The 72,089-nt window shown below is 37.1% G+C and overlaps 1 protein-coding gene across 1 annotated transcript; it reads right to left on the bottom strand.

Annotated features, from left to right (window-relative positions):
- Positions 1-15,172: 15,172 nt before the first annotated feature.
- LOC126458453 (uncharacterized) lies at positions 15,173-67,503 on the bottom strand. Its single transcript, XM_050095526.1, has 5 exons — positions 67,390-67,503; positions 26,903-27,206; positions 26,698-26,824; positions 26,296-26,421; positions 15,173-15,484 (listed from the first exon to the last, which is right to left on the bottom strand). The coding sequence occupies exons 2-5, from the start codon at positions 27,171-27,173 to the stop codon at positions 15,301-15,303; spliced, it is 708 nt and encodes a 235-aa protein (XP_049951483.1). The 5' UTR covers positions 27,174-27,206; positions 67,390-67,503; the 3' UTR covers positions 15,173-15,300.
- Positions 67,504-72,089: the final 4,586 nt, after the last annotated feature.

The raw sequence follows: 72,089 nt of genomic DNA, 5'->3' as shown, positions 1-72,089 counted from the left end.
AGTTGTGCCACAAACTTCTCTTCTCCTCAATCCTATTCAGTATCTCCTCATTAGTTATATGATCTACCCATCTAATCTTCAGCATTCTTCTGTAGCACCACATTTTGAAAGCTTATATTCTCTTCTTGTCCAAACTAGTTATCGTCCATGTTTCACTTCCATACATGGCTACACTCCATACAAATACTTTCAGAAATGACTTCCTGACACTTAAATCTATACTCGATGTTAACAAATTTCTCTTCTTCAGAAACGATTTCCTTGCCATTGCCAGTCTATATTTTATATCCTCTCTACTTCGACCATCATCAGTTATTTTGCTCCCCAAATAGCAAAACTCCTTTACTACTTTAAGCATCTCATTTTCTAATCTAATTCCCTCAGCACCACCCAACTTAATTTGACTACATTCCATTATCCTCGTTTTGCTTTTGTTGATTTTCATCTTATATCCTCCTTTCAAGACACTGACCATTCCGTTCAACTGCTCTTCGAAGTCCTTTGCTGTCTTTGACAGAATTACAATGTCATCGGTGAACCTCAAAGATTTTATTTTTTCCCCATGGATTTTAATACCTACTACAAATTTTTCTTTTGTTCCTTCACTGCTTGCTCAATATATGGATTGAATAAGTTCGGGGATAGGCTACAACCCTGTCTCACTCCCTTCTCAACCACTGCTTCCCTTTTATGTCCCTCAACTCTTATAACTGCCATCTGGTTTCTGTGCAGATTGTAAACAGCCTTTCGCTCTCTGTATTTTACCCCTGCCACCTTTAGAATTTGAAAGAGAATATTCCAGTCAACATTGTCAAAAGTAACTCTAAGTCTGCAAATGCTAGAAATGTAGGTTTGCCTTTCCTTAATCTAGCTTCTATGATAAGTCGTAGGGTCAGCATTGCCTCACGTGTTCCAATATTTCTACGGAATCCAAACTGATCTTCCCCGATGTCAGCTTCTACCAGTTTTTCCATTCGTCTGTAAAGAATTCGTGTTAGTATTTTGCATCCATGACTTATTAAACTGATAGTTCGGTAATTTTCACATCTGTCAACACCTGCTTTCTTTGGGATTGGAATTATTATATTCTTCTTGAAGTCTGAGGGTATTTCACCTGTCTCATACATCTTGCTGACCAGATGGTAGAGTTTTGTCAGGACTGGCTTTCCCAAGGATATCAGTAGTTGTAATGAAATGTTGTCCACTCCTGGGGCCTTGGTTTGACTCAGGTCTTTCAGTGCTCTGTCAAACTCTTCATGCAGTATCGTATCTCCCATTTCATCTTCATCTACATCCTCTTCCATTTCCATAATATTGTCCTCAAGTACATCACCCTTGTATAGACCCTCTATATACTCCTTCCACCTTTCTGCTTTCCCTTCTTTGCTTAGAACTGGGTTTCCATCTGAGCTCTTGATATGCATACAAGTGGTTCTCTTTTCTTCGAAGGTCTCTTTAATTTTCCTGTAGGCAGTATCTATCTTACCCCTAGTGAGATAAGCCTCTTCATCCTTACATTTGTTCTCTAGCCACCCCTGCTTTGCCATTTTGCACTTCCTGTCAATCTCATTTTTCAGACGTTTGTATTCCTTTTTGCCTGCTTCACTTACTACATTTTTATATTTTCTCCTTTCATCAATTAAATTCAATATTTCTTCTGTTACCCAAGGATTTCTACTAATCCTTGTCTTTTTACCTACATGATCCTGTGCTGCCTTCACTACTTCATCTCTCAAAGCTACCCATTCTTCTTCAACTGTATTTCTTTCCCCCATTCCTGTCAATTGTTCCCTTATGCTCTCCCTGAAACTCTGTACAACCTCTGGTTTAGTCAGTTTATCCAGGTCCCACCTCCTTAAATTCCCACCTTTTTGCAGTTTCTTCAGTTTTAATCTACAGTTCATAACCTACAGATTGTGGTCAGAGTCCACATCTGCCCCTGGAAATGTCTTATAATTTAAAACCTGGTTCCTAAATCTCTGTCTTACCATTATATAATCTATCTGAAACCTGTCAGTATCTCCAGGCTTCTTCCATGTATACAACCTTCTTTTATGATTCTTGAACCAAGTGTTAGCTATGATTAAGCTGTGCTCTGTGCAAAATTCTACCAGGCAGCTTCCTCTTTCATTTCTTAGCCCCAATCCATATCACCTACTATGTTTCCTTCTCTCCCTTTTCCTACTACCGAATTCCAGTCACCCATGACTATTAAATTTTCACTATCTGAATAATTTCTTTTATTTCCTCATACATTTCTTCAATTTCTTCGTCATCTGCAGAGCTAGTTGGCATATAAACTTGTACTACTGTAGTAGGCGTGGGCTTCGTGTCTATCTTGGCCACAATAATGCGTTCACTATGCTGTTTGTAGCAGCTTACCCACATTCCTATTTTTTTATTCATTATTAAACTGACTCCTGTACTACCTCTATTTTATTTTGTATAACCCTGTATTCACCTGGCCAAAAGTCTTGTTTCTCCTGCCACCGAACTTCACTAATTCCTACTATATCTGACTTTAACCTATCCATTTCCCTTTTTAAATTTTCTAACCTACCCGCTCAATTAAGGGATCTGACATTCCACACTCCGATCCATAGAACACCAGTTTTCTTTCTCCTGATAACGACGTCCTCTTGAGTAGTCCCTGCCCGGAGATCTGAATGGGGGACTATATTACCTCCGGAATATTTTACCCAAGATGATGCCATCATCATTTAACCATACAGTAAAGCTGCATGCCCTCCAAGGAAGTAATATCAATTATTCACTCAAAAATTCCAGGTGTTAGTATACGAACTGTCACTTCATGAGTAAACAATGTAGAACAAAATTTCAAAGAAAAATAGTCAACTTTGACATTATAAATGTAAGTAGTCTGGCAGAACCCTTTGTGCTAATTGTAGATCGAGAAACGGCCAAGAGTATAATCTCCGGAAACGTTGCGACCATTTCCTTTTCCAAACCCAATGATACTAACAAGTTTATGGACGACTTGTGCAAAGAATTCAGACTTGTCCATGACAAAGTAGAAAATAGAATAACTTTACCTAATGTGTTTCCTAGTAAAGTGGTGATTATTCTACCATGGGGAGACTTTCACACAAAATTTAACGAAAAGTAGTGGTTTGCTGTGGCTCAAGTGAGGTTAAGGTCAGATCCATGTGATCTGGGTGGAGTCACATCTGTCTCCCATGGACATTAATGTGCTGTGTTAATGGGCAGAGTGATGTCCGTTGGATCCCTAGTTGTTTTTGGTGTTTCTTCTGTACTATTTTTCCTGCACTGAATGCCCTTCAAATCTTAAACTATTCTGTAATCTATTCTTGAATTCTTATACTATGTTATTATCCACCTTTAGAGAGACATATAAGCTGATCAGTTTTCTCTTGCTTCTGAATCCTTGTCTTTACTTGGCTGACAAGCAATGGCTACTGCAAGTCATTGACATCAAAGCCATACTGCTTCTTATAGTAATAGCAATAAGTGATTGTATCACTATTTGTGATCTCAAATTGATTATGTAGGCTTCTATTCCATGCTATTTCATCAACTTGATAAATTTTGTTGTTATATTGAATCAGGACTGAAGCACCTATTACTGTTTTCATAATATGCTCCTAGAAGCAGTTGGACTCTGATTTGATATATCTGCAATTACATCCAGAACAGTCTGTGTTCTCAGTACTCAGTTGTTAGTGCCCGATACATATTTAAATCACCTGCATGCTCCACTCTAGTCAGCGGTGGTCTCAAATACCAGCACCTGCGCAGAGTTTGGAAGAAGTCGTTCTAAGTATTTAAGTCGCCTGCACGCTCTGCTCTAGTCAGCGGTGGTCTCAAATCCCAGTATCAGCATATAGTTAGATCATAATTTGGCCTAAGCTATTCTTGGAGAGGAATCGAGAAATATTAGATTAATAGAAAATGGAATTTTATATGAATCATTACATAATAGTGATAACATGATACATAATTTTTACTCTTTGTGAGATATAATGTGAATGGGAGGGTTTTTATCACTTTTGGAAGGGGTGGGTAGTGTAAGTACAAGCATGACTAACACTAATCACACACTCCACCTTTCAGACAGCCCTCACAGACAAGTGTAACTGATTCTGCATCATTTGCCATTCGATTGGTGTTGCTAAGATTATTCTTCAGGGGCTTCAAAGGTGAAGGTGAGAATGTCCGTTCTGTAGGAGATGCTTAACATCGTACCTCCTCTGGCTTCTCACTCAAGTACCAGTGAAGTAGGGATCCTGGGGAAGTGGAGTAGAAAGCGTTTTCCTGTCTCTGGGACTATCTTCTTTCTCTTCTTTGATCTTAGCAACCGTTGTACTTTTTCCTTTCTTACTTCTCATTTGAGTACCGGTCTATCTTTTCCTCTTTCCATATGCATACACTTCTATCGCTGAAGTCCTTCTTATTTTCTGTGGTTTCCAATAACCTTCAACTTATTTCATATAAGTAAGCCAAAGAATCAGGATACACAAACACACATCTACATATGCATGAAGATACACTTAAACACAAACAGGAAAATTACAAATTAGACACCTGAAGTGATGTCAGAACCACCAAGGGATGTAGGGGAATAAAGATATATGTGCATCTGAGTAGATGCATATATTACATTGTTGGTATGTGATGGATGTGCATTGTGATTTCTTCGTCTCTCTCAAATACATATATTGAAATGTATATAAAGACAGGTGAATAACTAAAATGCACGTGCCGAGCTAGTCCTTTGAGAAAAGGCATAGTATCTACTGGGAGTTGCTAAATACAGGTAGACATAGCAACTACTATGTGTGGGCATGATATCTGTCTATATAGTAGGAGTGAGGAGTGAAAGAGGACTCTAGGATATTAGAGGGAGTATTGGAAAGTGAAGTTTAGGTATAAATTAGGTTTGTAATTTTACCAGAGAATATTTAAGAATAGTATACATAAAGATGTATGCTAGGGCAATGAACTAGGAGGCCTACTCAAAAAGGATACAGAGGGCGCACTAAACATTTATTGGATGAGAGGGTGGATAGGCAGACCTATGAAAGTCTGACGTTTACTGTGCGGACAGGGGCACCCAGAAGGGGATTGACCTGTACCATAGGAGGTTAGGAATAAGAAAGGGGCATACCTACCAAAACAGAAGGAGAAAGGGTACTCCTAGGATCAACCCATGTAAGATATAGGTACTGTTCCTAAAGGGAAAAAGGGTAGTATCATGACAGAAGTCACACATTTAAAGGAAATAGTCTGGTAAGTTTGAATTCTATGTATTGATAGCCTTATTACATTCTAGATTTACAAGTGTCAGAAGAAGGGAACACTTTTATTCCACCCAGAGTTCCTCCAGATTACAGTAAGTAATGAATAAGTACATACTTAGGAAAAGTAGTGCAGGAAGTAAGAACAAAGCAGTAGAGTTTTCATGAATTATGTACACCTGGAATTTATGATTGAAAGAGGAATAGAAAACAAAAATTTGGTACTCACGAATTTTTGGAGATTGAAAAGAGCTAACTCCGACATGGATTGAAGAGTTCATGCTTTATAATTGTGGTATAATATGCATGGTTATTAGCAGAAAAAGACGTACTGTTAAAAGATAAAGAACTATCTTGTGTGAGATTATTGTACATAATGAATATGTATAAAATATTGTGTGTTTGAGCTAAGGGAAGGGATATGTAGTGCCTCAAGAATTTTAGTGTAAATTCTAGAAACACTCAGCCTTCCACCATCTCAAACATCCAATATTTTAGGTATGAGTGCGGGAGATTGAGAACGTTTCTACTGATCCACTTGTTTCTATGGGCAGGTCGGAAGTTTGTTATTAGAAGAATGTAAGAGGGACGAGTCACAGGTGATGACAAGTTCTGTGTTTATTGTAAAAAAGACTAATGAACAATTGAACATAGATTTCTATGCACATTCATGTATTGGACTCACTTGAGAGTAAATACTTTTATCTTACTTCACATCTAAGCTCTGCATGAGGCAGGACACATGTGATGTCCATAAATTATTGGATTGTTACTATGATATGGAACTTGTGTTTTGTCGATTATGATGTTTAAAGATACCAGTGGCTTGCCAGAGTTCAATTACTTATGTGAAAAAGAGTAAATGTTGCTTTGTGTTGAGAGATGAAAATATACCAAGAATGAACTGAAAGTGTTTCACGAGTACACATATTATTTCACGAATAGAGAAGTAGCTTAACAAATTCCTGTAACCCACTATAGTCTCCAGAGAAGTAGCTTTTGGGTGATCGACATAGCTGACTACCCAGAGAAGAGAGTCGGCTGCACACAATATGTAGGTCAACTGCGAGAGACGTGTGAGTCTTGCACCTCAGTACCACACTGTCTCATGCTGTTCGAAAAACGTTAGAAACTGAGGGTTAATTTGGAGAATAATACAAGTAAATTTCCCGATCATGTTATTATTTTAGATAGAGATTATAACTTACTAGCTATAGACTGGGAGAATCAAGTGATCAGGATGGGTAATAGGGACAGAGAATTGAGTGAGATTGTTCTATGTGCTTTCACAGAAAATTACATTGAGCAGCTAACCAGAGAAATGACTGATGAAGATAGTAGCTTTGATCTGCTGGTAACAAACATACTTGAACTTCTCAGCTCAGTTAGAGTAGGACAGGGAATCACTGATGATAAGTCCATTATAGCACCACTGAACATCCTAAAAATAGGAATACAAAGAGGGGTAGGAAGATCTTTCTGTTTAGTAAGAGACAGAATTCAAATTACCTGACAAGTCAACATATAAATTTTATCTCCAGCACTGACAAAATTAAGCTTCAATGGACAAAGCTCAAGAGCACCATACAATATGCCTTAGACAGGTATGTGATGAGCAAAATTCCGAGAAATGGAAAAGACCCACTGGGGTTCAACAACCATATTAGAAAGTTACTAGAAAAGCAAAGAGAGCTTCACTACAAATTTGAACATAGCCAGAACCTAGCAGATAAACAAAAACTAAACTAAGCCAAAGTAGTGTTAGAAGAGCCATACATGAAGTATTCAACAAATTCATAAGAAAATTTCTTTCTACTGATTTGATAGAAAATCCTAAGAAAATTTTGTTATATGTTTAATCAGTAAATGGATTGACATAATCTATCTAAACACTCTGTGACCATTATGGCTTCAAAGCAGATGGTGATACAGAAAATATACTAAACATTTTTTTCCAAAACTGTTTCACTAAGGAATATCATGATGTAGTTCCTCCTTTAAATTGTTGCATGAATGACAAAACGACTAATTAAAATCACCCAGCAGAGGAAAGCCCAGTGGAACTGATGTACAACCAGTTCAGCTCGCTCTGCACAACATATGCAAAAGAGCTAGGCCCTCTTCTAGCAGCAATGTACCATATGTCTCTAGAGGAGCAAATCATTCCTAATGATAAAGCACAGGTCATCCCAAATTTCAAGAAGGGTCATTGAACAGATGCAAAAAACTATAAGCCTGTATCTCTAACGTCACTCTGTTGTAGAATTTTGGAAAATGTTTTATGTTCACATATTATGACATTCAAAGAGACTGAAAATCTCCTCTGCAGTAATCAATAAGGGCTCACAAAACAGTTACTGTGTGAAATCGAGCTTGCTCTGTTTGTCCCTGACATCCAGATAGTAGAACTGTAGATACAGACACCCAGACTGAAGCGATTTTCTTTGAATTCTGGAGGGTGTTTGATACAAATCTGCACTGCCACCTAATGAACAAAATATCATCATATGAACTTTCAGATCATCTGTGTGATTGAACTGAAGAGTTTCTAGGGAATAGAACTCAGAAAGTCATACTGAATTGAGAGAAGCCTCAGATCTAAAAGTAACTTGAAGCATGCCCCAAAGCAATGTTATAGGATCACTACTTTTCAAAATATGTATAAATTGCCTACTAGATAATGTCAGAAGTTTGATGAGGCTTTTCACAGACAATGCTGTTGTATACAGAGTAGTTGTAACACTAGAAAATTGTAACAAAATGCAGGAGGACCTGAGGATTGACGCTTGGTGCAAAAAAGTGGCAAAAGATCCTCAAGATAAACAAACATTATGTATTATGAATACTTTGATGGAAGAAACCTAAATTATATGATTACATGATTGCAGAGCAATCATTAGAAGCAGTTATTTCCATTAAAATATTTAGGAGTAAGCATACAGAGTGATTCAAAGTGGAACAACCACATAAAATTAATCTTGGGTAAGGAAGATGCCAGACAGATTCTCTGGAAGACTTCTCAGGAAACATATTCCATAAACAAAAGAAATAGCTCACAAAATATTCATTTGTCCAATACTAGGATGTTGCTATCGTCCTTCCAATAAACCATATGTGAATTTAACAGGAGAAGGCTGAAGTGGCAATAGTATACAAAACATCCTCCACCACACACCATAGGGTGGCTTGTGGAGTGTAGATGTAGATGCAGGTTTACTTTTGACCACAATAAAAATTGGTCATTGATAAATATCTTATTTATTATTATTATTATTAAATACTTTTAAAAACATTGTGCATTGCATCTTAAAGGGAAAATATTACAATTTATTTGGAGAAGAAGGAAGCATTTCTTGCACCATTTCTCAGAATTTAACAATTTTATGTACAATTTCCAACTGTATTTTCCTTTCCACAATTCAGGAAACAAATTGTTTTGTGACATCCATAAGATTACTTTTCCCAACCTTGTTTTAATAAACATGAAGAAAGAATATATCAGAAGTCTGACTGTGTCATTGGTGATGTGAGCCAAGTTTTCAGTAACTGCAAGATGCTAAATAACCTCTCAGAGCATGCTACAATGCTAGAGAGATCAGATGAATACCTTCCTGAAGCAGTTCTTTAACCCAGATGCAACCAGCAATTAGTTGTCTTTGAATAGAGGATACTTTTCAACACTGTACACCAATCATAATGGTTCACAGAATTTTGAGCTGTGCATGAAGCCTGTTGGATTAAAGTCTGCTGAATGTACTCCAAGCAACTCTTCCAAATGACATGTAGATGGAAGATTTGCTTTGGAGTACATACAAAGCATCTCTCCACAATTGGATGATTGCACTAGATCCTCTTCATTGAATCTTTGCTTAGTCTCATTCAGAAATAGACCAAGACTTTGAAATGCACCTTTCTTAAATTTTCGTTCATGAGACAACTCTTCAGGAATTACATTGGTATTTTTCTTGGCTTTGAGGTATTTGGGTATTCGAGATTTGGGTTCTTGGCATAATATGCTTACAAAACACTCCCACTGTTCTAAGATTCACACAAACTGCTTTTTAGAACATTCACAGGACATTTCAGTGTGGTTTCATAAAAATTAAGATTCTGTAGAGATTTGGCCAGTTCTTTGAATAGACCCAAAATTTCAATAGTGACTGTCATAAAAAACTGTCTCAAACTTTTCAAGCCACTACACTTAGTCTCATGTGATTGACTGTCTTTCATCTCTAACTGAGCTCTGTGCACTTAATATTTCAGTCACTGTCTTCTGGATCTTGACATTGTTTTACCCGAGCTGTTTCAAAGATTTTACCCTTACAGCTCATCAGGTCCAACATGCTGACATCAGCTTTTGAACTTTCAGATTTGGATTCAACTCATTCACACCAGATGGTAGCACAACATCCACATACACAGGATCCAATTATTATTTTATTCTGGTTGCCAACAATGACCTCTGCCCATACTAACTGACAGGAAGTATCTACTTCAATTTTGTGATGAGATAAACTACTTCTGACAGCAACAAACACGCCACCACCAACCATGTTTAGCCTATCCTTTGGGAACACTGTTAGGTTCTTCACAAAAATTTCGGATGAGCTTATATCTGGCTTTAGCCAGCTTTCAGTGCCTATAATGATTTGAGCATCAGTGCTTTCTATTAATGCTTGGAGCTCTGGTACCTTCCCAACACAGCTATGACAATTTACAACTGTTGTACCAATGGTTCCTGCATCTACGTTCTTTCTGTGTTCAGCCCGCACCCTTTGTGACTGAAGCCCTTCTTGTGTTTTTCTGAGGCCCTCTAACCTAAAAAACCGCTCAGTCCACACCAAACAGCCCCTGCGACCCATGTAGCCACCCCCTGCATATAGTGGACACTTGACCTATTCAGCGGAACCCAAAACACAACCACTCTTTGGCGCAAGTTGAGGAATCTGCAGCCCACACAGTCGCAGAACCATCTGAGCCTCTGATTCAGACCCTCCACTCGACTCTGTACCAGAGGTCCACAATCAGACCTGTCAACTATGGTGCAAATGGTCAGGTCTGCTTTCATCTCGCAAGCAAGACCGGCAGCCTTTACCTCTTCTGTTAGCCGCTCGAAACCAGAGAGAATCTCTACTGATCCAAAGTGACACACATCATTGGTACTGTTGTGAGCAACCACCTGCAGTTGGCGGCACCCTGTGCTCTTCATGGCATCTGGGAGGACCCTTTCAACATCTAGAATGACTCCATCCAGTATGCACATGGAGTGGACATTGATTTTCTTACCCTTCTTGTCAGCCAAGTCCCTAAGGGACCCCATAATGCACCTAACATTGAAGCTCCCAACTACCAATAATCCCACCCTCTGTGATTGCCCAGATCTTTCAGGCTAAGTGGTTTCCTCTTAAACAGGACAGGCAACAGCATCTAGCTCAGCGACAGTGCCTCTCTTGCTATAGATGCACTTGAAAATGGTTCATGCTTATAACTAGCTGTGTGCAATAAAGTACGATGGGCAGTCAAATGAAAACTGAACAGTTGCCACTATGGTACCATGGAAAAGTTCCATTAAAAAGTAATCAGCATTAAAAAGTAATCTGCACTTGCATTAAGGCATTTAACCCTCTGGGAGATGAGAGAATCAAGTTGTAGAACATGGTTGGCCACTGATAGCACCACCACTGCACCCATTTTTGCACCTTCTAGTCTGACTGAAACCACTGTTCATGCGTGTCTTTCTTCAGGTTGCCCAAGATGCAAAAATCACATGGTAAAAGATCCAGGTTGTGTGGAGGATGCTGCAGTATTTTCCAAACAAATCGCTGAAACATAACGTTTGTCGCATCGTCAGTGTGTTGGCAGGTGTAAACATGCAACAGGATGATTCCATCTGACAGCATTCCTGGACATTTTGTGTTTATGGCACATCACAGATTCTGCAAAATGTCTTAATAGCACTGTGCATTGATTGTGGTTCTGCATTCAAGGAACTTGACATGCAGAGGGCCCCTGCAGTCAAAGGAGGTCATCATATCCTTACCAGAACTCATGTGAACAGTTTTGGATTTCTTTGGTGGGGAGATGTGAGATGTTTCCATTGCTGACTTTTCCATTTCCCTTTCAGCTGTTGGAATGTACTCATTCTATGAACCAGGAACTGACCATCTTGTCTCCCAGTGGCATAAATGTCTTAACCATGTGGTGATCCTGTTATAGCAGATATTTGAATTTCATGTGACTGCCACTTATATTCTAAAATTACAGATTGGTGCAATAATATCATTCATCAAATTTCTTGAATCTGTGATGCCTAGGCAGAAGAAAATGATCAGAGTCATGCAACATATAAAAATCTCATCTTTCTAGAAACCAAACTGATTTAATGTCATGATTTTATGTTTTGCTATAAAATTTTGGATCTGAGTTGAACCATTGTTTTCAAATACTTTTGAGACAACTTGGAGAAGACTTAATGGCCAGTAGTTTATTACATCTTTCTTTGAGCCTCTCCCGAATAATGTCTTCATTACTGTGTACTTTAGTGCATCTGGGAAGCATTAAAATTCAAATCAAATGAAATGTCATGTGGTGGGGTCTTCCCAACAGGTATACTGTTTTTAAGCTGCAAGTCTTTTGAGTTGACACCACTTTGGTGACTTGTGTGTTGATGGGGATGATATGATGATGAAGACAACACAACATCCAGTCCCTGAGCATAGAAAATCTCTGAGCCAGCTGGGAATCGATCCCAGGCCCCTTGCATGGCATTCCACTGTGCAGACCTCTTAGCTATCGAGGTCGTCACTATTCAAATTATTGACTAGTTATTATTGATAGAGGTCCTGATATTATACTAGCCACTGTTTTAATTAATTCTATCCAGTAAAATTTTTACCTTTTAGGATAATAGTATTTTTTCTACATCTGTATCTTTAATTGCTTCATCTGATGCTGATGCACTTATTAAAAAAAGAAACTGTGACAATTTCATAATATTTCTGAAGGATTTCCAATGGATTTGTCACCTAATGCCAGTTTGGAGGTTTGTGGACCATCAGCTAGGAAATGAAGTTCAGATTTTATAACTGATCATACTGCCTTTGATTTATTTGTATGGTTTAGAATGAATTTTTTGTGTGTCATTTTTTATGCCTTTATCACCCTTCTAAATATAGTTTTATTTCTAAATATAGTTTTATACTGTTTAACATAGTTTATAAACCAACGCTTGTATTACTTTTCAGTTCATTGTGTAACTTTGTGTAACACTGTGCAACTTTTACACTAGCATTTATCCATTCTGGTTCACTTGTCAATTTTTTGCAGCTGACTGTAGGGGGAAATATTTGTTGCAAATGTGCAAAAACATTTTTAAGAAATCTGTCATAATTTATACAACTTCCAGTACAATAACCTGCTGGCCAGTTTATGTATAAATAGATTACCTAAGTATTATTTGATATGATTTTTCCTGAAGCCTGTTTCATTTATTTTTGGTTGCTCCAAAAACAATGCAGAATGATCAGAAATACCTAACTCACTGCAGAGTTTTCTTGTATAGAATATGCATAACGTGTCAGAATGTTAACTATGCAGGTTGTGATTTGCCCATGATCTCTTGTGAACTCTGTGAAGTTTGAATTGAAACCAAATGCTTGAATCAGATCAACAAATAGAGTTGACAAACTGGATTCATTTATTATATATAAATTAAAATCAGCAGGTATCCTAATCATTTCTTTTTCTCTTTTGTTAGTTTCTGTGAGAGAACCCTTAGTTTAAATAATAATACTTTTGAAAGTAAGCAAAGGCTTCCACCACCACTGACACTGTCAATAAAATTTTCGGGATATGTCATATATCAGAATATAGAGTTCTCTAACATTTTGCTCCAATACAGAGTGACGATTCAGACATTTACCCTGATCAACTTTAGTGATGTAACAAGCTTTTGTTACATCTTTATCTGGGTTCTATAGATTAAATTTATTATAATATTTTATGGCTCTAATTCTTCACACCAATTTTCTAATATGTCCTCATCTTTTAGAAAATTAAAATCATCTTTTGCCTAACATGATAAACTAGTTCTGTTACTTCTACAAAAGCTACTGACTAAAATACAGTTCTCTAATTTATTAAGAATTTTAATTCAGTTGTTTGTTAGTGAATGTTTATTGAGGCCAAGGACTGCAATATTTCTCCCTTGTGACAGAAAAATATGTAGATCATCAGATTTTTGCCTCCCTGTCATTTATATGTTTTGTTTGTAAGCTATTTATGTTTAAACACATCAAAAATTTGGTTTTATTTTTTCCTGTAGTTTTAAGAATAGCTTTTATGAAGTTTATTTATCTCTTATTCTTTTAGGTGGCTTGTCACCTTCATCCTTATTGTTTCTAATTTTTCAAATATCAGTTAACATATTGGTGAATTTTGTAAACCCTAATCTATTCAAATGCATGCCACACTGTGTTAAACAATCCATGGTTATAAACATATAATGATCTATAAATATTGTTCCTAGGCTATTACACTGCTCACTGGCACAGCAGTTTATTTTACTTATGTAAATACATTTTTTGCTGTTTTGATTACATTTGTTGTTTGACAGGTGGCATCTTCATCACTGCATTTTCAAAGGGAATTTGTCCCCAATTGGATAAAAACTACATTGTAATCATGTGAATATAATAGAGGGAAACATTCCACATGGGAAAAATATATCTAAAAACAAAGATGATGTAACTTACCAAACGAAAGCATTGGTATGTTGATAGAGACACAAACAAACACAAACACACGCACAAAATTCAAGCTTTCGCAACCCACGGTTGCTTCATCAGGAAAGAGGGAAGGAGAGGGAAAGACGAAAGGATGTGGGTTTTAAGGGAGAGGGTAAGGAGTCATTCCAATCCCGGGAGCGGAAAGACTTACCTTAGGGGGAAAAAAGGACAGGTATACACTCGCACACACACACGTATCCATCCTGCCCTACATTATTGATATTCCTACATGCAGTTTCCATTGTTTAATTTTTTACATAAAATTTTAATAGACATCATCTTTCAGATGTAGAAACATGCCTACCAACTTTCATTTACGTCTCATCTCATTCTTGGTGTTGCAATTTTTTTTTTTCCTGTATGTGTATATTTGTATACTGGTTTTTCACATTGTTTATATATTGCCATTTTGCTAAACATTAAGAGAATGTGTACAATGCAGATCTACACCTTTTCAAAGATAATGTGCATATATACCAAATTAATGTTTGCAATACGTGTTATGTGTTTTTGGGGAGTCTCTACCCAGCACTGAGTACGGTGGTAGTTTCTTCAACTGTTGTTCATATTTTAGTGAATTAATTTCAGTAACTGGTTTTTCTGTTGTTATGTATGCATTACACAGTTTAAGAACATTGCACTGCAAAAGCAAAAAAACTTGAAACCTTAATACTGACTGAGAAGGCCACACACAGTGCTTAGTTATTTAAATACACATATTTTCCACATCTCTCTATATACAAAGAATACAATATAGTTTACTTTAAGTCATAAGTAAATCTCATGTTAATGTGATTTTTTTCCAAATTAGTATATAAAGAACTCAGATTCCAAGAAATGTTGTCTTTTGTCAGTTTTAGTAATACAATAAGTTGAGGATGTAGGATGAACTGCAGGCGTTCAGTACATTGTTTGGTATTAATAACAAAGTTAATTCTCTGATTTTTTTTTTTTTTTTTTGTTTTAATTGTTATTGAGTTTCATGAATTTCCATGAACTGCATTTTTCTGCAGGGATCCTCTCTCTCTCACTCATGAAAATGATTGTACTCCTCAGTTAAACTTAAATTCCCCCTCTCCCTTTCCAAACTATTATGGAGGTGATGTCCCTTGTGCACAGTAATTTTACCACCCTCTAAACAATGAATTATGTCTTGTAACTTGAGTCTGATGGCCATATGAAAGGACACTTTAGTATTTCCATTCATATGTCTACCAGGCAATGCCTTAAAGTACATGCTACCAAATCTCTAACTCATAATTTTTTAAAGATAATAGTTTCTGCTCATACTTGATGATTTTATCAGCTTCTTGTGATACTACTGCAGCAGTTGCATTTTGATTCTTGCATTTCTGCAGAGCTTCAATAAGCTTAGTGAAGTCTTCAAAATCCATTCCATCACCTTGACGCTTAGAAAAAAATCTGAAATTGATCATACGGATGACATGATAATCCATCAACAGAAAAGAATAGAACTGTAGGTTACTGAAAACAGACATGTTAAGATTATGTCTATGACAAATGTATAAGACAATAAAAAAACAACAGATCATATACTGTATACTCTGTTCAAAATTAGTTTAGGATCAACAGTCTTGCAGGATCATGAGAAGATACAGAGCAGTTTTGCTGAATTCTCCACAGAAAACCCTGGTATTCCTATGTTTCATTCAGTTGGTTATAAACTGCAAAAGTTATTCAATGCACAAAGATGGGACTGACATCATTGTGCTCTGGAAGAGCTGCACTGCATTTTCATTTCAGTTTTATTTATTTATTATACATCAAGTTCATGAAAATGCATTTTTGATGTTATTATCAAATTTTCAACGTGAAGGAACCACTTTTGTTATTGAGTTGAGGAGAATGCACTAGGCAAATGAAATCATATTTTTGTCTACACAAAACTGGATCTTTGTCAGAGATGTGCAACACGATGTGATTTGAATTTCATGTGACCTAACACGTTGCTTGTGCACCAAGATCTAAGCAGATGCCTGTTTGGTTTCTCTGTGCTAAAAATGGATTGCTGCATTTATAATTAATTTGTTAGTAAATTTTCAGATTCAGTGGTCACCTTATTTCTAAAGCATAAACAAATCCTGGGTGTTAGTGAAAAAACAATAAATAATCCTACTGGGAATGGAAGAAAGAAAAATAGTGATTCAATCAACTCTCTCTTGGTGTTCCAGCAATTACGCTGCAAATAATGGAAGAAATTTCTTTTGGGCTGCAAGGACTGAATTTCTCAAATGAAAATCATTGCTGATAATTGTCTTATTATTAAAATGTCAAGACATATTAAAACATAATTCTTCTATGTGGTTAATTACTATCATGAAATGTGTGCTCATAAATTTCACCTGCATTCCCCTGTGCATCATTTCAGTGGTGACAATGACAAAACTCCACTGAATGTCCCTTGTCACTATCACATACGAGTGGCATTTGAAAAGTCCATGCAATGTCAAAGAGATGGCACACCGGCACGTATCAAGGTCATGTTTAGTTAGTAGCATCTTTGGAAAGAACATACACCAAATTTCAGCCACATTGGTCTATTTATTTGTGTTTGGCATTTGTATGAATCAAGAAACACAACTGATTGTCAACAATTGGACAAAAAAGAGTTTCGTGTGGTGATTAAAAATTACTTTATGAAAGGTAAAACGCCTCAGGAGACTAAAGAGAAGCTTGATAAACATTACAGTGACTCTGCACCTTCAATTAGAACAGTTTATAAGTGGTTTCAAAATTTTTGGAGTGGCTATATTGGCACAAGTGATGCTGAACGTTCTGGACGCCCTGTGGTGGTTACGACTCCAGATATCATTGATAAAATCCATGATATGGCAATGGATGACAGAAGAGTTCAGATGCGTGAGGTTGATAGTGTTGTGGGAATCTCAAATGAATGGGCACATAATATTTTGCATAAACATTTGGACATAAAAAAGTTATCCACAAGATGGTTTCCGCAATTGCTCAAGCTAGACCAAAAATGGAATCGAATGAAGTGTTGCAAGGATGGTTTGCAGCTGTTCAGGAAGAGTCCTCAGGACTTTAAGCATCATTCCATCACTGTGGATGAACCACGGATACATTTATATACTCCTGAGACCAAACAACAATCTAAACAATGGGTTACCAAGGGAGAATCTGCACCAAAAAAGGCGAAGAACATTCCTTTGGCCAGAAAGGTTATGGCGACTGTCTTTTGGGATTCACAAGTGATAATCCTCATCGACTATCTGGAAAAGGGTAAAACAATTACAGGTGCATATTATTCATCGTTATTGGACTGTTTGAAAATCGAGCTGCAGGAAAAACACCATCGACTGGACTGCAAAAAGGTCCTTTTCCATCACGACAATGCACCTCAGCAGTTGTGATCACAAAATTATTGGAAATAGGATTCCAGCTTGTTTCACATCCCCCCTATTCTCCAGATTTCTATTTGTTCCCCGAAGAAATGCCTGTCAGGACAAAGATTTTATTCAAACGAGGAAGTGATTGCAGCAACTAATAGCTATTTTGCAGACTTGGACAATTCCTATTATTCAGAAGGGATCAACAAATTAGAACAGCGTTGGATGAAGTGAATAAATATAAAAGGAAACTATGTCAAAAAATAAATAAGGTTTACCCCAAACACGTAAGTAGTTTCTATTTTTGCACGGACTTTTCAAATGCCCCTCATATGTCTGCAGAGTCACTGTCATGGTGTTATTTAACAAAATGACTCTTTCCTCATTTGAATGTAAAAAATAGATTCAAATAAATTACAAGTCTGAATTTCTGGTCAATATTTAGCTTCAGGAAGTGCAATGTGTGGTAGCAGCAGTAGACTCATATAGAAGACAAAAGATAGCTTTCAGAACTAATGGTTACTTCACCGGAGAGGAGACAAGGATAGGCTGGAGAGGATTGAAAAATAAAGCAGGTCACTCAGCTCTCAGGATGAAAGAGACCCACTTTTAGTGAGGATATGGGTTGCTTTACTCTGCCATGCATTTCTGTAATGTGCTGTGTATGACTGCAGTCTGCCTTCCAGTCTTCAGAGACAACTTACCTAAACGATCAGTATTTATTATTATTATTCCTGACAATGTAACCTTTAATTTGGGTCCACATTGGGTTGAAATTGTACTGATAAGGTGGTAGCTTAATGGCTATTTGCAAATAAGCTTTTGCCAGCTCACGGATACTGTATCTAGGGATCCATTGTTAATGGGGAGATGTTAGTTCTATACACTCTAAACCCTAAACCAAATTAAACTCTGTCCAACCATGCCTTGGAAGGAACAATGGTACTGACCAACTGCCATGCCGTCCTCAGCCGACAGGTGTCTCTGGATGTAGATATGGAGAGGCATGTGGTCAGCACACTATTCTCATGGCAGTTGTCAGTTTTCATGACCAGAGCCACAACTTGTCAAAAAAGGAGCTCCTCATTTGGCCTTACAAAAGCTGAGTGCACTTCACTTGCCAACAGCACTCAGCAGATCTCTGACAGTCACCCATCTAAGTGCCAGCCAAGCCTGACAGTGCTTAGCTTTGGTGATCTGACAGCAATCAGTGTAACCACTATGGCAACACTGTTGGCCTCTATACACTCTAACTCCTTAAAATTATCACTTACTTCAACCTTCAGCACTGTGACACTTTAATAATTCACAATGCCTAATAAAAAAGTCAAGCATCCAGAAGACAAAGTCAGATGTCAATTTAATCTTGTGCATTACACATTACGGGCAGATGTGTAAATGATTGCAGTTGCAATTCTCTGTGACAGGCAAAATGGTCAACAGAGAGCGTTAGTGTTGATCATGTTTAGTGTTGTTATCAGGTCTGATAGGATATCTAAGGGGTGTGAACAGTATCAGATGTTGAGAGATCACTGTGAAGGACATGGAGAAGCCATTACTCACATCAGACAGCATTATTAGCATCTGAAAGCATTTGAAAGAGGCCTCATTTTGGGTCTCCATTTGGCCAGATGGTTGAATCATGCAATATCCATGTATTTGGGGTATTCAGTTGTGGAGTTCATGGAAATATGAGGGAAGGTGTACTCATCATCGAGGTTCTGGTTGACCATGTCTGATCACTACAAGGGAGGATCACTGTGTTGTGCACCAAGCACATAGTAACCTCTTTGCATCTGAATAAGAAATGAACTCCCTGCAATATTTTGTGTCATCCAATACCATTGGTTGGAGACTGGCAGCATCTGGGCTAGGAAATTACCAACCATTGCCTAGGCTACCTTTAACACCACAGCACAAACAGATGCATTCTCAGAGTGGTTCCAGGACTGGGAAGTACGAGCTTTTGATGAGTGACATCCCATTGGGTTCATTGATGAATTGTAGCTTTGCACTACCCCAGATGAACACCATTGGTGAGTATGGTAATGACCTGGGGAGATGTCTCATTTTCCCAATGGTTTGAAGAGTCACAGAAGCATTATGTCTGTCATCACAGTGTGCACAGCCACTGTGCATGACTTCAGGTCATGATGGGGAAACTGTGATGGCATGACTGTAAATCATGGATATCTCCATTGTTCGACAGGACAATGCCCATCCCCACATCATAAAAGTTTTTATGAAATATCTGCATGATTTGGAGGTGCTCCTGTGCCTATTACATCTCCAGCTTGCCTCAAAAGAGGACATAATGGCTTTATGAGACCCTTACCAACTGAACCAGTACATGCATCCAGATTAGAGGGGTATGATGTCACACTGGTAAGTAGGTTCATTCCGTCAAGTTCTTTGGAAATTTGAATTGATATTGTAATAAATGAAACAGTATCACATACCCTCACAGCTCATGAAGTTTCACTTTGTTTCCTTCTTCCCTTCCAGGTGCTCCACTTTTTCTGTCAGGTGATATATATCTTCTATCTCCATTAACAAGTTACAACCACAGCAATGTTCACAGCTTAGATCAGATTCAGTTTTCATTCCTTACAACCAAGAATGAGATGATTCTAGTGAGTGTGCAACATGTCAGAAAGTATAATAAAAAAAACCAGGACATTTGAATATACTATAATACTAACCATCTGTCACGAGATTGTTAAAATATGTGAATACATTATACTAAACTGAAACTGCTACTATATACAGGATTAATACACTGCCAGAGTGAAACATATTTATGCATGCGTAACAAATTTATCATATACAGAATACCCTAATCTGGATTGTTGTGACCAGGCACTGTCAAAACTGAAATCTAAGGGACTTTTTATGTAAGATGGTCTGAACGCAATCCGCCAAAAGCAAGATGTTTTAGCACACAATTTTCTGAAATCTGCCAAAGGAAGATGCTTTAGCACACAATTTGCTGAATGCAATAGAGAATAGTCCCTGTTAAGATATTCATCTATAGAGTTGTAGGCATCACCTACCAAAAAATTTTCAAACTCTGTTTAAATTGTGCTTTATCTGAAACCAAGTTTTTAAGGGTTGCTCATAATTTATTGAAAATGTGTGTGTTCCTGAATACTGAACTCAGTTTTGGACCAAGGTAAGTGATTTTAGGTGTTCATGTAGATTTTTCTTATTCCTAGTATTGATACTATGCATCGAGCTACTGCTTGGAGGTAGAGACATACTATTTGCAACAAATTTCATTCATGAATAAATGTACCGACAAGAGGTCAGAATACCCTGTTCTTGAATTTACACCACAAATGAGTCTTACTACACAACATGGCACTCTAAAAACTTTTTTCTGGTTTGATGAGTCACCCAAAAATATGATCCCATATGACATGATAGAACAAAAGTAAGCAAAGTATTTTCAAATTTTTATATTTGACATCTTCACATTGCAAACACAGACTTGTTTAAGCACTTTCATAATTCTGTTGTATTTATCAAACTGTATTCCCATAAATTTAACACTGTCAACCTCTTCTATCTGCATGTCTTTATATTTTATACTCATGCTCGAGGGAAATCTCTTACAGGATCTGAATTGCAATTTCAAAGTTTAATGATGGTGAATTAGCTTTAAACCATTTATTAATTCCAGAAAAAATCTGATTAGAAGACATTTCTAAATCTGTACTTGACTTGCTATTTATTGCTAGGGTTTGTAGCATCTGCAAAGAAAACAAACTTAGCATCTGGCATTGTAACCGACAGAAGGTCATTAACATACAAAAGAAAAAGCAGCTGACCCAAGATGGAACCTTGAGGAACACCATATGTAATTAATTCCCAGTCAGATGAAGACTTAATGCTTACTCCACACGTATTTTTCAATGACATCCTTTGTCTCCTGTTAATTCGGTAAGACTCGAACCATTTTGCAGCAATGCCTGTCACACCATAATTTTCTAATTTATTTAAGAGAGAGCTGTAATTCACATAATCAAAGGCTTTTCACAGCACACAGAAAATGCCAGCAGCCTATAATTTGTCATCTGATGAATTATATACATTCTCACTCTATGTGTAACCCAAACTGCGACTTGGATAGTATTTTTTTTTTTTTTTAGTCAGATGCTTAAGAAGACATTGAAAACGCCCTTTTCAAATATTTTTGAAGAAGCCAGAAAAAGAGAAAATGGTTAATAGTTTGATGGTATTTTTTGAGGTATTGATGGTATTTCTTCTTGTAAAGAAACTTAACACAGCCAGTCTGGAAATCTTCTGCTGACAAGAGATTGATTACACAAATAACTTAAGATAGATCTCAACTCACATGAATACTCCTTGATTAACTTTGTTGAGATCTTGTTACAATCACTGGAATACTTTGATTTTAGAGATTTTGTGATAGATGTTACTTCTTTGGGAGAAATGAGAGTGTCATTTCCAGTTCACTGAAGTTATTTGTAGAGACTGGTCTGAGATATTCCATTTCACTGTTTACTGCACCTGATAACTCCAAGCTGTCAGTAACAGAAACAAAGTACTTGTTTAAGACGTTTGTAACACTACATGCACTTGTTACCAATTACCATTTATTTTTAGAGCTATCTGTTCCTCTTTCTTTCTGGCCCCACCTGTCTTTGTCTTCACTATACTCCACACAGTTTTTATTTTGTTGCATTATGTTATTATCATTTTCTCATGATGAAGCTGCTTAGATTTCTGGATTACCTGCTTCAGTTTTCTGTAGCATTCTTTTGTAATGGGTTACAATGCTAACATCAGAGTTGTTCCTATATAGTATATACAGTTTCCTTTTTGTCCCACATGCTACTTTTACCCCTTGTGTAACCCATGCTTTATTTTTAGACTTCAGTTTGATTTGAGTTACCTTTAGGGGAAAACAATTTCCAAATGGAGAAGTGATTTTATCCATAAATTCTTTGTATTTTCTATTTGATTCAGAAGTGCTGTAAACATCTATCCAGTCTAGATCTTTGAGCAATATCCTAAAATTCTCAATTTTTTACTGATATTGTTTTCCTGTATGACGATTTAAAAGATTTTATATCCTGATGAGTTTCATCACTGAACATAAGATGCTACATGTCATGATCCAATAGCCCATTTACTATCGCTTTTGTGATATAACTTTTTTCCCTAGGCTTGTCTACAAAGATTTTATCAAGAGCAGTCACACAGCATTTATACACCCTATTTCAAAGTTCACAGCAGGAATTCAATTGAATGACAGTCTCCTGGTTGCAATAATTGATCACTAACAGACCTTTTCAATAAATTCACATTTAAATCACCAGCAACCACTATTTCCTTGTTTTTTACTGAGAGATGGGACACTAAAGCTTCCAGATTTTTTATGAAGAGGTTAAAGTTTCCTGGAGGTGCTCTGTATATACTTACTATTATAAATGACTCAGCTACTTCCGTCGCACAAGCTTCTATGTGCTGCTCTGAGCAAAATTTATTAATATGAGTATTCTTGAAATTAAATCAGTTTCTGACAAATGTGGCAACTTCTCCTTTCTCCCTATTTTGTCCATAGAAGTAAGAGGCTCACTTAAATCCTGTAACATTTAACATATCTATACCAGCAGACACATGATGTTCAGAGAGGCAGATTATATCAACTGGGTTGCTCAACTCTAATTCTTCAACACAAATAAGCAACTCATTAAGCTTAGCTCTCAGTCCTCAGATACTCTGATCCAATAAGGATAACTAATGTTGTGCACTAGCTGAATTACAACTGGATGGACCTAATTTTTCTGTCAATTTCTGAACATCTCCAGTTTCAATTAAGGACTGTTTGCATGAAATGTGCACATTAAAATTTACTTTCTGGCGGCCTATTTTATTAATGTGAATGCTATTTTCAACCTGTCTCTGAACATCTTTTGGTTCTGCCCTCCCTACCCAACAAAACCTGCTGTCCTGTCACTCATAAGCACTGGTACTTTGCCACATGCAAGAGTGACCCCCCCCCCCCCCCTTAAGTTATTTGCTACTAGCCCAGACAGTTTTGCCTTCCCTGTTGAGGTGAAGGCTGTGTCTAGCATAGTCCCACCTACTGACAGAGTCAACAGGAACCACACCATTATGAGACCCCATACGTGAGCCAAGCAGCCGTTCCACCTGTAAATTAACTCTCCTAACAGAAGCCGTTCCACCTGTAAATTAACTCTCCTAACAGAAGCTGTTCCACCTGTAAATTAACTCTCCTAACAGAAAAGTTTAAATGAGGCCAGTCATTGCACCTCAGAACTGCCCACCACCAGTATGTCTCATTGCTGTAGCTATCTTTATCAGGTCACCCTCAATTGAATAATCAGGGTCCCTGTCTATGCTGCTGCATGCCTCACCCACTATTACCACAGTGTCTTCCTTTGTGAAGCCTTTGCAAGGTGAACCTACATCCTCTATCACCTGACTCAGGCTTACACTAGATTACATGTCAAAAAGAACTGTAAATGAAGAAGAGTGGCTGCCTTGATGAATCCTGATTCCCTAAAGATTCCAATAATAATTCAATAAGTAGAAGATGTTTCTTTCTGTACTCCATCCTCACTTAATGATCTATGTTGGTATTTGCATTATCCATATAATGTTTATCCCCCAGAGTTTCCAGCTTCAGTGATTATCTAGCATCTTCTTATTTCTTGAATATTACTTCACCAATCTTCAACACAGTTTTTTTGTTTGCATTCGGAGTTACAGCTGTTCTTTCAATCACTTTGTTGACACAGAAAAGCAAGTCACCATCTAAGATTTCTCATGCTTATTTCTCTCAACTGAGATTGCACAGTGGTCCCCTCCAAAGATTGTGACATCAAACTTCTCCACTCCATCTGACAAATTTTCTTCCAACTTTGTTCAGTGTTCTCCAAAAAACAATACATAAAATATTAACTGTCACAAGTGTAAGGAATAAAAACAATTACATATCAACATGGAATGGAAACCTAGCGCCAGTGACAAGAGTTATTAGTGACTGAGTTAGCATTTTCAAGAATAATACACAGAAAAGCCGTGAACAAAACTTAAAACTATGCCTAGTAGATGAAAGAAAGCATGTGTCACACTAATTTACAAGAAATGTAATAGAAGTGACCCACAAAACTGCGACCAAGTATCTTTGACATCAATCTGTTGTAGAATCTTAGACCATATCCTGAGCTCAAACATAATGAGATATCTTAAATAGAATGACCAATCATGTGCAACCCAACTCAATCTCTTACCATGGACATCCTGAAGGCCAGGAATCAAGGCAGCCAGATAGCTGCATCATTTCTTGATTTCCAAAAAGCATTTAACTCAGTGTCACACCTGCACTTATTATTGAAAGTATGATTGTACAGGTTATCAAGAAAAATTTGTGACTTGATTGAGGTTTTCTTAGTGCGGAGGATGCAACAGCTATCTTGCATCGAGAGTCATCAAAAGATGAAGAATTAACTTCAGGCATGTCCCATAAAACTGTATTGGGAGCCATGCTTTTCATGTTGTATATTAATTACCTGGTTTATAATATTAACATGAGTCAATTTGGAAATAATGCAGTTTTCTGCAATGGAGTACTGCCTGAAAAAAACTGAACAAGTATCTAGTATACCTTGATAAAATTTTTAAGTGGTGCGAAGATTTGAAATTTTCTTTAAGTGTTCAGAATAGAACAATGTGCACTTCACAAAGCAAACAAAAAGCAGTATCCAGTGATTACAATATCAACAAATCATAATTCAAATCAGTCAATTCTTACAACAAATACCTGGGTGTAGCAAACTGTAGGGAGATGAAATGGAACAATCATACAGGCTAAATCACAGGTAAAGCTGGTGACTGACTACGATTCATTGGTAGGGTACTAGGAGAATTCAGTTAGTGTACAAAGGAGACTGCTTGTAAAACATTAGTGTGACCCATCCTAGAATATTGCTCAAATGAGAGTGACATATATCAAAGTTAGTTAGTTGGTTGGTCAGTTAGTTAATTAATTAGTTAGCTGGGACTAACAGGGGATGCTGAATGTACACTAAGAAGGACAATAATGAATGGTCACAGGTTTGTTCAACAAATAGGGTAGCATCAATGAGGTGCTAAAAGCCTTGTAGTCATTTGAAGGTAGTATTCCACGAAAGCCTACATACAAAATTTAAAAAACCAGCTCTAAATGAGTAAATTAAGAACATTCTATAACACCCTTAATGTTGCTCCCATAGAAAGCATGAATACAAAGTTAGACTAAAATAGTGTCCATAGAGGTAATTGAGCTGTCATTCATTCTGCATTCTATATATGAATGGATTGGCAATGAGCCCTCATAAAAGGTATAATGTCCTCTGACTTCACAGTCACATGCAGAGTATAGATAGAGATGCAGAGAAATAAATGTTATAGTTGTGAGGGTGGAGGTTTGGCAATTGCAAGTGGATCTTTTGGCTACAGGTTTTGTTATGTCAGCTGAATGTGAGCTGTGCTGAGTATCACTTTCAGTATTTCCTTTGTAGCTAGTGATCCTACAATAATTTTCAACAGAGTATAGTTAGCCACATTTGAATTTATTATTACTGTATAATACAACCTGATGTTGTGTATCTAAATATGAGGTACTGAATCTTGAAAAATGTAGTACAATTTTAATAAATTAAATTGTGGTTTAGTATGGTGTATAATGAGTCAGTCAAACAATTTGAAACATTGCATCAAATTTCCAAAAGGGGAAGATTATTCTAAGAATTTCTCTATTTGTTTAGTCTAGCAATACTACAGTTTAATGACAGATCACATTATCCTCTTTACTGTGTCACAAACTATTACCTGTAGATGTAACGGCAACGAATTTCTGCTGCAGCTCCTACATGAGATGTCATGGGCTCTAATGCTGCTATGATGTAGAGAAAATCTCTAAATGACAGTGATGATCTGTTGTAAATGTCAGCTGACCTGTGAAATGAAAGCTATATTTTTGAAATATTGTATGCTCACTTAATGTTTATTCATGAATGTACATACTAAACATAATGAAAAATATAAAATAAATTTTTTAATAAATCATATAAAAATATATGAGAACATGAAAATAATCCAGAAAAGATATGAATAATCAGTGATGCAATGCAAACAGAAAAGAAATCTAATGCATAACAGTTTGACTCCTGTGAATAATAACAGAAAGATAGAATTTTATTTTCAGTTGATTTCTCATAAAACAAATATTACCGGAACAAATTCTGTGCCTCATCTGCATTCCATCCCAAGCGAATCATGAATCTTGTAAAGGCTGCCCTGCTCATATACACACTTGGAAAAGTGTCTAACAGAAACTCTCTGAATAAATTTTCTTGATCTGCAAGGAGAAAATTGATCACAAATGTAGTAATACACTTCCTATCAGATCTGTGATTAATGTGTTTACTAAGGTTACCTTTCTTTGACAACGATGCAGCTTCAATAAGCACTTCATTTGTTGCAGCACTTGCTTTACGTTCTGGCACTATCAGTAGATGATGTTCACAGATTTCTGTAAAAGTGCTCAAAAACCTATCTTCCAACAATGATTCCCATGGGCCATCAGGAAAACTAATCAATGGTGATTCAGGATAACTTGGAGGTTTAAACTGTCCTCTAGCCATATTAAAAAGTTGAATAATTTCTGTACTCTTCAAATTATCTATGACAGATTTAGTAGAACTCATTTCATCACCTTGTACCCATCTTACATTTGGTCTCTGGAAAAAAAATTACAAAAGCATATAAGCCTGGTACACTGTGGATTCAGGTACAATGTGGTGCGTAAATCTTATTACAGTCTGCATATATCACTTCTTGGTATCATTTACCCTTGTAATCTTCAAGCCCTGAACACTGTAACTGAAAGGGATGGATGTAACTAAACTCAACATGATGTTTCTACTATTGTCATTATATAAGGACTTTCACTGGCTAAAAGACTGAATATTTACATCTACATCTGTACTCTGAAAACCACTGCAAAGTGCATGGCAGAGGGTTTCTTCCCACTCCATTCACATGTGGAGTACATGAAGGATGGTTTGTTTGAATGTCTCTGTGCATGCTGTAATTACTCTAATCATGTCCTCATGATCCCAAAGTGAGTGATTTGTAGGGGCTTCATTTAAAGCTGGTTCTTGAAACTTTGTTAGCGGGCCAATTCCAACTGTGACTCACTGATATTATGGTCAAAGTATCCTACATTTTTTTCATTTTGTGAAGCACACAGTTCTACATTTCTGAACAGCACTTTGACATGTCATCAACATATGCTTGAATATTTATGCAGCTTCTTTCAGGCAATACTTCATTATAGGTAACTGCATCTTCTGCAAAAAGTCTGAGGTTACCATTAGTGTTGTTCACACAGTCATTAACTCAACATGAACAAAAAGAACCCCAGCACTTCCCTGGGGCACACCCAGAATTACTTCTACATGACAGTGACTCTCAAACCAACATAACATGCTGCATCCTCCCTACCAAAACCATCCTAAATTCAGTTACAAATATCACTAGTTACCCTATATAACAGAACTTTTGAAAATAAATATAGGTGTGTTACTGTTTTCAGAATCCATGCTGGTTGGCACGGAGGAGGCCATTCTATTCAAGATACTTCATTATGTTTGAGCTCAGAATATGATCTAAGATTCTACAACAAATTGATGTCAAATGTATTGGACAGTAGTTTACTGGATCATTTCTACTACCCTCCTTGTAGATGGGTGTTACCCATGCTTTCTTCCAACAATTGGGCACAGTTTTTATTTTCATGGCTCAACAACAGGCTATAGTTAGTATAACTCAGCTGCAGATTCAATACAGAATATGATGGGGATTCCATTGAGCCCTGGAAATGTGTTCAGTTTTAACAATTCAGTGGTTTCTCAACACCACTGACAGTAATACTGATTTCACTTGTCTTTTCAGTGGTATGAGGATTAAATAGGGATAATTCTCCTGGGTTCTCCATTGTAAAGGAACGTTTGAAAACAGAGTTAAGCATTTCAGCTTTTGCTGTGCTACCCTTATTTCAGTTCCTATCTCATACACTAGGCACTGGACACTAACTTTAGTACCACTAACAGGCTTACAAACAACAAGAATTTCTTTGGGTTCTGTGAAAGATCATTTGACAATATTCTGGTATGGTATACACTGAAGGCTAAATGCATTGCCCTCTTGACAGCCAAGTGTGTTTCATTCAGCATCTTCTATGTTTCCTTTTACACGTATTATGCATACACACAGAGTGCATCTGGTGTTCTTTCTTGTCCCTTGCTGACATTTCCCTGAGGGGTACCATCATTCGTCATATTTTTGAACAACCAATGATTAATGGCCCCCTACCCTTTTGTGTTTGCCTGTTCTTGACACTGGACAAATGGACAAAACAGGTTTCCCCAAAACAGGTGAAGTGAGTTCCACTGGTTCAGTTATGGTTTCAGTGAAAGATAGCACCTCAAACTTTGTTAGAGGGACTGGTATAACATGCTCAGTCCCCCCTGTCTCCCTAGATCTATCACTGAAATGCCACAGTCAAGTGGACAATTAATGATAGATTCCATACTTTCTTCAGAGGAGTCAGGATCCACAGGAGAGGATAGTACTTTGGTACCGTTACCACAGATTCATGACTCTATGTTGCTCTTCCAACACATCAATTCACAGCAGCTGGCAATCGTTCGATAGTAGTCAGTGTTATTTTCAGCCGCTGATGAGAACATCAGCCAACTCATCCCAAGCTCGAGAACAGCATTCACTTGGGGCTGCATTTTGGCCATGAAACATAACAGCCCATTAAGATCTGTTTTAAATGAAGATTTCCCAGTCTAATTCAGGATTGCACATGTAAACAAAATATGTAACTCACCTAGAAAAACTTACAACTGAAAAAATAACTGTTTAATCTGTTTCAATTCAAAGTGTAGAAGCTCTGTAAATGAAGGGAATAATTCACACAAAGGGAGTCTCTAGTAATTAATAAAAAATATAAATGTATTATTGTAATTTCTTATTTGAGAGTTTATTCTCGAATGAAATAACAGACATGTACTAATATTATAGTGTACTTACTGTACTCAGCAGACATGCGTTTATATATGTATTTTCAGTTTTTTTGTATAAATTTTAATTGTTAATTAATCAAATATTCATTTTCCACAATGCGAAGGATTGTTCAGAACATATATAAAGAGTTAGCCATATTGGCACAGGGGAGTCAGTCTGGTTTTGGATTTTAGACAGAAAGCATGTAGCTCATTGTTCATGATTTATTTCATTATTGTAAGTATATTACAACTTATTTCAGATTTGTCAAGGTGCTTTTAATTAATTTGAGATTATAATAAAATCTTCAGTGGAAAAAAAAAACAGGGTTAATTATTTTTTAAAAATAACTTTGTAGTTATTTTTTTGCTGGGACTTATACAGCGACAGATTGCCAGATACGATGAGTAAAACAACCCCTAAGAACGTTATAGCCAGTGCAATGTATTACAGAACAATGAAGAAATAACTTTGAACTAAGCCTGCAGATTATCTGTTATATCTTTTGAGCTAATAAAAATGACTAATTCCCTTTGAGAACTGCAGCAAATACACACAATAAGATTTCTATTACAGCAACAGAAAAACCTAATTAATTTCCTAAAACTTTTTGAGGTTAATTATAGTTAATAGCAACTTGAAAATAGAGTTAATTTATGATAAATGTAGATAATACATGCTCTTCTTTAAGAGGAAACTAGATATAACACAATATGTTAGCTAGAATACCTGCTACAGCAACTAAATCACAAATGCTGATGTAATACAAACTAGATTATGCAAATGACAATGATAATTCTCAAAATTCTAAAAAATGCTTGTTATTTGTAGTGATATACAATGAAATTCAGGGTGATCTGTTCTTTGGCAGTAATTGTGAATCACAAACATTGATTTGCTATTAAATAAGTTATCCCAAAATACTCATACCGGTAACTTACAAAAATATACACTCCTGGAAATTGAAATAATAACACCGTGAATTCATTGTCCCAGGAAGGGGAAACTTTATTGACACATTCCTGGGGTCAGATACATCACATGATCACACTGACAGAACCACAGGCACATAGACACAGGCAAAAGAGCATGCACAATGTCGGCACTAGTACAGTGTATATCCACCTTTCGCAGCAATGCAGGCTGCTATTCTCCCATGGAGACGATCGTAGAGATGCTGGATGTAGTCCTGTGGAACGGCTTGCCATGCCATTTCCACCTGGCGCCTCAGTTGGACCAGCGTTCGTGCTGGACGTGCAGACCGCGTGAGACGACGCTTCATCCAGTCCCAAACATGCTCAATGGGGGACAGATCCGGAGATCTTGCTGGCCAGAGTAGTTGACTTACACCTTCTAGAGCACGTTGGGTGGCACGGGATACATGCGGACGTGCATTGTCCTATTGGAACAGCATGTTCCCTTGCCGGTCTAGGAATGGTAGAACGATGGGTTCGATGACGGTTTGGATGTACCGCGCACTATTCAGTGTCCCCTCGACGATCACCAGTGGTGTACGGCCAGTGTAGGAGATCGCTCCCCACACCATGATGCCGGGTGTTGGCCCTGTGTGCCTCGGTCGTATGCAGTCCTGATTGTGGCGCTCACCTGTACGGCGCCAAACACGCATACGACCATCATTGGCACCAAGGCAGAAGCGACTCTCATCGCTGAAGACGACACGTCTCCATTCGTCCCTCCATTCACGCCTGTCGCGACACCACTGGAGGCGGGCTGCACGATGTTGGGGCGTGAGCGGAAGACGGCCTAACGGTGTGCGGGACCGTAGCCCAGCTTCATGGAGACGGTTGCGAATGGTCCTCGCCGATACCCCAGGAGCAACAGTGTCCCTAATTTGCTGGGAAGTGGTGGTGCGGTCCCCTACGGCACTGCGTAGGATCCTACGGTCTTGGCGTGCATCCGTGCGTCGCTGCGGTCCGGTCCCTGGTCGACGGGCACGTGCACCTTCCGCCGACCACTGGCGACAACATCGATGTACTGTGGAGATCTCACGCCCCCCGTGTTGAGCAATTCGGCGGTACGTCCACCCGGCCTCCCGCATGCCCACTATACGCCCTCGCTCAAAGTCCGTCAACTGCACATACGGTTCACGTCCACGCTGTTGCGGCATGCTACCAGTGTTAAAGACTGCGATGGAGCTCCATATGCCAGCTCCATATGCGCAGCTAGCGCCATTCGACGGCCAACACCGCGGTTCCTGGTGTGTCCGCTGTGCCGTGCGTGTGATCATTGCTTGTACAGCCCTCTCGCAGTGTCCGGAGCAAGTATGGTGGGTCTGACACACCGGTGTCAATGTGTTCTTTTTTCCATTTCCAGGAGTGTAGTTTCTTAAATGTCCGAAAATTCTCAAAAATAAACTGTTGCTCACATAATTATACAATGGTACTAGAGAAGTATTGTTTTGAATGAGCATAGGCTTACTGCTCTCAAAAATTTTAAAAGAGCACAAAAAAGTCAAAGTGCACAATTGATTATAACACTAGGAATTAATAATGGCACTCACAAATGTTTGAAATTTCACAATAAAATCACAATACAAACAGGTATTGATACGAGTGATGAATGATTATACAGAAGTGATGAAGAAAAAAAAAAAAAAAAAAAAAAAAAAAAAAAAAAAAAAAAAAAAAAAAAAAGTGAATCAAAAATTTCACATTAACACATGAATCTTGTTCAAAAGAAAATTATGGTCGGTTTTACATATAAATAAATGTGCAAATTGCATGAATTTTTTACTTGGCTGTTTCTGTGCCAACTTCTCCACTGGCTTTCTCCACTGGCATGCCAAAGAAGAACAATGCAGTGTGAGTTTATCTCAGTCAAAATCTTGGAATATGTGCAACACCAACAAAGCATGACTTCTGCCTGTTGCATCTAATAACTTAATGTTAACACTGTAATATAGTGAACAAAGTAACCACATAGCAACACTTGACAATAATTGAAATAGGCAAAACCATAATGCACATAACACATTATTCATTAGGAGTCTAGATTTCTGTGTGCTTGTTGTGACCTTGCAAAAACTAAAATCATATTTTATGAGCTATAAACTAAACATTATTGATCATGTGAAGAATAGTGATATAAAAAGCAAATTTACCATGTAAATGTTGTGTATCTGAAGGAGCAATCAGTAAATGGATAAAAGAAGAGAGTAAACTAGTAACTTTCAAAAACACAGTTGAAAGTGATGCAATAATGGGCAAAAGAGGATGAAGTAGGTAACAACGGAGAACTTGTTGAATGTTATAATAAAAAAAAAAAAAAGGAAGACATGCCACTTTCCAGATAAATTATTAAATAACAACCTACAAATTTTTGTGATTTACATGCCAACAAAGACTTTCTTGCTTCTGACATATAGTTTTCAAAGTGGAATGCCACAATAGAATTAGCCAGCACTGGAACACTGAAGGAGAAGTGAGATCTTATAATGGTAAACCCGCCTCATAATTTCCTGAATTGTGTCAAAATCTGAAGTAAATTTGGTAAGAACTTATAGAGATTTTTGATAAGAGCCTTTCGTATTTATATATTATGTTTCACATCAGATGACAAAATGTTATGTGGACAGTGATCTGCCTCTTGAGTTGAAAGTAAATTGTGCAAAATTTCATCAAGGTCAGAATAAACTGTAGATTTGTATGAATTACAGACAGATTACTGTAGTGTTATTGGTTGGTTACTGTTTGAGTGAAGTTTCTCTAACTGCTGTTTTGGTAACTTTTTAAAATGTTTTACTTATAATGTTATTTAAATTTTAGTATTATACAATATATAGTACAGTATTACATAGTCCATGAACCATGAACCTAGCCATTGGTGGGGATGCTCACATGCCTCAGCAATACAGATAGCTGTATCATATGTGCAACCACAATGGAGGGGTATCTGTTGAGACACCAGATAAATGTGTGGATCATGAAGAGAAGCAGAAACTTTTCAATAGTTGAAGGGGCAACAGTCTGGATGATTGACTGATCTGGTTTTGTAATATCAATCAATAAGGCCTTCCTGTGCTGTTGCTGCAAATGGCTGAGAGCAAGAGGAAACTATTGCCACAATGTTTCTCAAGTGCATGCAGCTCTACTGTATGGTTAAATAAAGATTGGCATTCTCTTGGATAAAATAGTTCCCCATTCAGATCTCCAGTTGAGTACTACTCAGGAGGATGTTGCCATCAGGAGAAACAACATTGGCATTCTGTGGATTGGAGCATGGAATGTTAGATCCCTTAATCAGGCTGGTAGGTTGAAAAATTTAAAATGGGAAATGGTTAGGTTAAAGTTAAATGTAGTGGGAATTAGTGAAGTTCAGTGGCTGGAGGAACAGCACTTCTAGTCAAGTGAATTAAGGGTTATAAATACAAAATCAAATAGATGTTATCCAGGAGTAGGTTTAATAATGAATAAGAAAATAAGAAAGAAGGTAAGCTACTGTGAATGGCATAGTAAACACATTATTGTACCGAGATAGACATGAATCCCACATGTATTAGTATAGTACAAGTTTATACGTCGCCTAGCTCCACAGGTGATGAAGAGATTGAAAAAACATTCAGATAGTTAAGGGAGATGAAAATTTAATAGTGATGGGAAGTGGAATTCAATAGTAAGAAAACAAAGAGAAGGAAAAATTGTAGGTGAATATGGTCAAATGCAAAGAAATGAAAGTGGAAGCTGTCTGGTAGCATAGAACATAATTTAATCATCGCTAACACTTGTTTAAGGAATCATGAAAGAAGGCTGAACATGTGGAACAGATCTGGAGACACTGGCAGGTTTCAGAGTGATTATATAATAGTAAAACAGAGATTTCAGAAACAGATTTTAAATTGTAAGACATTTCTCGGGAGCACAATTTGTTGGTTATGAAATTTAGATTAAAATGAAGAAATCGCAAAAAGGTACAAAATTATGAGATGGGATCTCAATAAGTTGAAAGCAACAGAGGTTGCTGGCAGTTTCAGAGGGAGCATTAGGCAATGACTGATACTAGGAGAAAGAAATAGAAGAGAAGATGAATGGGTAGCTCTGAGAGATGAAACAGTGAAGGCAGCTGAGGATCAGTTAGGTAAAAAGACAAGGCCTAGTGGATATCCTTGGATAACACAGTTGATATTGCATGTAATTGATGAAGGGAGAAAGTACAAAAATACAGTAAATGAAGCAAGTGAAAAGGAATACAAACATCTAAAAATGAGATTGCCAGGAAGTGCAAAATGGGTATGCAGGAATGGCTTGAAGACAAATGTAAGAATTTAGAAGCATATATCACTAGAGAAAAGATAGATACCACCTACAGGAAAATCAAAGAGGCCTTTGGAGAAAAGAGAATCAGCTGTATAAATATCAAGAGCTCAGATGAAAAATGAGTTCTAAGCAAAGAAGGGAAAGCTGACAGCTGGAAGGAGTATATAGAAGGTCTACACAAGAGGTATGTACTTGAGGACAATGTTATAGAAGTAAAAGAGGAGGAGAGATGAAAATGAGACTGGAGACATGATAATGCAAGAACAATTTGACACAGCACTGAAAGCCAGAAGTTGAAACAAGGACCCTGGAATAGACAACATTCTGTCAGAACTACCAATAGTCTTGGGAGAGCTAGCCATGACCAAACTCTTTCATGTGCTATGCAGGATGTGTGAGACAGGCAACACACCCTTACACTTCAAGAAGAATATAATAATCCCAATTCCAAAGAAAGCAGATGCTGACACCTGTGAAAGTTACCAAACTGTCAGTTTAATAAGTCATCGTTGCAAAATACTATCATGAATTCTTGACAGAAGAATGGAAAAACAGGAAGAAGCTGACCTCAGAGAAGATCAGTTTGGATTCTGGAGAAATTTATGACCACAAGATTAATAGTGACACTATGACTTCTCTTAGAAGATATATTAAGGAGATGTAAACCTAAGTTTATAGCTTTTGTAGACTTAAAGAAAGCTTATGACAACCTTAACTAGAATACTCTCTTCAAAATTATGACAATTTCAGGGGTAAAATACAGGGAGCAAAAGGTTAGTTACAGCTTGGACAGAAACCAAACAGCAGTTATAAGAGTTGAGTGGCATGAAGGGGAAGCAGTGGCTGAGAAGAAAATGAGACAAGGTTGCAGCCTACCCCCAACGTTATTCTGTCTATAAATGAGCAAGCAGTAAAGAAAAACCAAAGAAAAATTTGGTGTAGGAATTAAAATCCAAGGGTAAGAAATAAAAGCTTTGAGGTTTACCGATGACATTGTAATGCTGTCAGAGACAATGAATGGCTTGGAAGAGTAATTGAACAGAATGGATAGGGTCTTCATAGGAGGATGTATGACGAACATCAACAAAAGCAAAACAATGATGATGTAATGTAGTCAAACTAAATCAGGTGATGCTAAGAGAATTCGATCAGGAATTGAGACACTTATGGTAGTAGCTGAGTTTTGCTATTTGGGAAGCAAAATAACTGATGATGGCTCAAGTAGAAGGATATAAAACATAAATTGGCAATGACAAGAAAAGTTTTTCTGAAGAAGAGAAATTTTTTAACATCAAATAAAGATTAAGTGTCAGGAAGTGTTTTCTTGAAGGTATTTGAATGGTGTGTAGCCTTGTATGGAAGTGAAACACTGACAATAAACAGTTTAGACAAGAAAAGATTAGAAGCTTTTGAAATGTGATGCTGCAGAAGCAAGCTGAGATTAGAAGGTAGATCACACAATTAATGAGAAGGTACTGAATAGAACAGGGAAGAAAAGAAATTTATGGTACAGTCTCGTTAGAAGAACAGACTGGATGATAGGACACATTCTAAGAAATCAATAGATCAGCAATTTTGTATGGGTGGGTCGTAATAATCATAAACAGAATCAGAAGGATGTAGCTTATAGCAGTTTTTCAGAGATGAAGAAGCCTGCTCAGGATAGAGTAGAATGGAGAGCTGCATCAAACCAGTGTTTGGACTGAAGATCACAACAACAGCAGCAACATTATGTTATGTGCTTTCCCATATTTTTCTCACACAGTTTGTTATTCCATAGCTCACTCTCAATATACTGCAATTGTGCTATAATGTGGTGTAAAGCATCTCTGCTAGTAACCTTATTATATTGGGCTGCCACTGTATGTTTTTAGAGGCTGCCATATGCTGTGAGTAATCAGCCAATCCAAACTAGAAGGCATAGAATCTACATACAAAATACAGCAATCATGCCCATTCCGTTAATCCAGGCACTGCTTTCAACATTTAATTCACTTTCCAATATTAGCAAATTCACCATTCAGCATTTATGAACTGCACAGAAATCTGTAATGATCAGTTTTGTGTTTATGTAGAAATCACAAAAGAACCATGCCTTTTCCTTGCACTAGTAGTCAAGATACATAAACATTATGTATTACCATATTTTTATCAGTTATTCTTTACTTTGATCCTTGTGACTTCTTGCCAATTTAAGCAAATTTTCACGTTTCGCTGTCACTGACTCTCACCATTTTCATCTTGTTTCTCCCTTTTGCATCCATTTAATCCTTGTCGTATATTTTCACATCTATTTGGGTGAATTTTTTCGAAAATTTTCGGATGTTATTCTACATTATTTAAGTAATTTTTCGCATTTTTTCACCACCATGGATCCTTGCTCATTCCATCTGCATCAATACAGAAAAGTCTCCTTATCCCTAGCCAGACCCAGTCTCACATACTGTTCCTGCATTGTTGCTTGACTAATGGAATCCCCCCTAATGGCCTTACCATCAAATTACCCATCTCTGGCTGCCATCCCTCCTTCCACAATGACGTCCACCTGTTCAAATTCCTCCAATCCTTAGCCCTCACCAACATGGTCCTGCAAAACCATATCAACCAAGCCCAAACAACCTTGCAGTACCTTCTCTTCATCCGCAAGATTCTCCTGCTATGCAATCCCAAATTCCTGGAACCCCGTAACACACAATGAAACTCTTGCCCCGCAGGAACTTGAGCAACATGCAACATGCATGACGCCACCTCAAAAAGCTCTCCATCCTGCTCACTTCCTACTCCCGCCTTGGAGTGCCACTGTCCACCACCTCTACACCAACCTCCAAACCTACCACACACCCACTCACAGCTGACAAACCCTGCCTCGCAGACCTACTACATTTACCCCACACTCCAAAACTCCCTCCCACCACCACACAGATCCAGAAACTAAACAGACCTGCAACACAGTCATGAACCTTTCCTCCAGAAGCCTTAGCCCAACAGAAATATCAATCCTTTCCAAAGGCCTCACCTTTTGCCCCACTCCCAAATTCAATCATGCAGGACTTGTTAAAAACCTTGTCACCTTTTCCTGATTCCTACAGTCAAACACTTTTTTGCCACCAACCCTACTAATCAGTCTCAACTCACTAACCACCAGCAATACCTCCACGTCAACATCTGCCACCCATTCCATACCAAGAAGTCCCTTCCACACAGCCTTGTCACCCATGGTTGTCTCATCTGCAGTGACGAGCAGTCCCTCTCAAAATATATTTCTGACCGTAATTATCCTCCCAACCTTGCACAAAAACAAATCTTTCCAGTCTCCCACCACCTCAGAAAGCCACACCATCCAGCCACAGAGGAGCATTGCCCTCATAATACAGTACCACCCAAGACTGGAGCAACTGAATTACATTCTCCGCCAGGGTTTCGATTACCTCTCATCATGCCCTGAAATGAGAAATGTCCTGTCCACTATACTTCCCACCGAGCCAACAGTGGTATTCCACCATCCACCAAACCTACATAATACACTTGTATATCCTTACACAACCCCTGCTTCCAATCATTTGCCTCATGGCTCATACCCCTGTAATAGATCTAGATGTAAGACCTGTCCCATACATCCTCCCGTCATTACCTCCTACTCCAGTCTAGTCATTAACATCACCTATCATATCAAAGGCAGGGCTACCTATGAAAGCAGTCATGTGATCTACAAGCTAAGCTGCAGCCACTGTGTGTGCAGTCTATGTAGACATTACAACCAACAAGCTGTCTGTCCACATGAATGGCCACAGACAAACCGTGGCCAAGAAACAAATGGACCACCCTGTTGCTGAACATGCTGCCAAACATGATATCTTTCATTTTAATGACTGTTTCACAGCCTGTGCCATATGGATCCTCCCAACAACACCAGCTTTTATGAAATGGATAGGTGGGAACTTTCCCTACGATACATTCTATGTTCCTGTAACTCTCCTGGCCTCAACCTTCGTTAGTCACTGTCCTCACCCATCCAGCACCTTCCCTACACTCATTCCAGCACTACACAGCCATATTTCCCCACCACACCCAGTCTTTTTTTATTTATTTTATTTTTTATTTATTTCTCTCTATTTTTCTCGTTTTCTGCTACTTCTTCACCCCCACTTCCCTTTCCCACCTCTCCCTGCCCACTGCCCAACCTGCAGGACTTCACTGTCCATCACCCTCACCATACTATTCCTCCCCCTCCCCACTGCAGCCTCCTCCTTTCCACCACCCAGTTGCCACTCCCATCATGCACTGGTGCTGCTGCTCGCAGTGTGGTTTCAATTGCCTGAAACTGCAGTCGTTTGTGTCAGTTGCGTTTGCGTGTGTGTGCATATGTGTGTCTATTGTTGACAAAGGCCATTGGCCGAAACTTTAAGTGTGAAAATATTTTTGTTGTGCCTATCTGTGACTCAGCATCTCCGCTATATGGTGAGTAGCAACTTTCCTTCTCATAATATTGTTACATTCCATCCTGGATTTTCTATTGTTTGATTTTTTTTTACCATGGATTTAGACCAAGAAAACTGCAGTAACAAATCACTTTAACAGCTACTTTTTCGTATTATTTTTAGTACACTAAATTTTCTGTTAATAATGAAAGGAATGTATCACAAGAGCCTTTCATATTAGAGTTGAAAATTCAGGTTTATCACCAAAATCTTTCAGTCTACATATTGACAATAAAATCTATGTAACAGCACATATTTTTCTGTACAATGACAAAAGACGTGTGATCCAAGTGAAAACTGTTTTTCCATCTAGTGTTCACTGCCTGAAAGAAGGGTGATCCAAGTGAAAACTGTTTTCCTGTGGTGTTCACTGCCTGAATATTAGTGTACCTCATGAATGAGAATGTATTCTGAACTACAAATTCCTTGAAAGAATATGTGTCTAAAGATGACAAAGTCAGAAATGAAAGACACTGATTAATGGCCTACACAGAGACAGTGGAGATCATTCTTAAAGTTGCATTTTGCAGAATTTGCGACTAAGTGATTCTGAATGAGTTCCATTTAGCAACTTCACAAGAAGTGGTCAGCATTTAGAAATTTGACATCATTATCAATCACAGAATAAGAATTTTTAAATATGTAATTGAAGTTCAATTTGTACTGCAAAAATGGAGAAGTGTAAAATTGCAGCAAATTTATCTGGGATCAATCTGTTAGCAACATTATCATATGTGAAGTGCTTAATCTGCTCTTTAAGCAAAGCTGGCCAATTCTGATAGTCAGTGATTAGTACTATCATAATGCCATTATGGAAAACAAGGAGCTAATCTTGACACTTCAGTATCATCATATAGTTGCACAAAAGAATTAAAACAATTGAAAACTGAAGATTGTAACAATAATATTAGCAACAGATCAAATAACTGGATTAAAGTTAGGACTTCAAAATAAGTGAAGTGATACAAAAGACACTGAAAGACTACTAGCTTCAGTCTAGACGTACTGTAAAGGGACACACTCCTGTATCATTACCTTTCCTCAACAGAAGTAGTCAATAACAGAACTAATTTTGGAATTTTGGACAGGTCAGTGCTGTCTCAACTCTTTATGTAAAAAATTTCTTATAATTTCAAACACAATGTGTCATATTTCAAGCTAAAAACTGTGAAATTGTATTATTTATTTTCGTTGTTACAATTGAGATGTACTAGCTCTGTAGTTAAAATTATATATATTTTAGAAACATTTGGAATTACAAAACATTTTGCAAATTTAAAATATCTATTATTAACTATGCAATTTAGTACTATTTTTTATCTTTACTTCTGGATTCATTTACAGCATAATAATATAAACTACTAGAAATTCATTTGTCAAGAAAGATTGTAAACTCTTTGGAATATTGTTATTACACAGAGTGAAGTAACAGTGGGCATGCCTCTAACGTGATCAAACATTTTTTTATGTATATATTTTGGAAGAACAATGTAATTTTGGCTTTGACAATATGAAAATTCAAAAGACAGTGTGACATAATAAAATGTGAAACAAATAAACATCAAAAAATTCTGCACAGGTAGTCATCAAAATTATTTACATCCATTGGAACCATGAGAACCTAAAACATGAAAATTTCAGCTTCAAGAATCAGACCCCTGGACATGAACTGGAGCCAACATGAGAAAAGAAGATAAGTTAAAGTTTATTGTAAATTTTACTCCTCTCAAAACTTATTAAAAGAGTTAATCATAAAGGCAGCTGTGACAACAGATGAGGGAGGGGTAGAATACAAGTGGTGGCATTGTCTGGTATCAGCTGACTAATAATGAAGTTTCGTCTGTTGCAGAAAAGAAAGTACTTTATTGCATTTACAATTTATCTATGAATGAATTTCTGATGACAAGAAGAAAGAAGACTGACAGCTGCCCAACAAAGCAAATCATATCAACAGTGATGATGTCAACCTAACTTCAAAAAGAACACATGGATTACAACAGGTATTTGAATCTCTTGTGCAGAGAAAAGAAGATTACACAATATAGCAGACAGAGAACATGCCTCATGAATTTCATTTTTACCTCAAGAATTACAAGAGGATCCTCAAAAACATTGTAAAGAAAGCTAAAACAATGGAAAATGACAAATACATTGAAAATTCAAAAAACAAATCTTAAGCTATATGGGAAGTTATTAAAAATCAAACAACAAGTGAAACTAAACAATATAAAAATATAAAATTATGTTATGAAGGACAAATGATTTCTTGCCCAACAAAAATTGCATGGACCTTCAACAAATATTTTGCAAACATAAGTGAAAAATTGGTTAGTGGACTGGAAGAACACAACAAAATATCACCTCCATCATCCAATAGAGTGAGAAATGTGTCTGCATAATTGTTCCTTTCACCCTCAAATACTGAAGAAATTTTATCAGTTATAAAAACTGTGAATACAGGGTACTCATATGGAATTGATGGAATACCAGATGCAATTATTAAAAAATGCTGTCTTGCCTTGGCTGAACCCTTGACACACTTGTGCAACAGCTCACTGGCCTCAGGAACCTTCCCTTCATGCTTAAAAACAGCAAAACTGAAACCACTGCTCAAAAAAGGAAATCCAGGTGTTTCAATCATAGACCACTAGCCCTACTGCCTGTATTTTCAAAAATTTTAGAATTTTTTTTTTTTTTTAATAAGAGATTGTCTGATTTCCTAAATAAAAATAAAAATTCTCACGCCCTCACAGCATGATTCCAGGAAAAGCTATTCAACTGAAAGTGCAATATTTGAATTTCTTTATGGAATCTATACTAAACTGGATGCAAGTAAGTTTGTGACGGGCATACATCTTGATTTATCCAAAGCTTTTGACGTCATTGACCATAATGCCCTACTGCAGAAGCTTGACCAATTAGGAATTAGAGATATATCCAATGAGTGGCTCAGGACATACCCATGTGGTCACAAACAGGTGGTTGAAGTGCAATATACTGAGCATAACAAAATCAGCTACTACTATTCAGGATGTGAAAATGTGAAATATGACGTCCCTCAAGGATCAGTATTAGGATACATTCTGTTTCTCCTCTATGTCAATGATCTTATATACAACAAGTATTGCCAAACTACCCTCCAATTTATAGATGATACAAGCCTCCTTATTAGTGGTAAACAGAAGAAAAACTAAAAGACATTGCTATCCAAACAATGAACAGTGTAAAACAGTGGTTCAGCTATAACAAGCTAAATATAAACAAAGAAAAAACAGTAGCACTGAACTTCTATACTCTAAAAGGAAGACACCATCCACACATATAAATAGAACTAGGGCACAGAGTTCTTGAAAGTGTTGACAGCACAAAATTTCTGGGACTCTGTCTCCAGAAAAACACAACATGGGAGGTACATTTGAATATTTGCAAAGAAAACTAAGCAAAACCTGCTAAATGATAAGGATCTTAAAAACTTGTTGCACCAAAGCCAGCCTGTTAAATGTATACTACTACTATGTGCATCCTGTAAGTAATATGGCATAATCTTCTAGGGCAATGCAACAACAAATTAAACTTTTCAGGATGCAAAAGAGAATATTAAGAATTATTGAAGGGGTAAACAATATGAAATCATGCAGACCCATATTCAAAAACCTGCCAGTTCTTTCACTTCCTTGCATTTTTATCTATAAAACATAAGTTTTCATCAAACAATATATTGATAGACACCCAGATATCTTATTAAAAAGTGAAGATATACTTACATACAATACAAGGCAAAAATCTGACCTTCATATGAAACAGGTGAGAACATCATTGTGCCAAAAAGGCACACTACATACTGGGATAAAAATTTACAATACTCTGCCTAACCATATTAAATCAGTAAGTAAACTCAGTAGTTTTAAGGCTGAACTAAAGGCATATTTAACTGCTCATTGCTTTTACAGTCTGACAGAGTATCTAGAAACTAAACAACAAAGATAAAGATGCATTATGAATATTCTACTTTGTATATTGCCTCTAATGTTTGTTGTACACACTATTCTTTCCTAAATTACTTCAATATCTAGTCGTTAGGAATGCAATACAAACTATATTTTATCTTTTAAAGACCTAACTGTGTCCAATATACTTGTATATATTCTATACAAGTAGGATTTGAAGGATTAAATAAATAAATGTACTGCCAACAATGATGGACCAGATTGAATTAAAGAGCACTTTACAACTACAACCAGGAACATCAAGAAGAAAAGATAAGGACGAACTGTTTGTGAAGTTAATTTGTTTGTGGACTTGTGTGCTTTTTAACAAAATGAATGGAGAAGAGTGTAGGAGTGAGGTAGAAGCGAAAGCTGCAGGATCCAGTCAGGACATGTCTGAGCCAAGTGCAATCACAGTCAGCAAAGAAACAGTAAAAACTGATATTTTGCAGTTAATTTTGGAAAAAGTAGAGGAAATGAAGATAGATAACAACAGTAAATTAGATAAAGTACAAGATCAAATGGACAACTTAGTAATCAAGTTTCAGAGCTAAAGAATGGGTTGTCAGAAGGGTTAAAAGGTGTGAATGAAAAAGTTGATGTTTTAGAAAATAAATTTATTGTTTTGAAAATGAGTTGATAGTTGAGTCAGTGAGACAATTGAAGATTGTTGATGACAGAGTTGAACAGAAGCCCATAGCAGAAAAATGGAACAAAGCTTTGCCAGCTTAAACCAAAAAATTTTAAATATCAAAAACAGTATGCAAAGTAATGTAACTGTTTAAGATCAAAAATTTCAGCAGTTCAGATTCACAAAAATCTGTATACAAACAATTGTATTGCATGGTCCAACACTCCTATCAAAAGTTTTCCGTCAGACAATTTACATCCAGTGGATTTTCTGCACCACTGTAGAGACAGTTTAGTGTCAGGCACAAATGACAATAAAAAAATTAAATTTCTTAAAAGAAGTCTTGAAGGTGAAGCTCTATCATGGGTAAATTTACATTTAAGTCAGTGGGGAATGTATCAAAGTTTCAAGAAAAGCATTTTAAATAAATTTTGGTTGGAAAGTGAACAGATGAGAATCAAAAGTAAATTTTTGAATGGTCCTAATTACAGACATAGGAATAGTACTTTGAAAGAGTTTTGTAAGAACCAAGTTAAAAAATTAACACACCTTGACAAACCATTTGATGAAATGACCTTGATTGATGCACTTAAAAGGAGATTAACAGAAAGGATGCAGTAGGATTTAGTGTGTGGAGCTGAAGATTGTCTTGAACGATTTTTATGATATGTTGACAGGCTGGATAGGGCAGTAGGAAGAAGTATGTACCATAATAATCGGAATGATAGAAATCCCAATGGGAGTAATTACGCAAACAGAGATAATCATAATTTCTGTCAGGATCAAAGTGTCAGTAGAGAGAGAATTTTTGAATCATCAGCAGAATAGATATAATCAGGATAACCATGGACATTTCAATAGAAGAAACAATCATAGAAGTATATACTCAGGAAACAGCAGTTCGCCTCAAGGTCCACAGTTTTGGGGAAAGGGAATACAGTACAGGACCCCCACGTTACACTTGCAATTAGATAATAATAACAGTGTTGATGATATGGCACATGTATCTGAAATTGAACAGATGGAATATCACATTTCTCATTTATGTTTTGATCAAAGGTTTTGGAATACTATGTTTAATTATGGTGATGTAGGTGCCAATCACAAACCATAATGTGAGAGTAGTGAGAATTTTGATATAGTATGCACTAATGATTTCTTCTCTTGGTTGGAAAAAAGTGTTACTGATGTATGTAAATCTGGTGATGACTGTATTGGATCTGAACTAGGTGATATTTTTTTATGTAGATGTGAATGAGAGCTGTGAAGTAACTGAGGTTGGTAAGTCTGAGACTGGTTTGTTATTGCAAATGAATGTAGGTGAGATAAGTGACTTTGACGAAGATTAGACTTGAATTGTTAGTGACGTTGTTGATAAGGTAATTTTTGAGGAATGTGATGATGATGATTATCAGGTATTTGTGAAGTTTAAAAATAATGAAGTTTCAGAGTTATTTGTGAGTGATGTTGACAATACAGATAAGGTAAGCAATGTTGTAAGTGGAGTCATGGGCTACCAGTCCAATCAAAACAGTTTTTCATTAATGTCATGCAGAGTAATGATCCAAACTATAAAGGTGAGTTATCTGTATGCCTAAAGAATAAAGGTGAAAACTTTTTGAAGTTAGTTTGGGACCGGATTGATGATAACATAGATAAATGTGCATTCTGGAATAAGTTACCTATGGTTAGTCAAAATTTGTATCCCAGTTGGTGGAATGACATGAAAGAAGATCTAAGCAGGAAGTGTAATTTGACAGTAATGTATTTTTGTTCCTTCTGTAACAAGTGATGTTAATTGTGTCATGGAATCCATTCACTGTGTTCAAGCTTTACCTGACAACATGAGTAACCAAAGTAATGCTTTGATAACAGTGAAGTTGTGAAGACAGAGTGGATGTAACATTTGATGAAATTGAGGATGACCTTTTGCATGAAGTGGGTACATCTCAGCAATTTAGAGACAAGAGCAAGTATAGTAAGAATTTTGTAGAAATGTACATTGTAGGTGTAAAGAGAAGAGGAACTTCTGGTTACTAAAGCAAATTTCTAAAATCTCAAGTACTGTTAACTTTTAGTGTAGAAGACAAGACCTTTGAACATGGATGCATAATGATTCCTAGTCTGGAAGAAAATATACACCATGTTTGCAGATTCATATGACTATATAATTTGTGTTTTGTTTGTCAAGAATGTAGTATGTAAGATCATGTGATTTCTAAAATTCTGTCTTAAATATTGACTGATTTTAAATCTATGACACATTCTATTTGCAGGTTCATAAAACTATATAATTATGCTTTGTAATAGACTTGTGCTTTAGAATTTCATACATGTATGCTATGAGACTAAATAAGTAGATCCTTTTACAATTTTGAAATGGGACAATGCCTTTAAATATGAAGTAAAAAATTTTCATATTTTGTACTGTAAAAATGAGGAATAGTACCTAGTATCTTTGTGTATATCACCTTACTAGTTCATTTTTTCATAGGATTTAGCTTTGTTTATTAAAAGTTTATATTTGAACACTTTTAAATTCAGTAAACCCTGTATACTTTTTTCCCCCGTAATATAAATAAGCAGAGCATATGCCATGTAATGTGAGGGAGGTATTGAACAACATATTTGGTACACAAAACAATGTAGCAGGATTTTATGTGAATGCTAGACACAAAGTAACCTATTCACTGGAGCTTGTGATGATAAATCTACAGCAGAAACTGAAAGATGTAGATGATTCTACTCCCACACTGTTGTATGGCTGTACACTTGCTGGTCCAGTTGATTCACTAGAGATCATAGGTACTGGGTAATGCACTCAAGCATCTATCAACTACATCAGTATTGTGACTGAGATTTGTAAATCATTAGCAAAGAAATTATTATATATGAAGAATTCATGGAACTATTTGTTTAGAAAAATCGTCACTGCTATGGGTAGTGTTATTCCGTAGAAATGTATGTTTTTTTAAGTAGGGGGATTAACTTCCCAATACATTATGTAACTTTAAATTAGTATATATTTTTTATCGGTTGTAAATGAATCTTCTACACCTCTATGTACAAAGGTTATTTTGTTTGAACAATTAGCAAATGGTGTGGAAGACATTTATAAGTATAGACAGTATAACAAGATGCATACATTTCTCATTGCACACAATGATTTTGGTCCTCAAGATATTCGATTATATCATCATTCAAAGCTATTTATGATTCTGGTTACTTTATTTATCTCGAGTCCTGCAATATTGTATCTCACTGGAACTTCAGAGTTGTGGGCAAACTCATGCTTAACTCTGTTTTGGGTACCCCTGGTCATCGTGACCATGTGTGTGTGTACCCAAGGAGAGCATGCAACTATTGATTGAGGCTAGATACTTCCTATAGTTACTCTTTACACGTGATTGAACTTGTTAATATATTATTGTGAACTTTATTCATTCTGTTGTATCAAAACATTTTTGCTGGTCTGTACCCTGTGTAGTTTGGATTCATTGGTCAGTTCCCACGTCATAAGCTTAGGCCCTAATATTTTTTCAGTATTTTCTCCTTTCATGAGTTGACATATCCTTAAATACTGTGGTTTATGTGGCTGATTGATTCTGTGTTGTATTCCTACTGAATATTGAGTATATTCTTCTGGTCTGTCACCTGTCGATGTGAGCTTTTCCAGTTGGCTCATTCATCTTTCACATAGGTTCTGAATTTTTTCTCTTCTCTTTTGTAGATTTTGAAGATATAAACTTGCACTCTGTAATTATAGTAATTTACATTGTCTCAGCACTTATTTCTATAGTTTAGTGTTGTAATGTTGTAGTTTAGATTATGTATCATTTGTCTTGTGACACAATGTTCCACAGATCTGAAAATCTGAATGTCACGTCTTGATGTATGTATAAATTATGACCTGTATAGTAGATTTTTCTTATGTTTTCTGTAATATGTTGTGTATCAGATACTTCTATATATCTATATTCCATCTTTTGTCATCATATTGTACACTGTTTGGCAAACCTTATAGTAGGTCACAAAATATTGTAAACACATTGTTTCCATATTTTGTGAGGGGGATATTGTAAAGGGACATCCTCCTCTAGCATTACTTTTGCTCAACAGAAGTAGTCGATACCAGAACTAATTTTCCAATTATGGCTAGGTCAATATTGTCTTGATTGTTTATCTGAAAAATTTTATAAACAATATGTTATATTTCAACCTGAAAACTATGAAATTGAATTACTTTATTTTCGTTGTTACAACTGATATGTACTAGTTCTGTATGTACAGTTAAAACTATATTTTTTTTAGAAACATTTGAAATTAGGAAATATTTGTCACATTTATGATTTCTGTTATTAATTACACAATTTGGTACTGCTTATTATGTTTATTTCTGGATTCATTTATAACATAATGATATAAACTACTAGAAATTCATTTGTCAAGAAAGATTGTAAACCTCTTGGAATATTGTTATTACACAGAGTGAAGCATTAGTGGGCATGCCTCTGATATGATCAGATGTGTTTTTATATTTTGGATGTAATTTTGGCTTTGCTAATGTGAATATCCAAAAGACAGTGTGATATAATAAAATGTGAAACAAAAAAAAAAACATCAAAAAGTTCTGCGCAGGCATTCATTAAAATTAGTTACGCCAATTGGAACCATGAGAATCTAAAATGTGAAAATTGCAGCTTCAAGAATCAGACCCCCAGACATGAGTTGGAGCCAACTATGAGAAAAGAAGACAAGTAAAAAGTTTATTGTAAATCTTACTCCTCTCCAAGCTTATTCAAAGAGTTATCCATAAAGACAGCTGCAACAACGAAAGGAGAGAGGGGTAGATTACAATGTCTAACAACTTAAAATCCTTGTAAACCATGGCAAAAGCATAAAAGCAATCAAAAGATATCAGAAGCAATTTGACAGTACAGGGTGTGTTGTGTAACCTTAGGTTAGGAAGGAATACATACTGCTGGCCATTACAATTGCAACATTATGAAGTCAACATGAAATATACATCAAATTGGTATGAAATCTACTACACAATTGAGTATGAAAATTATTGGCTTTGTGGTGCAACCCCACAAATTAGAAGTAAACCCACCTAAATTAATAGTTCCTGCAAGGACAGTTTAGTTTGTAAATATTAGGCAGCTATCATTTTTATTTCAAGTGTGAGGGGGCCAAGTGATTTGGTGTACTGGAAAAATACTATACTCATGTCTGTCTGGGTATTGAGATTTAGGTTCTCCATAGTTTCCTTAAGTCACCTCTGTGCAAGGCCAAGAAGCTGTTTCCTTTGAAAAGAACATATACAGTATCCTTCACAATCCACCCCGACCTGAGCTTATGCTCCATCTCAAATGATCCCATTGTTGACATGATGTTAAATCTTGACATTACTTAGAATGTGGGATGGACCTATACCACTTGTAATTTAAACTGTTTGGAGCAAGGGTCCTGGGGTGTTATCCAGGTGCAAATAAGAATTTCAATTGCAACTTCAGTATTGTAATTCAGGGCTGTAGCAGGTTTATCACTGAGATTGTTTCTCATGTTGTTGATAGTCTTCCATAGGTAAAGAAACACTTGATCAATGCTATGATTCTCGATACATCAACTGAGCATCAGTTAAACATATTAGTCTCTACAAGGAGAGCAAAATAAAACAGGCCCAGAAAATATTTACAGTTAAGCTGACTCTTGTTGATGAAGGTCACAGAAGATGTTGGAAATAGCCACCATTGATACTGATCCACCATTGTGGTCAATTTTTAAAACTGTGAAACATCTAACCGCTCAACCTGAGGGATAGATGTAGTACCATTTTCAGGGTTCCGCCATAGATCTTCCAGTACGTGAGGATCATCTGAGTCATCTGCCCCATTAATTTGTCTCACAGGTGAAAACCTCAGGAAGACAGATCATGTGATCAAGGTGGCCACAAGATTGCACTGTCTCTGCTGATTGTCCTCTCCTCAGCAAACACTTCAGCACTTGTGACAATACAGTCTACGCAGTGTGTGTTGTTCACTGTTTTGAAGAAAATATTCACAAGGTCATTCCTCTTCTGTGAGTTAATTCACACACAAATTAAACAGTTTCAGGACTTAACCTTAGCAACAGAAGTTTTGTGAAAGAATCATGTTATGACATGCACACCAGATGTAGCACAGCAATCACAAATTTTGAGCTTATGCAATGGCTCCTCAAAGTACTGATGGGGATTTTCCTATGCATAATGGTGTAAGTTCTGTGCATTCACATATCTTAGGCTGACCCAATCCTCATCTGAAGGCAGAAAAAATGGTGATCCAAAAGTTTTGATTCTATGTCTACATCTATCTCTACATCTACACACATACTCTGCACACGACCACATGGTGCATGGTGGGGATACCTTGTACCACTACTCTAGTCATTCTCTTTCCTGTCCCGCATGAAAATGAAGCAACAAAAAACTAACCATCTATTCTCCTCTACAGGGTGTTACAAAAAGGTATGGCCAAACTTTCAGGAAACATTCCTCACACACAAATAAAGAAAATATGTTATGTGGACATGTGTCTGGAAACGCTTACTTTCCATGTTAGAGCTCATTTTATTACTCCTTTTCAAATCACTTTAATCATGGAATGGAAACACACAGCAACAGAATGTAAAACATGATTTCAAACACTTTGTTACAGGAAATGTTCAAAATGTCCTTCATTAGCGAGGATACACATATCCACCCTCCATCGCATGGAATCCCTGATGTGCTGATGCAGCCCTGGAGAATGGCGTATTGTATCACAGCTGTCCACAATACGAGCACGAAGAGTCTCTACATTTGGTATTGGGGTTGCGTAGACAAGAGCTTTCAAATGCCCCCATAAATGAAAGTCAAGAGGGTTGAGGTCAGGAGAGCGTGGAGGCCATGGAATTGGTCCGCCTCTACCAATCCATCGGTCACCGAATCTGTTGTTGAGAAGCGTACGAACACTTCGACTGAAATGTGCAGGAGCTCCATCATGCATGAACCATATGTTGTGTTGTACTTGTAAAGGCACATGCTCTAGCAGCACAGGTAGAGTATCCTGTATGAAGTCATGATAACGTGCTCCATTGAGCGTAGGTGGAAGAACACGGGGCCCAATAAAGATGTCACCAACAATGCCTGCCCAAACGTTTACAGAAAATCTGTGTTGATGATGTGATTGCACAATTGCCTGCAGATTCTCATCAGCCCACACATGTTGATTGCGAAAATTTACGTTGGAATGAAGCCTCATTCGTAAAGAGAACAGTTGCCCTGAAATGAGGATCGACATTTTGTTGGTTGAACCATTCGTAGAAGTGTACCTGTGGAGGCCAATCAGCTGCTGATAGTGCCTGCACACGCTGTAAATGGTATGGAAACAACTGGTTCTCTGGTAGCACTCTCCATACAGTGACGTGGTCAATGTTACCTTGTACAGCAGCAACTTCTCTGACGCTGACATTAGGGTTATCGTCAACTGCACAAACAATTGCCTCGTCCATTGTAGGTGTCCTCGTCATTCTAGGTCTTCCCCAGTCGAGAGTCATAGGCTGGAATGTTCCATGCTCCCTAAGACGCCAATCAATTGCTTCGAACGTCTTCCTGTCGGGACACCTTCGTTCTGCAAATCTGTCTCGATAGAAATGTACCACGCCACGGCTATTGCCCCATGCTAGTCCATACATCAAATGGGCATCTGCCAACTTCACATTTGTAAACATTGCATTGACTGCAAAACCATGTTCGTGATGAACACTAACCTGTTGATGCTACGTATTGATGCGCTTGATGCTAGTACTGTAGAGCAATGAGTTGCATGTCAACACAAGCACCGAAGTCAACATTACCTTCCTTCAAATGGGCCAACTGGCGGTGAATCGAGGAAGTACAGTACATACTGACGAAACTAAAATGAGCTCTAACATGGAAATTAAGCATTTCCGGACACATGTCCACATAACATCTTTTCTTTATTTGTGTGTGAGGAATGTTTCCTGAAAGTTTGGCCGTACCTTTTTGTAACACCCTGTATAAGAGCCCAAATTTCTTTTATCTTGTCTTTGTGCCAATTGCACAAAATGAATGTGGGTGGTGGTAGAATTGTTCTACAGTTGGGTGCAGAAGCCAGTTCTCTAAATTTTCTCTCCAGAAACTCCCCTTTGAGCTTGCAAAGCACCTCTGTACTATTTGCATGTTGAGCAAACCTACTGGTAACAAATATAGCAATGCACCTCTGAACTGCTTTGATGTGTTTCTTTAATCTGACTTGGTGGGGACACCGTACACTCAAGCAGTACTCAAGAATGTGTATCACTAATGTTCCATACATGATCTCCTTTATAGGTAAGTTATACTTCCTTTTAAACTGAAATAGACCATTTGTCTTCCCTACTAATGACCTTACATGCTCATTCCATCTCATATTGTCATGCAACATAACATCTAAATATAGAATCATGTGACTGTCACACAACAGAACACTAATATTGTATTTGCAGACTACACGATTTTTTTCCTACTTATCTGCATTAACTTACATTTCTCTAAAATAAAAGCAGGCTGCCATTCATCACACAAAATAGGAATTCTGTCTAAGTCACACCATACCCCTCTGCAGTCACTCAATGACAACACATTCCTGTGCCCTACAACATCACAGCAAAAAGTTGTAGATTGCTGTTCACCCTACTCATCAGGTCAATATTGTATATAGAGAACAAGATCAGTTCTATTATTTCGCCCATGTCACTGCTGATGATACCCTTGTGCCTGAGAACAGTCACTTCACTCAGATACCAACAGCAGAAGTCAATACACGAAAGTTCATATCAGTGCTTTAACTCATGACAACAGCAAATTTGCAGGGATAGAGACATAGATTCTTTTTGATAATGTTTTGACACAATGATCTCTTGATTACCACTTATACATATAAATGGCTTTGAATTTTCATCAGATTTTTTTCTGAGCTTTCCTTCACTTGAGTGGTGTTTTCTGGTGCTTGAACTTTTTTTTAAGTAGTTGAACTTTTTATTCACTACAGAGCCCATTTTGTGTCATTCTGCCAAAAAGCTTCACACTGCAGACTTTGCTGGAGGTTTTGACAATTCTTCCACTCTTAAAACTCTTGCACAAACAGTTCTGCACATGTTTTTTATAAACAGTGCTTCATATAACACTCAACAATGAACACATGGTGCTTTTTCATGAGCATCATTTTTTGTTGAATTCAGCTAGTCACTAAACATTTCTGTTCCTCTCGATAACTAATATAAATTGACACAGTAAACTACACAGAACAGAGCATGAGGGTGATGTGCATGTGCAGACAGGTGACAGCAACCATTTGGTGAACCGAAATCATAATTTCCAGCATTTTTTATGATGGGTGATGGGCAGTTCTCTCTGTGTCAGTCTTATAAATATTTCATACTGCACACTCTGTGTTGTGTGTGTGTCTGTCTGTGTGTGTGTGTGTGTGTGTGTGTGTGTGTGTGTGTGTGTGAGAGAGAGAGAGAGAGAGAGAGAGAGACACTCTGAAATTATTGGTATATCTGAACACTTCTTAAATAAGGAGATAATTCAGAGGCTTCCTTTACCAGGATACAGGTTGGCTGGCAGCTTTTCTAGGAGCTCTTTGTGGTGTGGGGGAGTAGCCATGTATGTGAAAAACGGTATCCCATTTGAGTCAATTGATGTTTCAAAGTACTGCACTGAAAAGGTGTTTGAATGTTGTGCAGGTGTGGTTAAATTTAGTGGAGCTAAACTTCTTACTGTTGTTATTTATAGATCCCCAGACTCCGATTTCACAACATTTTTGCTAAAGCTGGAGGAGGTTCTTGGTTCACTTTATAGGAAATACAAAAAGTTAGTTATATGTGGTGACTTCAATATTAATTGTATAAGTGATTGTGCAAGGAAAAGGATGCTGGTAGACCTCCTTAATTCATATAATCTTATGCAAACCGTATTCTTTCCAACGAGAGTGCAAGGGAACAGTAGAACAACCATAGACAATATTTTTGTTCATTCGTCATTATTAGAAGGGCATTCTGTTAGCAAAAAGGTGAATGGCCTTTCAGATCATGATGCACAAATTTTAAGTCTAAAAGATTTTTGTGCTGCAACACATGTTAAATATAGTTACCAACTTTTTAGGAAAGCTGATCCAGTTGCTGTACAGACTTTTGTAAACCTTATCAAGGAACAAGAGTGGCAAGATGTTTATAGTGCTGATACAGTAGACGATAAATATAATGCTTTCCTCAAGACTTTTCTCGTGCTCTTTGAAAGTTGTTTTCTGTTAGAACGTTCAAAACAGGGTACTAGCACAAACAGGCAGCCTGGGTGGCTGACTAAAGGGATAAGAATATCTTGTAGAACAAAGTGGCAATTATATCAAAACGTTAGAAACAGTCAAAATCTAAATGCAGCAGCCCATTACAAACAATATTGTAAGGTGCTTAAAAAAGTTATTAGGAAGGCAAAAAGTATGTGGTATGCAGATAGAATAGCTAAGTCTCAGGATAAAATTAAAACCATATGGTCAGTCGTAAAGGAAGTGGCTGGTCTGCAGAGACAGGTCGAGAATATAGAATCAGTGCGTAGTGGGGATGTCCGTGTTACTGATAAGTCGCATATATGTACAGTATTTAATAATCACTTTCTGAATATAGCAGGTGAACTAAATAGAAACCTAGTTCCAACAGGGAATCATATAGCGCTCTTAGAAAAAAGTGTTCCGAGACTGTTACCTGAAATGCTCCTCCATGATACTGACAAGAGGGAGATTGAGTTAATAATTAAATCACTAAAGACCAAGAACTCTCATGGATATGACGGGGTATCTAGCAGAATACTGAAGTATTGTTCCACGTATGTTAGCTCAGTACTTAGCCATATCTGTAACTTTTCCTTTAGGAGTGGTCGGTTTCCTGACCGATTAAAGTACTCGGTAGTGAAGCCACTTTATAAAAAGGGAGACAGGGATAATGTTGACAATTATAGACCTATTTCTATGCCATCGGTGTTTGCTAAAGTTATCGAGAGGGTTGTATATACAAGGTTACTGCAGCATTTAAATTCACATAATTTGCTGTCAAATGTACAGTTTGGTTTTAGAAATGGCTTAACAACTGAAAATGCTATAGTCTCTTTTCTCTGTGAGGTTTTGGACGGATTAAATAAAAGGTTGTGAACGTTAGGTGTTTTCTTTGATTTAACGAAGGCTTTTGACTGTGTTGACCACAAAATATTACTGCAGAAGTTGGAACATTATGGAGTAAGGGGAGTAGCTTACAATTGGTTCGCCTCCTACTTTAAGAACAGAAAGCAGAAGGTAATCCTCCGCAATATTGAGAGTGGTAATGATGTTCAGTCCCAATGGGGCACTGTTAAATGGGGCGTTCCCCAAGGGTCGGTGCTGGGGCCACTGCTGTTTCTTATTTATGTAAATGATATGCCTTCTAGTATTACAGGTGATTCAAAAATATTTCTGTTTGCTGATGACACCACCTTGGTAGTGAAGGATATTGTGTGTAATATTGAAACATTATCAAATAATGTAGTTCATGATATAAGTTCGTGGCTTGTGGAAAATAATTTGATGCTAAATCACAGTAAGACTCAGTTTTTACAGTTTCTAACCCACAATTCAACAAGAACTGACGTTTTAATCAGACAGAATGGGCATGTTATAAGCGAGACGGAACAGTTCAAGTTCCTAGGCGTACGGGTAGATAGTAAGCTGTTGTGGAAAGCCCATGTTCAGGAGCTTGTTCAGAAACTAAATGCCGCTTTATTTACCATTAGAACAGTATCTGAAATAAGTGACATTTCAACACGAAAAGTAGTATACTTCGCATATTTTCATACGCTTATGTCATATGGTATTATTTTTTGGGGTAATTCTTCTAATTCAAAGAGGGTATTTTTGGCTCAAAAACGGGCTGTTCGAGCTATGTATGGTGTAAGTTCGAAAACCTCTTGTCGACCCCTATTCAATAGTCTGGGAATTTTGACATTGCCCTCACAGTATGTATTTTCTTTAATGTCGTTTGTTGTTAGCAATATTAGCTTATTCCCAAGAGTTAGCAGCTTTCACTCAGTTAATACTAGGCAGAGATCAAATCTGCATGTGGAATGCACTTCCTTGACTCTTGTGCAGAAAGGAGTGCAGTATTCTGCTGCATCCATTTTCAATAAGCTACCACAAGAACTCAAAAATCTTAGCAGTAGCCCAAACACTTTTAAGTCTAAACTGAAGAGTTTCCTCATGGCTCACTCCTTCTATTCTGTCGAGGAGCTCCTGGAAGAGCTAAAAAATTAAGCAAATTCCAGTGTTACATTCTTGATTTTCTTTATTTAAACTAACGACTTGTCGCCTGAATATGTTTCTTATATTTCATTTTATCTGTTTCTACAATCGTGTTATAATTTCATGTATTGAGTCGTTCCATGACCATGGAGACTTCTCCTAAATGTGGTCCCACGGAACAATAAATAAATAAAAAAAAAAAAAATAGAGACCTAACAATTTACAAGAATTTATAGGTCTGCAGTAACCTATTTATATCTATTGAAATGGTGTGGACAGAGCTTCCAAAAGTAAAGAACTTTAGTCTTTAATTCGAACACTTTCGTCTATCAAAGAGCTTTAGATGGTGTTTCTAACCTCTTCTGAACCCTGAATTCACCAAAGGTTAGTACAGATCATTTTTCCTTCTTCTGATGTATTTATAAATATCATTATTTCTTTCAAACTCAAAGAGGATGGTGATTATAATCTTCGACTATGAATAAATGTGCTGCGAGGTCAGGTTAATGTTCCTAGACCCTTAAACAAGTACCAAACCGGAATACAGACTCAAGAATAGTAAGAAAACCAAAATATAAACAGATAGGTGGGAGGGGTGGGGAGGTGAGACAGAAATTTTGGGTTTTGAAGCAAATAGGGATGGCACAAACATAAATCAAAAGCAGCTGAGAAACTGTTAGAGAACCAGCTTGTGCCAACAAAAGTAAAGGCATGGGTTTCATGGAGTTCAAATGATTGAAGTGTCACCACAAATGTCCAAGGAACACACACACATTAACACCTGTGCACATACGTTGTGCCAGCTGGACACACAATGCCAAGATTGTATTTCAGTGGGTGGCTGAGGTGAGGGTTGTGCTGGGTGAAGTGAATAGAAGGAGAAAGAGGCAGGAAGCAGGAGGAGGGCTTGGGGAAAGGTAGCTAGCATCTCAGAGGGAGGCAGTAGGTTTGCAGGCTATGAATATGGGAAGGAGGGAGTGACAGTTGCATGAACCAGGCATGTGACACATAGGTACTACAGGGTGTGATGCACTGTGGAGATGATGTACGGTAGGGATTGAGATGGGGTAACAGGACAGAGGAAACAGAAACTGTTGGGTAGTAGGTGTGAGTACAGTTTATTAGAGGCGATTGAGGTCAGGATGTGCTGCAGGGGCTACCAGTACCATCTTCATAGCTCTCAGAAAAGCTGGTGCTGGGAGGTAAATAGCACTGGTTGTGAAGCAGCCACTGAATTTGAGCACATTGTGTTCAGAAGCATGTTGTGTCACAGTATGGTCAACTTTATTCTTGGCTACCGTTTGGTGGTGGCCATTCATTCTGGTGAACAGTGTGTTGTAAATAAATATATCATATGTATATATACAAATACATATATATATATGCATATGAGAAACATTTAAAAGGATAATACAAATGCATTATTAGAAATGTTCTGTGATTGTAAGTATTTTTATGCTATTGGACTTCTTCTCTTACATCTCAAATTGTAGATGCAGGCAGTGGACTCCAAGTAGACCAGTGCATGTCATAATTAAGAAAATCCTCCTTATTTGGTTTCACTTCACTTGAATAAAAAATAGTTAATACAGGTATCAAATTTTTTCTTATTTCGAAACATGTATGATACAAAACACTCTTCGCCCATCATCCTCTGAATGGCACTTCTTAACAGAACTTATACATACAAAAAAATGAATGATGGTATTTTCATTTGTCTGCACCTTATTGTGAATTCATAATTAATGTCTTTTCCAACGCTTACGGTCGATCGGTGTTTCATTTTTGTTCTTAATAAATTTTAACTTTATGACATTCTGGGGATCTTTCATCACGTACTTACACAATTGCCTCCACACTGTATACTGACATAGTATGGATATGTACTGTGTTTTTTGCTTGTACATGTTTATATTTGCCATTAGGGGACGATGGCCTTTATTTGCCGGTTTCTCTTTTATTTAATGGAATGGATATGTCAGCTTACCCTATGCATGTTAGAATTCTACAAGAAATTAATATATTATATACATAATATGATAGTCCATTACATACGAGGTCTGTCTAAAAAGTATCCGACCTCTGATTTTCCCAAGCAAAATAGAGATGATAGCATGGTGGCACTGTACATAGTAAAGGAACAGGCTTTTATGCACATATGTGAATTTTCTCCCCACCTTCCACTGCATCAGTCACTGACTGTCAGTCACTGAGTGAGGTGCTACACAATGTGTTTGCCAGATTGCCGATTCTCTCAAGATGACTGTACGTTTTGAGCAAAGATACTGCATCAAATTTCGTCAAAAGCTTGGTGATTCTCAAAGCAAAACAATTTGTAAGGTTCAGCAGGTGATTGGTGAAGATGCGATGGGTATAACAAAAATTAAGGATTGGTTCAACCGATTCAGAAATGGCCGCACATCAGTGGAAAGTGACCAGCATTCTGGTAGGACTCAAACTGCTCGGAGTGCAGCTGTTGTTGAGAGAGCGCAAAATTTGGTGATGGCAGATCGTTGTTTGATCATGGAGGAGATTTCCCAAGAGGTTGGAGTGAGTAAAGATTTGCACATGCTATTTTGCAGATGGTTTGAACATGCACTGAGTGGCTGTGAAATTTGTGCCCAAGTTGTTGTCACCAGAACAAAAAGACCTCCATTTTGACATTGCATAGGACCTTCTAGACATCACCAACACTGATCATGAGTTTCTGAACACCAAGATAACTGGAGATGAGTCATGGATACACAGGTATGACCCAGAAACAAAGAGACAGTCGTTGCAATGGAAGCATCCCGAGTCGCCAAGGCCGAAGAAAGTGTGACAGATGTGGAACAAAATCAAGGTGATGCTGACTGACTTCTTTGAAGTCCATAGAATTGTGCCTAATGAACACACCCTGGAATGACAAACAGTGACAAAGGAGTACTATTGAGATGATCTCCAGTGACTCTGTGATGCAGTTTGGCGCAAAAGACCAGACATGTGTATGGTGAAGAACTGGGAACTGCATCACGACAACGCCCCTGCACATTCATCCCACTTGATACAAAATTTTTTGGCCAAACATGGAGTTACAGCTGTTTACCAACCTCCCTTCTCTCCAGACATGGCTCCTTGCAACTTCTGGTTGTTTCCAAAATTGAAGACAGCACTGATAGAATCCTGTTTTGAGAGAAGAGATAATGCAGAACATGATGACAGAGCTGAACACCATTCCAAAAGAAGCCTTCCAGAGATGCTAGGATCGGTGGGCTAAGTGAGTGAAAGTACAAGGGGCCTACTTTGAAAGGGGCCTACCTTGTCAGGTATTCAAAATATTTTTTCTGGCCAAAGGTCAGATGCTTTTTAGACAGGCCTTATATTTGAATTTAGCGTACTAACAATAATGGCCAGTTTGCTTCATTCTCACTGCCGGGTTTCACGCTTGCGCACTGGCAGATTTGGTTGCTTAGAACTAGTCGCCAATGGTCGACATGTCAGCTGCTACCATTGCACGTGTTTGCACTCATTTTCTTAGTGTTGATTTCACATTGAGTGTCACACTTTCATCTGAGTGTCACATATTGCAGAATTGTCGTGGCGTTTGTCTTCATTCTGGGTGCAGTGGGTGGGTGCTTATTGTTCATAATCCGACACTGACACTGTGCCAGAAGATGTCCATTTTTATGGCCCGGGCATCATTGTCACACTTCATACTCACATTTCCAGTGGAGAGAAGCCCGACCAACAGCATCTGTCAATGAGGTAAGTACTGGCTCGAACAATTATAGTTCACTTGTTAATGTATCAAGCATTGTAAGCCACAATACTCAGAAATTAGTTCGTTGCACACAAATGTTCATGTCACCCCACTTGACCATCTACTTGTTGAAAGACATGTATAGCCATCCAAAACACAGTATAAATTGCTTGTCCCTTCAGAAACACCTCCAGCATCCACCGAAACAGCAGCTACAACAGGAGATACAACAAGTGTGGTGGCACCTTCAGGCGTAAGAAATACAAGGAGCAGGAAACATGTAATTCTTAAGGATTTTTGGTACCCAGTCTCAACAAGGAACAGCTGGTAACATTGGGAAATGTAAATACGAACTACTCTCAAGTTAATTCTAATAATTTAAAAATAATTAGCCATAATATACAATGCATTAAAAACAAAATATTAGAACTTGAGATTGCAGCCAGTGAAGCTAGTATAGATTGTATTTGTATTCAAGAACATTGGTGCATGAGTTATGAACTAGAAAATATTTGCATTTTCCCATACAAATTAGTAAGTCATTATTGCAGTTAGGAAACAAGACAGGGTGGTGTTTGCATTTATGTAATACCTGCAGTAAAGGCTAAAAATATGACTGTAACTGAATCCTTGAGTGAAGAAAAACATCTTGAGGCTGCAGCAATACAGCTGAATATGTGAAAGAGTAAATTAATAGTAATGTCAGTGTACAGATCCACAGCTTGTGGTCTTGAGGTAGCGTTCTTTCTTCCCGCGGATGGGGTCCTGCGTTCATTTCCCAGCGGGGTCAGGGTTTTCCCTGTCATGAGATGACTGGGTGTTGTCGTGTCATCTTCATCATCATCATTCATCCCCATTATGGTTAGAGGAAGGCAATGGCAAACCATCTCCGCTAGGACCTTGCCTAGTAGGCAGTGTGGGTCTCCGGACATTTATGGGCATTTACATTCTAACTCCTGGATCACAACAGGTATTAGAAATTCCCCCAGGATCATGAAAATGCTTAACTATAAACTGAAAAGTTGTACTGTCCCCAACTTTAAAGAACATGTAACAAACTACAAAAAAATGTATCTAAAAACAAAGATGGTAACTTACCAAACGAAAGCGTTGGCGTTTTGATAGACACACAAATAAACACAAACATACACACATGTATGTGTATGTTTGTGTTTGTGTTTGTTTGTGTGTCTATCAACATGCCAGCGCTTTTGTTTGGTAAGTTACCATCTTTGTTTTTAGATATATTTTTCCCACGTGAAATGTTTCCCTCTATTATATTCATATCATTAATTTGAAACTACAAAAAAATATATAGAAAAGTAATTACAAAAGCAAAATTATTAAGTAATGATAAATTAATAAGAAAATCAGGCAATAAATCAAGAACTGCTTGGGAAATTGTGAAAAGGGAAATAGGTAAGGGCCTTAAGGATCAGGAAATAGTACTAAAAATAGTGAAAATACCAAATTAAAAGATGAAACCCTGGAAAATTACATAAACAATTACTTTTTAAGTGTACCTGTGTCATTAAGTAAGAACTTTACTAAACATAAGAAATTAACAGCCCCAAAAGTAGACAGCAGTATGTTGTTAACTCCCACAAATCATAATGAAACATTTAAGTTGATAAAGAGTCTAAAATCAAAAACGTCTGCAGGTGTGGATGAAGTGTCTGTGTCAATAATAAAAAGAAAGGTGCCCAACAAATTATAAAGCCCCTGGTACATATTGCCAAATTGTCTTTCAGCAAAGGCGTGTTTCCTCAGAGACTGAAAATCTCTAAGGTTAGACCTCTGTTTAAAAAATAAGATCCACACGAGGTAGAAAATTATAGGTCAATATCCCTTCTCCAATCATTTCCCAAAATTATAGAGAAATTAATGAAAAACAGACTCATAAATTATACAAGAGAAGGAAAGTTGCTACTCACCATATAGCAGAGATGCTGAGCTGCGATAGGCACAATAAAAAGATTTACACAATCATAGCTTTCTGCCATTAAGGCCTTCATCAGCAGTAGTCACACATACACACATGCACACACACACTCACGCAAGTGCAACTTGCACACACATCTGCAGTCTCAGAGAGCTGAAACTACACTGCAGTGCACATATGAAATAATAAATTTGTTGTCATAATCTTCAGGAATACCTACACCATTGATCATATTTTTCATGTTTCCTATGAAACAAAACGCCCTTGTACTCCTAATACCATTTACTTACCTTTCCATCTTCATCCTGCTTAAGGTTTTGCATGACTTTACTCCATTTGCAATCTTGCTGTTGTATAATTTTCATTTGCTTACAAAACTTATGATAATCGGACTGTTGTGTTGTACCTTGCATTGATAATGTTCTGAGTTCTCCATCTTGCTCTGTTGTTGTTGTGGTCTTCAGTCCAGAGACCAGCTTGATGCAGCTCTCCATGCTACTCTATCCTGTGCAAGCTTCTTCATCTCTCTTGCTCTGTTAATCCACCACATTTCTCTAAACCTTGTGGTAATCTATGCAAGGCATCTGCAATAACATTCTGACTTCCTTTCATATAATGATCTTGAAATTGAATTCTTGTAAATATAGACACCATCTAGCTAATCTACAGTGAAATAGTTTACATGTTAAAAGAAATGGCAGTGACTGATGGTCACAATAAACTTTGGTATTCTTGCCCCACAAAAAATATTCAAACATTTTAAATGCCCATATTACAGCTAAACTTTCCAATTCTGACACAGAGTAAGATCTTTCTGCTTCTGATAATGTGTGACTAGCAAAACTGACGATCTTGGGTACTTCCTTACCTTTTTCTTCCTGTATCTGGCACAAGCATGCCCCCAGCCCCTGAGATGTGGCATCTGTGCACAGACAGAAATTCTTGGACATACCAGGATGGCTAAGAATGTTTGCATTGACTAATGCCTACTTAATTTTATAAAGTGTTCTTAACACTTACCATACCATAATCAAGGCCAATTTTTTCTTAACAAGTTGAGCAATGCATCACTGTTCATCAGTTGCTGTGATATGAATTTACAAAAAAAGATGCTAGCCCTAAAAAAACTTTTAGTTGTTTTTTATTCCTTGGAGCTGGACAGTTGCATATGGCATCAATTTTTTTCAAATCAGGTAATATACCTTGTTCTGACACAACATGTCCTAAAAATATGACTTGCTCCCAACCAAAACTTGACTTTTTTTAAAAAAATTGTCAGTTGCTGCATAATCTGAAAATTGCTGAAGCACCTATTCAATGAGCTTGATATGTTATAACCAAGTGGGTGTGGCTGTTAGCAGGTCGTCTACATAGACAGTGAATTTGCTAAGCAATTCTGGTCCTAAAACATTGTCCAATGCAGGTATAAACATGCCTGCACTAATGTCCAGTTCAAAAGGTAGAACATGGAACTCGTAACTTATGTTATCACAAACAAATACTGTATATTTTTTACTTTCTTCACAGAGCTTTATTTGCCAGTACAACATCTTGTGATTGAGTATACCGAAATATTTTGTATTGTAAAACTTTAGGAACTGTTCGTCCAAGTTGTCTGGTTTTATGCATACTGGTACTATACTCTTATTGATACCTCTGGCATCGAGAACTAATCTTACAGAACCGTCTGGTTTGCTTACTGGTAATATAGGACTACAATAAGGTGAAAATGAGGGTTATATAATTCCCCATTTAATCATATGATTGATCTCTTCCCTTACTGCCTCTCGTTTTGCCCATAGAATGGGATATGACATTACACAAAATGTTTCATGTGGATAGACTTCAAATTTATTATCATAGTCTTTGATTACTCCTGGCTCCTTACTGAAAAAATCTGCAATACTTAAATAACAAGTTAGAAAGTTCTTATCATTACATACAATTTAGTATCTGTGATTCTGCTCTACCATTTTGTAACTAACCTCAGTGTTTGCTTCTTGTTCAGTATCAGATTTGTTTGTGAAATATACAGCTTGAAAGGGATGCTGTACTATTACATTTGACTCTGGTTTATTTTTGTTACTTTCATCAGGTGTTTTGACTAAATCAATAGAAAAAATCTGATCCTTTACATGGAAGTGGCATTTTTCACTACTGATGTCCATCTGTGTTTTGTATGTTCTAAACATGATCATGCCAATAAGACAATTAACTATAATGAGATTTTCACTTTGCAGCAGAGTGTGCACTGATATGAAACTTCCTGGCAGATTAAAACTGTGTGTCGGACCGAGACTCGAACTCGGGACCTGTGCCTTTCACGGGCAAGTGCTCTACCAACTGAGCTACCCAAGCACAATTCATGCCCTGTCCTCACAGCTTTACTTCTGCCAGTACCTTATCTCCTGGAAGTTTCAATTAACTATAAGTTTGTCAATTATAAGAAAATTGCACTTTACTGTAAAATGTTCAATTTGTAATGGAATAAATGCCTGATATGTAACCAATTTGGTCTTACTGCCTGTAGCAGTTTGCAATTTCCAATTTTGGACAGGAAATGTTGGGAATTTGTCTCCCTTCTTCAATTCATAGAAAAAAGCATTCGACATTAGGTTGGTAGTTGAACCTGTATCTAAAATTAACTGTGTGCCAATATTAAATATTTTCACTTTAATGATTGCTTGTATTTTTTCTTCACGGATTTTATATATTGCATCTAACTCATGCTGATACAAATCATCCTTGATGTCACTTTGTCTGTGAAATCTTATAAAACATGTTTGTAGTTTTTCTTTGGCCCCACCCCCTGAGAGGTCAATAGGCCTGGGGCTTAACTACAACTGTTGGTGTTTTACGATGGTGAAGGGTGATTTAATTCATTACCTGGAGTAATTTCAGTTAATTGCACTACGTGTATACTTCGCCAATTTGTGTCTTTAGCTGCTGTGCCATTATTTTGCTGCCCAAAGGTTGGCTATGGTACAGTGTAACGCAGGACATTGTTGCCACGTCGACCACTGATGCGGCTGACTGTTTCTGTTCATGTTCCTTGTGATGGTAGACTGCAAATTGCTCATGCATTGAAATGACTCTTGTTGTTTTGAAAATTTCTTTTAAATTGTTCATTTTATTCCATTCCCATTACTGTACTCATTACCTCTGGGTATGTATTTTTGTTGTTGTGTGTACCATCCTTGCTGTGTGTTTGGATCATGTTTTACTGACTGATTTACATAACTATGTTGTTGTTGTGTCTGATTATCTGTTGCTTTATTGGCTACAGGTCTTTCCTCACAGATAAAGTTTATAGAACCAAGCACTGATAGAAAATATTCGCTGTTGTGCTCTGGTATTGTGACTAATTTTTCTCTAAAGTGAGGTGGTAATGACTTTGCAAATTTTTTAACACATCTACTTGTGATATTGGGTTCAGCCAGTAGCATGTTTTGTTCAGGTATTTTTCAAAGCATCCACTTAGGCTACCATATTTGCGACTGAATGGTGCGGGGTCAAAAACCTCGCGTCTGAGTCTTTCTTGCACTGCCTCAGGCCAGTATTTGTTGAGGAAAGCTTATCCAAATTTGATATAAGTGCTGCAACATTTGGCCACTTTAGTTGCCCATAAAAGAACACCTTGCGTATATCCCAAGACAAATCTGATTCTCTGTGGTTTCGTTCAGTTGCGTGGAAGTACATGGCAAAAATCACTGGTAAATACTAGTGGATTCATTCTTTTACCTTCAGTAGTGAATGTAGGAAACTGTTGATGTCTCAGCAAACCTTTTTCTGCAAAAATAGTTGATAGACACATGGCATTTTCAGTTGTATTTATGTGGTTATTGCAGTTACATGAAATTCCAGTTAGTAATTGCTCAGGTGTTGGAGTTGTGGGTATGTTTACATTTTGCACTCTACAACTGTCACTGGTACCTCATGTGGGACTTGTGACAATTTGTGGATTGTTCACTGTAGCCTGTGTATTATTTACGTGCATCTTTTGAGATACGGTAATATTTTCTTCTAAAAGATTGCGGATCCTATCTTCTGCGGCTTGTAGGTTAATGTTTACCTTGTTCACAATTTCATTTTTTTTCTGAATAGCCTTTTTGACTACATTTGTGTATAACTTACAATCTGTTACTAACTTCTCAGCAATGGTATTACCTTTATCTATCATACCTTCTTCAGCTTGACTAATGATATCACTCAAATTTTCATTGATCATCTCTCTCTACTTCTTAGCACATGCTGAGTCAGCTTCTAATGTTGCTACCCTTAAAGTAAGCTCTTCCTCAGCTAGGGGTACGCCTTCATAGTCTTTACTTAGTTTGTTAATGACAGTGGTTACATTTTTTTACAGTCGAACACAATTGGTTTTGTGTGGCTTCAATATTTGTGTTTGCGTCTGTGATTTTCTTTATTTGTTGCTCTACTACATCATCGTGGTTGTTAAAAGAATCCACCTTCTGTCTTAACCCAATAATATTACTGTTTATTTCAGAAAGTAGTTCATGCTTTACTTGTTTTTTTCATATCATTCAATTCTTTGTCGATTTCAATGCGAAAATTTTTTGCTAAGTCATCAAACGTCTGTGAGACCATGTCTTGCAAATCCTTGAATACTTATTTTTGTTCATGTTTCATTGTATTTAGATTTTGTGTAACAGTGTTTTGTTGCTGTTTTACCTTGTTCATATCTTGTTTCGTATCACTGAAATCTATATTGATACTATCTAATTTCTTGTTTATATTAGATAATAACTGCCATAGCAGTGCATTAGTTGTACTACTGTGGTTGCTGTCAGTTGTACTTTGTAAGTTAATATTTGTGTTGTGATGAAGTGGTGTTTGTAACATGTTGTCAAAATTCATATTGGAATCACTCTCCAATGTTTCATTCATGAGCCGTATGTCACTCTGGGAGATGCATGACATTGTCTCATCAATTGTGAAAATTGTGTCATCAAGGTTATTCTGCTGTGGAGCATCACTATCATTTGGCACACCTGCAACACTCATCTATGACCTACTTAAACCTTCTCCAGTAGACATGCATGGCACCTGAACTTCAATTCTTCTATTACACATTTCTACACCATCTTGGCTGATTGTGTTTTTGCTATCACTATCAACATTGGGCATATATTTTTTGGCTATGTTATATGAATATGCAAAAAATAAAAATTTCACAAAAATGTTAAAAATTTTATATGCTAATTATTACACTTGACAATTGTAATTTACGCAATGTCAAAGCTGGTTTTACGTCTACTATGATGTGCAAACTATTGTATTGCAATTCCTTATGCTTTACTGACAATATGTATCACATTGAAAAATTCCTGTAAATTTTTCTCAAATTAAATTCAAGGAAGGAAAAGGTTTCTATCTACATCAAAAGATTTGCTACCAAGTGCAACCATGCAAGAAACTTGCGTAGCCATCCTACCTTTGCTGTGATGAATAAAACAGCTTCCTATGGAAAATTTTATGTAACCTGCACCCAATTCTTATTACTTTCCAAAATTTCTCCTCAATTTTTGCCTTTTTGCTTTACTTGCTCCCCATCGTGATTCATGTAAACAGAAAATACAGACAATTAGTTTTTTTGAATCATAACAATGTTATAGAAATTTCCTACTGTAACAACAGTTAACAAACCCTACTCACAACTGGTGCCCTGAAACCCTGGCACACAGGTCGACAGTTTCATTGTAAATAAAAAAATAATAAATAATATATATACATATGTATTCATATGAAAAACATTTAAAAGGATAATACAATTGTGTTATTAGAAATATTCTGTACTTGTACGAATTTTTACGCTATTGGACTTCTTCTCTTATATTTCAATTGTAGATGCAGGCAGTGGACTCCAAGTACACCAGTGCGTGTCATAATTAAGAAATTCCTCCTTACTTGGTTTCACTTCACTTGAATATAAAATTCTTAATACTGGTATCAAAGTATCAAATTTTTTCTTATTTCAAAACATGTATGATACAAAACACTCGTAGCCCATCATTCTCCGAACAGTACTTCTTAACAGAACTTCTGCATAGAAGAGAGAGTGTGAAACAAAATCATGTACAAAAAAAATGAATAATGGTTTTTTCATTTGTCTGCACCTTACCGTGCATTCATAATTAACATCTTTGCCAACACTTATGGTTGATTCGTGTTTCATTTTTTATTCTTGATAAATTTTAGCTTTACAACATCCTGGGGGTCTTTCATCATGTATTTGCATAATGGCTGGTTGATGGTCATGCCCACTTAAAAATGTGTGCAGTGATTACAGCAGACCTGGTATATGACATGACTGCTTTCATGGATGGCCTTAAATCTGGTGTGAAATGATGGGCCTCTAACACGACTGGATTAGGATATGTTGGATGGGTGCACCTGGCTCTTCCACAGGGATATGACCCCTGTGGCAAGGGGTTGGGAGTGGAAGTGGCATAGGGATGGACCAGGAGGCTGGATGTGTGGTGGGTGATGGCTCTTAATCTTACAATGTGTGGGAAGGATCTAGGGTTGGATACCCCTCATTTCCAGCCACAATGATAGACAATCAAAGCACTGGCAAAGGACATGGTTCAGATTCTCATTCAAGATGGTATAGGGTAATGAGGAGGTTGCTCCTTTGCAGCTGATTCTTGGGAGGGGGGATTAGAAATGTCTGAGGATGTCTGTTCAGAAACTAAGTTGGTTTTGGGGGGGGGGGGGGGGGGTTGTGCCTGTCTGTGAATCTCTTTGAGAGATCTTCAGAAAAACTGGGCAAGAGACTTCTTGTCACTACCGGTACATCACTTATTGGTGGCCAGCCAGGCTTATGGGAACAATTTTTTAATGAGAAAGTGTGGTAGATGTCAAAATGCAGATACTGTTGGCAGTTAGTGGGTTTTAATAGGGATAGATATTTGGGTGGAACCATAAGATAGATGGTGGTTAACATCCAGAAAGCAGTAATGAACAACAGACACACTTTCCGTGTGGCACTTTTGGGACAGGAATGTGTATGGTAAAGTGCAAATAGTACTTAATGAGGTTATCCATGAGACTATGCAGACTGAAACATAAACAGATGTCACCATACTGGATGTCACATCTTCAGCCAATAAGAAGACAAGTTCAGCCTGTGCCGTCATCTGAGGGAAGCAGTCAATTAGTGCAGAATTCACTTACTGTTTGTACAGCAAAAAAGGCTGGTAAGACATATTGTCTAGCAGGTGACAGATTTGACAGCACCAGCTACAATAAACAAACAGGTGAACTATGTTTGTTACTAAGTGTTGTATACTGTCTGGTCAAGGTGAGTCACAGAGAGGAAAATGACTGTTGGTTTTGTTATGAGGGAGATGTGGTAAAGGTCAATACTGAACTTTGGGCTGGCTGTATAATCTCCAGTTAGCACCTGGTTAAGCTCTATTCTTGGAACAGAGCAGGAAACATGTTTTATGAAACCAGAATAATACCTAATCAGAGAATAAACTCAGGATAACTTCACTGGTGATTTCTGGTTGGCTAGCGAGCTTAACCAGTGAATAAGTTTTCAAGATGGCAGAAATAGTGACAGAGGCAGACACTGATGATGAGAATTTGGCTAAACTGTTCATGAGAATGAGGAATGGGAAGAAAGTGAGATGATGCCAATTCCAAATTTATATCCAGATTTCACTTGTCAAAGGAAGCCATACTTCATCTTTCCAATCTTGTACATGAGAAACTAGAGCATATGACTGACAGGTGAGACTATTTCTCTGTTATCTTAAATAATACTGTTTATCTGTATTAATATGCATTTGATTTCAGTACTTCGTGAACTGCATTGTGTTAGTTATGTAAATAAGGCACATTATAATGATGCTTCATGCAAAAATACTTTTGTTCATCTGGTGTGTGTTACAGCTGCTGCAACACTGGAAAGGACTGTTTTGTTTTATTTAATGACAGTGCCATAATAGACTTAACCAAATTGGAAAACCACATCAGATTTGTCTAATACTTGTATCAACAGGTTTTTCTGTTTTAGATAAAACATCAATTTTTGATTTTGAAAAATGTGTTGATGAAGCTGCAGAATGTTTTGGTGAAACAGAAGTGTCCCAGATTCACTCTACCACATTACACCAACAGCTTGAAATGTTGTTCCACTCTGTTTTCTATTGGGAATACCCATTTTTTTTTTTTTTTTTTTTTTACAAAAAAGGTGATTTTTAACTTTCCCTGAATATCAAGTTATTTTCAATGTCTGTTACATCACATTGTAGCTAGCTGAAGATTACTTAAATTGAAACCTTGTATTCGACTTGTGTGAAGTACCATTTTTCTGAAACTCATGGCTTATTATGATTGTTTAATGTAACAAGAAGTTTGATAGTACACTAATGTCCAAAGTTCAGTCAGCCATATCTAAGCAGAAAATATTGTTCATTCTTATCTCCCATTGGAAAAACAACATCCCATCTTTCAGCAAATGCTTCTGAACAACAAAATTGTCCACCACCTAGTATTTTTCCCATAAATATGTAAGTGATTTGTGGCTACTCAAGCAAAGTTTAACACAGTAATTTTTTAATTTTTTAAAAAAAGCTATAGCAGATAGTGTATTTCTTATTTGTTTGTATTACTTTATGTTATGGGTGATTTCAACTTAAATCATACCAGTCATGTCAACTTGTGGCCATGAATTTCTCTGAAAAAAACATATATTACACCTCTCTAACACAAGTATTTTCATTTTATCTTAATTTTTTGTAAATGGGACAGCCCTTTGAAAAATGTATATTTTGTAAATAACTCTTAAAACAGTAGATAACAAAAAACTAAGAAACCAAAAGTACTGGAGATCTGGCAGATGTTTTGCATTAAAGCTCCCTCTTAGTGTGCTGAAATTTAGATGACACCCGCATACTTGTGGGCTCCCTTTAGCTTACAAATTTAAGACAAAAATACGAAATTTAAGTCAATTTTTCCACTGAAAATTTTTTTTCTAATTTGGAAACTCACAGAACGCTATATTTTCTGTCATATTACTGGATACTACAGATTAATTATAAACAGTATCTTCTCTGCTCCAGCTATCTATATTATGTAAATATTCATTACTAAAAATGTAAAATTTGCATTTTACGAGTTTTTACAAAATATTTACTTGAGAAACCACCATCGAAAAACTTTTGAGAATTACACAAAATATTGTTTGGTTTATATGTTAGTATTCAGTGCAAACACAGTGAGCAATGTTTTTCTGTATAAAGTGTTAAAAATTTTTCAATATTCTGCGTATTTCACATCACTGAATTTCTATTGTAAAATGTGCATGTTGGCAACACTGTTTCCATTGCTCTTCTCTTTATAATAAACGACTGAGAACTTGCACATAAACCATTCTGCATTGAGTTTTGTATTTGGTTTGAAAATTTTGTATGCAATGTCAGCAAGGAAATACATTAATGAAAGAATGATGTGTGGACTATGAAAAAAGGCACAAGTAGGTGGTGTTTAAAAAACTGAAAGACACATCACAGTTGTTGGAAATCTGTCAGAGGTACTGCAGAAATATCTTGATCCCCAGGTAATGAAGTTAGCATCACATCCATTGTGCAGCTATTGCTACACACACTATTTTTTTTTGTCATCAGTCTACTGACTGGTTTGATGTGGCCCGCCATGAATTCCTTTCCTGTGCTAACCTCTTCATCTCAGAGTAGAACTTGCAACCTATGTCCTCAATTATTTGCTTGACGTATTCCAATCTCTGTCTTCCTCTACAGTTTTTGCCCTCTACAGCTCCCTCTAGTACCATGGAAGTCATTCCCTCATGTCTGAGCAGATGTCCTATCATCCTGTCCCTTCTCCTTATCAGTGTTTTCCACATATTTCTTTCCTCTCCGATTCTGCGTAGAACCTCCTCATTCCTTACCTTATCAGTCCACCTAATTTTCAACATTCGTCTATAGCACCACATCTCAAATGCTTCGATTCTCTTCTGTTCCGGTTTTCCCACAGTCCAGGTTTCACTACCATACAATGCTGTACTCCAGACGTACATCCTCAGAAATTTCTCTGTTAGTGACAATGGTGAAAAAGTTGAAAAAAATACATGACAAGATCTATAAGAGAAGTATATCTCCTAATAAA

Source organism: Schistocerca serialis, chromosome 1 (assembly GCF_023864345.2).
Source record: "Schistocerca serialis cubense isolate TAMUIC-IGC-003099 chromosome 1, iqSchSeri2.2, whole genome shotgun sequence".
NCBI classification, from domain to species: domain Eukaryota; kingdom Metazoa; phylum Arthropoda; class Insecta; order Orthoptera; family Acrididae; genus Schistocerca; species Schistocerca serialis.
The sequence above is the reverse complement of the archived record's forward strand: the minus strand, read 5'-3'. Positions and strand labels throughout refer to the sequence as shown.

Excerpts from the sequence above, each read along its gene's own strand:
- LOC126458453 (XM_050095526.1), bottom strand. The coding sequence starts at position 27,173 with ATGAGTTCTACTAAATCTGTCATAGATAATTTGAAGAGTACAGAAATT. Across the intron at positions 26,825-26,902 it reads TGCATCGTTGTCAAAGAAAG|ATCAAGAAAATTTATTCAGA; the intron begins GTAACCTTAGTA and ends TTCTCCTTGCAG. Across the intron at positions 15,485-26,295 it reads CGTTGCCGTTACATCTACAG|ATTTTTTTCTAAGCGTCAAG; the intron begins GTAATAGTTTGT and ends GATCAATTTCAG.